Here is a 72,089-nt window from a genome sequence, read left to right as displayed (position 1 = left end):
GTGTTGAAGAAAGACAAAGAGAACAAGATGCATTTCACTTGCAGTTTCTCTGAGGACCGTCTCAGTTTCAGTTCTATAGGAATCCCTCACATAGAAAGGTTATTAATCAGTCTGTGGATCTCAGCTGGTGATTACAAGGATCTCTTCCCTTGGTCAGGTTATAGAAAACTTACAAGTGAATGCCTGCCTTATTTCATGCCTTTACCAAACCCTGTTCCTGAGTAACAAGTACAGAGAATTGTCTAGGAGTTTGTTATGTGACCAGAAGTTAGGAAGTGGTGAGCAGAAAATTGCAGCTGTCTTCAGTCCTGACATGGAGTCATTACCTTCATAATTTGATGAAACTCATTTTCCAAAAGTGCCTTCATTTCTTCCTCCTGTAACATGCCGCACTCCCCATCTTGGCCGGCATATTCATAGAAGATGTCGATGATAGTGACCATGCTTTGTAGGAGTTTAGGCATCTTTTTGTAAATTTAATTGACCTATGGAGAAATGAGGGGATAGAGCTATCCATCTTTTATTATTCTTTTTCTTACATATATAAATTGCTGTGATTATTTTTAATAATTGCTTAGAATCAGTAGCATGATTAATTATAACTCGTTGTAATCAAGAGCCAATTCATTGTTGAATGACTTGTACAAGCCATGTGGCAAGAAAGCGATGAATTTAGGAACAGAATGTGGAGCTCTGACTTTCTCCTTTGTGCTTCTTGCTTCTACCAGGGTTACTCTATGAACTTTTTGTTCTGGAGCTTTAGAAATTGTGGGTTTACTGATTTATCTACTTCCTTACTTCCTCTCTGGGTCCCAACTGTGCCGCTGTGGAAGGACATGGCCACCATCTATGAGGTGCCTGGCTGCCACTCCTTAAGACTTCTAGTCAGAGAAAGAAACTAGGGAACACAACCGCAGGCCTCAGTGATAGGGAGCTTGGGGTAGCTTCTGTCAGACTCAGTCTGTTTTCATTCTCCAAGGAGGAACTGACTGTCAGGCTCTTCTGACTACACAACAGAGAGAGAAAGCTCAAGACTGAAGAAGCCAACATGTCTGGTGGGCATAGTCCAGGGATTTTTTTGAAAATGATCCCCAAATGACAATCTCTTTAAAAATGGTGATGGGGTAATTGAAAGCCACACGTAAACGTATGAAGTTGGTTTGCTCATTGACTCCACACACAAAAATAAACTCCAAATAGGTTAAAGCTCTAAGTTCTGCCCAGGAAGAATGCATCATTGGTGATGTGTTCCATGATTTCAGCAATGAAGATATATTTGGTGAGTTAACTCCTGAAGGAGTTAAAAATAAAACAAACAGTTGGGACTATCATCAGTTTAAAAATTCTGATCTGGGAAACAAAGTACAAGACAATTAAAAGACACCCTACTGAATGGGGTAAATTCATCATACAATTATATAGCTGATAATTGAGTACTACCCATGATCTATCAGAGACTGCAATTCAAGAATAAATATATAAACCTAATTAAGACATGGACAGCAGATATGAATGGACTTTCACTGAAGAGGATATCCAAAGGTCAAAAGATACATGAAGAAAGGTTCATCATCACTTCTAATAGGAAATATTCAGATTAAAATTGCAATGAGATACCACTTCACACCTGTGAGAATGAAACATATTTGACAGACTCCCGACATAGTGCTGGACCAGATGTAGAGAGAGGGAACACTTTTACACTGTTGGAATGTGAACTGGTGAAAATATGGAAAGCTATCTGGATTTAGGTTAAAATCTAAAATGCAATGCCAGTGGACAGAATTCCACTATTGGGCATATATTCATGAATATGAAACTTTCAGCAGAGCCCTCCCCCCCATATCTTCACAATGGTTTTAGCAGCATATTTGCAATCATTACAACATGTGAGCAGCCTAACAGTACAATAGGCATGGCTGGATCAAGAAGATAGATATATCCACACATGGGGAATTACCTAGACTGAAGAAAGGATGAAGTGCAGCCATCTTAAACATAATCAGGAAGTGGAGAGAATTATGCGAGCAAAGGAAGACAGAACTACAAATACAAATACTGGACATTTTGTGGTAGACAACTTGATAATGTAAAAACTTAAAAAAATTGGTGGAGATTAGTAAATATCCTAAAGACTCTGAGGTGAAGAGGCAAGGGAAGAGAAACGGACAAGAGTACAGCAGGGATGGTATCTCTTTGCTTCAAATACAGAAGCCTCAAGTTCTGCTCACTTACCTAGTGGCCTGAGAGACAAGCAGGATGTAGACTGAAGCAGCTTCCAGGGTGCTGCCTGTTGGGGATGTGGCCTTTTTATAGCGGTTATAATGGTCCATCTTAGGGTGGAGCTGCCCTCTTTCACATGTCCTAATTCACTCCCAAACAAGCCCAGCTCCACCTCCATCTTCACCTGTTAGGTATTTTCCTTCCTTCAATGATCATGAGATTGCATTAGCAATTCCTAAATCTGGGCTAGTATCAGCCCCACCTGCCAGCTTCTCTGGCTCCTATAGAAGGACCTCTTTGTATATTCAACAAAGTAGAATAATGCATTCATAACTAATTATGTGGACTTTAACTGAAGTTGAATGGAGTGGTGCAGGGACATTGGGGCCAAATGTCACAAAATGGTGGAATCTGATGTTTATAATGTCATCTAGTGAAATTCCCATTTTAAGCTATGTTTTCATATGCATGATTCAAGCTAAACTGTTTCCCATGTATAATTCTAGGAATGGAAACTGACTGCATGTAGCCGGTGTATCTTTACCTAAGTGTCTGCCTGATATAGTGGTCAGTGTAGCTTCAGTATCAAGCTCCATAGAACCTTAGGAAGAAAGAGAAGGTATTTTGCCAGTTATCCAAGGTTCCTTATTATCCGGGTTCTGTCAAACTCCATCTGCTTTCTTCCTGTTGTTCTTTATGCTCTAGGAATAGTTAACTACTTCAACTTTCCTGAATAAACCAAGTTGCTTCATAATTTTTCTTGGTGTGTCTTTCCTCATTATTTGCCTAGCAAACTTTTAATCATTTTTAAACAACTTAGACAACCTGTAAGAAATCTTTCTGCATTCCTAAAAAGGATTATAATTCCTGTGCCTTTTAGTAAGTTTAGTCTGATACCAATGACACTGTTACAATCTTTTCAAATTGTGTTTCTGTCATTAATGTTTTACGTAAAGCCTGGGGAAAACAGATAAAGTAAATGAAAAGAAATTATCTATAATCCTTCTACCCAGTAATAGCTAATGCTCAGAATTTGTGTATATACTTTCATAACGCATACACGCACACACACACATGTATATTTGTCCGCATGCCATATCACTTCAGGACTGTGAATTCCTTATGTATAGGGAGTAGGCTTTGTTAGTGGCCATGTCACTTGGAGGTTCAGTACGTTGCTTGGCATATAAGGGTCCCCAGTAAATGTTTATTTATTTACATTTTTTTTAAAGATTAACCTATCTATGCAAGCAAGACCCAGGGCTCAGGCCAGAGGCATGGACAATGAGAGGACTCACCAGAGACAGAGTGGGGAGCATAACAGGCAGACTGACTGAAATACATTGCTGAGGTGAGCATCGGGTAAGACAGGAGTGGTCTGCTGCCCCATGTGAGTATCTCCCTGGCCAGGGATCGAACTCATGCTGCAGTGGCTGTGGACAGCCTCATAGGTTACGTCCCAAACCCTTGCACCACCAGGGAAGCCCCCTCAGTAAATGTTGAATTGAATTGAAATTGGAGTGAGTTCATGATGGCCATGCTTGTGTTCATCTACTTCTACTTTTCCCAGTATTAGGGTCTCTCATCTCTCTGGACAGCTTTACCACAAAGGATGTGAGCCCACCTGGATAGAATCTGAATCAAAGCATCAGTGAGCGATTTTCTGCTTATCCCTAAGGATCTTGACCTGTTTTCTGTCCGCTGTGAAGGTATTGCACATGTGAAGGTATGTGCAACGTGATTGACATGATTTTGGAAGGAGTGGTAGCCACCATTAGCAAATGATAAATCATGCAATTCCAAATTAACCCTGATTAGGTTATATGTTTTCTTCTAAGAATGTCTGTAGAGTCATTATCCGTTCTATGACTCTGTTTTCTCTGGATGCGTGACTTGGGCCAGGTTGTCATGCTTCATCAGAGGAATGAGCTCTTTCAAGGTGTGACTGAGATTGTGGGATGCCAAGGAGGTGAAATTGCTGAGTGAAGAGTAATTTCGTGCAGAGACTGATGTTGCCACAGAGGAAAGAGAGGATTGATGGTAAAGACTAGGTGAAAAATGCTCTTGAGTGTTCTCCTGAACAAGGAGGTCAGCAGATGTTTTCTGTAAAGGGTCAGAAAGTAAGTATTACAGACATTATGGACCAGGCACTGTTGCAATTACTCAGCTCTGCTTTTGTAGCATGGAAACATCCATAGGTGATATGTAAACAAAAGAGCATGACTGTGTCGATGAAACTTATTTGTCCACATATGATCCATATATTTAAAAATTGCCATTGTCACATTTTCCCCCAACAATTTAAAAATGCAGAACACATTCATAGTTTGTGGATCATGCAGACATCAGCGATGCTCAGCTTTGGTCTCTGGGCTGTGGCTTCGCAGCCCTGGTTCTCTTTTATATTTGCTTGTCAGGAAGATTCACCAGGATGAAGAAGCTCAAAGGGCAGAGAAGGGCTGGAAAGTGTGGGACATCAGGACCCCTAGTTCTTGTGAGAGGAAAGTGTGCATATCAGTTTGTGAATGTGGGTGTGTGTGAAGTGATAGGGTAAGGGACTAGAATCAGCGACCTTGTGGTGCTTATGGAGAGCAGGTAAATTTTTACTTGATATAAGGAAGAAATGTTTAACATCTGCCTTGTCTGAAAATGCTATGAGCTCTTTACGAAGATATGAATTTATTGAGCAACTTTATTAAAGGAACATTCATGTGTTAAGTAAAGAGTTTTGATTATCTGCATGCTTTATTTTTAAATAGGCTCCATTATCATCACTATGTTTTCTTGAATTTTATTTCCTGTCTTGTGTCACGGAAACAGGAGGTATTTTGTATTTTGCATTATTTCCCCTTCTCTCTCTCTTTTTGAGAATTAGTCAAATTAATGTAAAGTTTGATATTTTATCATAAAAATTCTTCTGAAACATTTTTGATCTTACCAAATTGATAATGTGGTTATAAAGATACCCCACTCACAAGTATGGTCAGTGGTTGGAGAGGGTAGAGAAGTCTCTTGAGGTGGCTATTTATCTGGCTAATGTGTGCTTTCTTCTTTTGGTAAAATTACAGGGAGCCAAATGTTTCAGCAGGCCCCCTGGTGAGTTGTAAGTCTGAGTGAGATGGTTGTGGGAATCACATGGTGAATATCATCAGGCAATGATGGGCTGAATCTTTTTTCAGCAGCTGGGACAAGCTGGACCAGATTTGCCAGTGGCCAGGCTTATGAGAGCACTTTCTCCCTTAAGCATTTGAGTCATTGGATATTGATGATCTCTGTAGATCCCATTTCTCATGCAATAATTTAAGTTTTACAAGTAAGTGTAAGGAAAAATATTAGAAGCATTATCTTGTTTAAGAAAACTTTTGGCCTCTTGATTGCTTTCTTCTTTTCACAGGTACCACTATGCTGAATTTGGTATTTCACATTCCCATAGATTTTTTTTTTTATTTACCAAATACATATTCACTACAAACCATGTATGGCATTACTGTGTGTATTTTAAGACTATTGTAATGGTGTCACACCATTATATACATGTTTTAAACTTTTTCACTCAGAATGGGACTGTGCATATTGAGGTACATATGTTGTAGGGGAGGAAAACAATTTCCTTCCAGGGAAGCCCCCTCAGTAAATGTTGAATTGAATTGAAATTGCAGCGAGTTCATGATGGCCATGCTTGTGTTCATCTGCTTCTGCTTTTGGTAGAAAATTTGGTCTAATAATTAAATCAATATAAGATAGATTAACAAAAGGAAAACTTTAATTTGTAGGTACAAAGATTCATGAAGGATAAGACTAAAGGCAATCAGGCTGTTGAGGCTTCTATACCATTGCAAGGTTAAGGAGAAGGAAATGGGACTGTTAGTTATTTATCTATTTATTTTTTAAAGACAATAATTTGTAGGAAGATGAGACAAACATATGTATGGTAAACAAATGTTTGCTCTGCCATGCAGACAAATCTTGGCGTACGTAAATATTTCTGTGTGGTAACCCTCTCCTGATACAAGTTCCCTACCAAAGTTCTATCAGGCAGTTAAGGGAGAGGAAACAAAAATTTGTCCTGAGTCTTCTAGGCCTTGAATACTTTTAGCTCAAGGTCAGCACATACCCAAGTGTTACATTGTGCTTCCCCTTAAATTAATTAATTTTGATTGCTATGTGGCATTCTAGTATATGGCCAAGTCACAGCTTATTAAATTGTTCTTCTGTGAACATTTTAAGTGGCTTGGAATTCTTTGCTGATTCCAGCATGGTTGTGAAATAGCTTCCTAAGTGGTTACCCACTACAGGTTCATTGATCCGTTTTCTAGCAACACTGTGATTGGTAGAATTTAGTATTTTCTAATGCAGTGGGTTGAAAAGGTATTTCATTATGTTTGAATTTTCTGTTTTCCTCATGGTCATTTGAAAATGTCACTTGGTGATGCAGTGTCTGTTTTGGTGAATTATCTTTTCATAAATTTTGCTGTACTTTCTCATTTGATATTTATAAGTTCTTTGTGCATTCTGGATGTGGATCACTTGATATTTATGTCATTACGGAAATTTATTCTTTTCTGTGACTTGTGCTTTTAACATTATGAGAATGTCTCTTGCTTTGCTGACATGTACAGTTTAATTTTAGCAACATTCATGAAATTTTCCTTATGGTTTTTGTCTTTCTTCTTTAAGAAATCCATTCTTACTTTGACGTCATAAAGATATTCTCCTATATTTTCTTTAAAGATAAAAAGATAAAGATCAACTTTTTATCTTTAAAGTTTGAACTTTCTTGGAATTGATTTTGTATGTGGCATGAAATGGATATATCTAAAATAATATTTTGGTAATATTAGTTGGACATTTTTTCTTCCCCAAATGTGCATGCGGAGCAGTTAAAGCTTACGTCAGATACTCCTTAGTATGTTTCTGGATTTTGTGTATGACTGTCCCTATATTGTCCCTAAATTGTCTTCAATTATGTAACTTTAAATTATTTTGATATCTGATAAGATGACATTCCTTTTACTCTTTTTTTTAGGTTACAATGAAATTTGCAGTTTATTTATTTAAAATTATTTTATATATTTTTACATCATTTTCATTTTTGTACAATGTAAGCATTTTATTTTTTTATCTTATATTTTTTAAATCATTTTTCATTTTTGCACAATGTATGCATTTTCATCTTGGTTTTATTCCCCATACAATTCCCACCCACCTTATTTTGACCCTAATCCCTCCTCCCTTCTTGCCCCGCCCCCCGCCCAGTAGTGTGCCTCTTGTTTATAGTTGCTTTTTGATTTTGATTTTTACTTTATTATAATTAGTCTTTTTCCTGGTCCCTAATTTAGGTTTTATAAATTCCTGCTATCAGTGAGACCATCCAGTATTTTTCTTTTTCTTTCTGACTTACTTCGCTGAGCATGACCATTTCCAGCTCCATCCATGTTGCTGCAAATTGCATGAGTTTACCTTTGTTGATTGCTGAGTAATATTCCATTGTATATATGTACCACATCATCTTGATCCAGTCATCTATTTTTGGGCATTTGGGTTGTTTCCATAGCTTAGCTGTTGTAAATAGTGCTGCTATAAGCATAAGGGTACAGGTGCCCTTTTGAATTAATGATTCTGTGTCCTTTGGGTAAATACCTAGGAGTGGAATTGCTGGACCATATGGAAATCTTTTGCAGGTTGAGGAATCTCCACACAGCTTTCCGCAGTGGTTGGACCATTTTGCACTCCCACCAGCAGTGCAGGAGAGTGCCTTTTTCTCCACATCCTTGCCAACATTTGTTGTATCTCATTTTTTTAATATGTGCCATTCTGAACTGGTGTAAGATGGTATCTCATTATAGTTTTGATCTGCATTTCCCCTATTACAAGTGATGCTGAACATTTTTCATATGCCTGTTGGCCATTTGCATTTCCTCTTTGGAGACATTTCTTTTTAGCTTGTCTGCCCATTTTTTTTTTTTTACTGGATTATTTACTTTGTTTTTGTTGAGTCTTTTCAGCTCTTTGTAGATTTTTGTGATCAGTCCTTTATCATTAGTGTTGTGTGCAAAAATTTTCTCCCAGTTGGTGGGGTGTCTCTTTGTTTTGGTTACTGTCTCTTTTGCTGTACAGAAGCTCTTGAATTTCATGTAGTCCCAGCTGTTTATCTTTGCCTTCACTATCACTGTTTTGGGTGATGTGTCTTTAAAGATGTTGCTGAGGTGTATGTCGTGTAGTGTTTTGCCTATGTTTCCTTCTTATATATTTTATGGTTTCAGGTCTTATGTCTAGTTCTTTAATCCATTTTGAGTTGGTTTTTGTGCAGGGTGTGAGGTAGTAGTCAAGCTTCATTCTTTTGCATGTAGCAACCCAGTTTTCTCAGCACCATTTATTGAACAAACTTTCTTTGCTCCATTGCGTATTCTTTGCTCCTTTGTCAAAGATTTGTTGACCGTATATCTGTGGGTTTATTTCTGGATTTTCCATTCAGTTTCATTGGTCCATGTGTCTGTTCTTGTTCCAATACCATGCAGTTTTAATTATTATGGCTTTGTAGTATAGTTTAAAATCTGGGAGTGTGATCCTGCCATTCCCTTCTTTTTTTTCAGGAGAGCTTTGGCTATTCGAGATTTTTGGTGGGTCCATATGAATTTCATCAATATTTATATTTCTTTGAAGAATGTCATTGAACTTTTTATTGGAGTAGCATTGAATCTGTAGATTGCTTTTGGTAGGATGGCCATTTTGATAATGTTAATTCTTCCAATCCATGAGCAGGGGATGTCTTTTCATCTCTGTGTGTCTTCTTCTATTTCTTTTTTTTTCTTTTTTTTAAAGATTTATTTATTTATATATACAAGCACTGGGTACAGTCAGAAGCGTGGGAGGGTGAGAGAATTCACCAGAGCAGAGCAGGGAGAACAGGCAGGCTGATGAAATACACTGCTGAGGGGAGCAGCAGGTGTCCGGAGAGGTTTGTGCGCCATGTGGCACCCTCACGTGGTGGCTGGGAATCGAACTGGCGCTGCAGAGGCTGCGGGCAGCTTTGCAACCCAGCACTCAACTGCTGTGCCACCGGGGAAGCCCTTCTTCTATTTTTTTTAATAGTGTTTTATAGTTTCTTTGTATAGGTCCTTTACCTCCTTTGTTAGGTTTATTCCCAAGTATTTTTTTTTTTTAAGATTTATTTTTTTCTTTATACAAGTGCTGGGGTATGGGCCAGATGCGCAGGTGGGTGAGAGGATTTACCAGAGACAGAGCCGGGAACAGAACAGGCAGACTGATGAAACACACTGCTTAGGGGAGCAGCAGGCAAGACAGGAGAGGTCTGCCTCGCCATGTGGGATTCTTGCTGGCTGGCCAGGATGAAACCTGTGCTGCAGATGCTGCGGACAGCTTTACAATGCAGTGCTCAACTGCCTGTGCCACCAGGGAGGCCCTGATTTTTACTTTTTGTTTCAATAATAAAAGGGATGGTTTTCTTGATTTCTTCTTCTTCAGATTTATTGTTTGTGTATAGGAAGGCTACTGATTTTTGTGTGTTGATTTTGTATTCTGCCACTTTACTAAACTGATTGATTAGTTTAATTAGTTTTTCTGTGGAGTTTTTGGGATTCTTCATGTATATTATCATATCATCTGTGAATAGTGATAGTTGACTTCTTCCTTGCCTATTTGGATTCCTTGTATGTCTTTCTCTTATTGCTCTGGCTAGAACTTGCAGTATTATATTGAAAAGGAGTGGTGAGAGTGGACATCCTTGTCTTACTCCAGATCTTAATGGAAATGCTTTTTCAGCTTTTCACCATTGAGAATGATATTGGCTATGGGCTTGTCATATATGGCCTTTATGATGTTGAGGTATGTTCCTTGTATCCTGAGAATTTCAAGGGCCTTTATCATAAATGGGTGTTGTACTTTGTCGAAAGCTTTCTCAGCATTTATTGATATTATCATATGGTTTTTATATTTCTTTTTGTTGATGTGTTGGATTACATTGATTGATTTTTCTCATGGGTCTTCTCGTCTTATTTTATTATTCCCGCCAATCATCCTTGTGTCCCTGGAATAAATCCTTCTTGGTCGTGGTCAATTTTCTTATGGATACATTGTTGGAGTCTGATAGCTAAAATTTTATTGAAGATTTTTGCATCAGTATTCATTAGAGAGATTGGCCTGTAGTTTTCTTTTTTTTGTTTTGTCCTTGTTCGTTTTGGTATTAGTGTAATGTTGGCTTCATAGAATGTGTTTGGTATTATCCCTTCCTTCTCAACTTTTGAAAGAGTTTATGAAGGATAAACACTAATTCGTTTCTGAATGTTTGGTAGAATTCATTTGTAAATCCATCTGGTCCTAGGCTTTTGTTTTAGGGGAGGGTTTTGATTACCATTTCAATTTCACTGCTTGTAATTGGTCTATTTAGGTGTTCTATTTCTTTTTTATCTAACTTTGGGTGACTGTAGGGTTGTAAGAATTTGTCCATCTCTTCTAGATTGTTGAGCTTGTTTGCATATAACTTTTTAGTAATTTCTGACTATTCTTTTGATTTCTGCTGTGTCTGTTGTGATTTCTCCTGTCATTTGTGATCCCATTTATTTGTGCTTTCTTCCAATTTTCCTCTGTGAGCCTGGCTAGGGGCTTGTCTATTTTATTTATTTTTTCGAAGAACCAACGTTTGATTTCATTGATCTTTTGGATTCTCTTTTTAGTTTCTATTTCATCTATTTCTGCTTTGTCTTTTATTATTTCTTTTCTTCTATTGGTTTTAGTTTTTTTTTGTTGTTCTTTTTCTAGTTCTTTTGAGATGTGAGATTAGGTCATTTCTTTGAGTTCTTTCTTGTTTCTAGATGTGAGCCTGTATTGCTGTATATTTTCCTCTTATTACTGCTTTTGCTGCATCCCATACATTTAGGAAATTGGTGACCTCCTTGTTATTCAACTCAAAGTATTTTTTAATTTCTTCTTTGATCTCATTAGTCCAGTGGTCTTCCAGTAGTGTGGGTTTCAATCTCCATGAGATAGGAGGGTTCCTTGCTTTCTTTTTTATGGTTTATTTCTAGTTTGATGCCTTCATGGTCAGAGAAGATGTTTGGTATGATTTCAATCTTGGTGTATCTGTTGATGTTTGTCTTGTGTCCCAGTGTGTGATTGATCCTTGAGAATGATCTGTGTGTGCTTGAGAAAAATGTATACTCAGATTTTTTTGGGTTTCGTGTTCTACAGATGTCTGTTAAGCCCATGAGCTCTAGATCCTTACTTTGAGCTTTAGTGTCCTTACTTATTTTTTGTCTCGTTGATCTATCCATTGTTGATAGTGGTGTGTTGAAGTCTCCTACTACATATATGTTTTCTTTGATATCTGTTTTCAGAGATGACAATAGTTGTCTGATATATTTTGGTGCTTCTTCATTTGGTGAGTATATGTTAATGAGTGTTATTTCTTCTTGAAGTATTGTCCCCTTGATCATAATGTAGTGACCATCTGGGTCTCTTTTTACCTTTTTGAGTTTGAAATCTGTTTTATCTAATATAAGTATAGCTGTTCCTGCCTTCATTTTTGGTCCATTTGCTTGTAGGATTGTTTTCCTTCCTTTTACTTTCTATTTTTATCTTTTGTAGTTAAATATGTTTCCTGGAGACAGCAAAAGGTTGGGTTTTGTTTCTTAATCTATCCTGCGACTCTGTGTCTTTTTATTGAAGAGTTTAGTCCGTTTACATTGAGAGTTAATATTGATATGTTAGTGTCTGTATTTGCCATTTTGTCTGTCTTTTTTCTGGTTTTATTTATTTTTTATTAATTTTTTTTTTTTTTTGGCTCTTGTTTCGTTCTTATTCATCCCTCTGTTGCGTCTGGCTTTAGGACTCCTTGTGTAGTATTTTTTGGAGTGGGGGTTTAGTTGTAATGAAATTCCAGAGTTTCTGTTTGTCTGGGAAGGTCCTTATTCTTCTTCATAGAGGAAGGAAAGCTTTGCGGGATAGAGTATTCTTGGCATTTGTTGTCTAGGAGTCTGTTGACTATGTCCTTCCACTCTCTCCTTGCCCATAGTGTTACTTCAGAGAAGTCTGATGTCAGCCTGATTGGTTTTCCTTTGTGTGTTATCTGTTTCTCCCCTCTTGTCAGCTTCATTATTTTTTCCTTGTCTTGGATTCTTGGGAGTTACTATTATGTGTCTTGCTGTATTTTTCCTTTCATCATGGAAGTTTGGTGTTATTCTTGCTTCTGATAAGCCTATTTTCAACTCCTTCATGTTTAGGAAGTTCTCTTCAGTTATTTCCATGAATATTTTCTCTGTTCCTGTGTCTTTCTCCTCTCCTTCTGGGATTCCTATAACTCTTATATTTCCTTTCCTCATGGAGTCAGATAGTTCCTGAAGTCTTTCTTCATTGTTTTTGATTCATAGTTCTCTTTCCTTTCCTGTTTTGGTTCTTTTCATTTCTGTGTCTTTGAGAAGTACTTATTTGTTCTTCCATTTCATCTATTCTGCTTTCACTGCTTTTCCCAGAGTTCTTTAGCTCCTCCATTAATCCTTTGATCTCCTGCATTTCTTTCACTTCCCTCTTTAGGGACTAAATTTCATTCTTCTGATTGTTGATTATTTTCCCCTTATCATTGTTTTCCTTTATGACTTCTTTCAGTTTTTTAATCCTGGCAGTTTTTAAACTCTCTATTTGGAAGGCCCAGAAGTTCTTCCAGGTCACTGTTGTTGCATTGTGGTGGGTGATTTTCTTTTTGTGGTGTGTCTTTTCCTTAAGAAATTTCTTGGTTGCTTGTAGTTTTTCTTCTCTCTGCTGCTTATTTTCTAATTTGCCCTGTGCATTGGGACACTGTGTCACTGGTATTGGCCGGCATCTTTTTGGTGTTCTCTTTCTGGGATGTTGGAAACTGGTTGTCCAATCGAGTCAAAAACTGTTACGCCAGAGGTCCCGTAGGGCAGTGGTACTATGAATTATGTTAGTGGTCACTGTCACAAAAAATCTCCTCCTTCTGTATTTGTTTGATTCCAGAGGTGGGTCTTGCGGTCCCATACACTGCCCTGGCCATGGCTAGAATGCCCACTGGGCTCCAAATCTCTGGATCCCCCTCTGGGCTCCAACTGGCAGCCAGACAGTGCCTGGCTTGTGGGGCCTTTTCAGCTCACCTCTGGCTGTGGGGGCAACCTTTCCCAGTTCAACTCAGTCTAGGTGGGTTCTGGATGCAAATATACCTGTTCTGTTCTAAAATGGAAAGTCAGAAGGGCACTTCCCTGCACCCACAGTCTGCCCTGTTGGTGGCTGGAATCCCCTCTGGGCTCTGACTGGCGGCCAGATGGGTCCTGGCTTGTCTCTTTTGCTCTTTAACTTAAACATTGTTCTACACAATTTTGAGCCTGCCCTTCTATATATAGTTTCAGAATTTTGTGTCAAGTTTCACAAAAGCTGCATGGAAACTGAAACAAATGCAACTGTTTTATATATTTCCAATATACAGTTGTATGTGTTTTGATAAAAACATGTTTCTGTTAGAATAGTTCTGTCACCTTATTGCCTTGTGTTCCTTTTACTAGGCAATTCATAAGTTCTATACCCAGCCCTAGTCAACCTTTTATCACTTTTAATCTTATATTTGTCTTATTAAAGATTCATCAAATAGCATCATGCAGTAGGTACTCTTGCAGTTGACTTCTTTTGTTCAGTGTAATGTTTCTGAGGCTCATCCATTTAATGTGTAGCAGAAGCTCATTTTTTTTTCTTGTATTGCATTTCATTGTATATTTTTTTTCTTTATTCATTGGTTGGTGGACTGATGGTTGTTTTTAGTTTGGGGATATATTTATTAATGGTACTATTAAGATTTATGTGAGAAATCTTCATGTGGGCAAATGTTTCCATTTAAGCTAGGAGTAGATGTGGGTTTTAGTCAAGTATATATGGCTTGATAAGAAAATGTACACTGTTTTCAAATTAACTCTATCTTTTCATTTTGCTATCTGCTACCAGTCATGGTGTTGCCAGTATTTAAAATTGACATTCTAATGGGTACATGATAACATCTTCTTATGTTTTAATTGTGTTTAACTTGTAATCCTCTAATGACTGATAACTTTGAGTTCTCATGATTATTTTCCTTAGTCTGTCTTTCTGTTTGGTTTCCCATCTATTAAATCTTTAGCTGATTTTAAGGTTGAGTTGTTTTATTGATTGAAAAATTACTTATATTTTCTGGGTTGTTTGTGAAGGATGAGAACTTGGAACCTAGTGATTTATTTGAGTTTGTTTCTTGGCTGACCACTGGCGAGTGGAAGTGAAATGAAGAGAGATGAGAGAAACTAGTATTTCATCACTGTTATTTATTGCCAATTTTAATGCAGTCCAATTATTTTTGAACAAAAGATGTGAAACATAGATGTTACAGTCAAGTTATGGAACTATAGGCAGTGTCAGACACTCTTCTCTTCCATTGGGTTCAAAGGGTATTTCCCATTGGGAGAAAGGCCACTGAACTACAGAAGTAGGTTGGAGCCATTGTGTTTGCATGCTATTGGGCTTCCAAAGATTTTCATCTTGGAGGAATTCTTAGGAGAAGGGGCTGAGTTCTTCCTTTGCATACCCAAATCAGAGCCCCCATTTGGACCCTGAACTGATCCATGCCTGCTCTTTAAGAAATAATGCTGTCACTCACTGACTAGGGAGCGGCGCTGCATGTCACTTTTTAATACCTCTTGCTAGGTTTCTGATTAAAGATAAACCCAAGAGTAGGCATTTGGTGGTTTTACTAAGCAAACCAACTGCTGTATCTGTGCTTTTAGGTCTTGTTTGTTCTACCACCACTGAAATGTGCCTCACCCCTGAAATTATTTGGTCCATATTTCTATAAATGCAGTTTTTCCTTCTCTTTTGCCTCCAGAAGTGGTAATGAATTGATAACATTTTGCCCTTTAAAGATGTGAGCTTAGTTTGACATCGGTAACGAGCAGTGAACTCTCAAAAAGAACTGAACTGAACCCCACGTTCTTTAAAGGCTTCTTCATTATTCTTCCAAATTATGTCCCACGCATTATCCAAACAGAATTTTCCCAACAAAGTAGCCCAAACCCTTACATTCTTTTGAAGGACCCCAATAAAAAGGATAGAGTACAGTTACATATTTAAAAGAAAAAGAACAAACCAAATATATGCACTATCAGAAAGAAGGTTCCTAATGAATTGCTTTGTCTACATTGCTTGTGTTACATTTTTTACATTGTTACTTGAGTTTACTTTTCATCTCTAAATCTAGCCCCTCTGTTCTTGGACATATTCATAGAGTGGCGTGCTACTGCAGACACCATGGGAACTTGAACTGATACTTCCCCCTCCATAGTTACCTGCCCATCTCTGATAACTATAGCCGCCTTGTAAATTATCTCCCTTGCGAATTAGTGTAGTGGTAGTGTTGGATGTAGACTGTCCAGAGGAGGGTGTGAATTGTCCAGAGCCACAACCTGAGGAGCTTCCTAGTTGTGTGGAACCCCTTCTTGATTGTCCTTCTTGATTACTCTTTGACTGGCTACACCCAGATTCCCACTGACCCTGACTGCTTCCTTGACTTCCTTGACTCCATGTTCTTGACGGTCTATTGGTTCTCTCACATCCATCAGACTCACTATCAGTGCCACTTCTTTCATTTTGACTGTACTCTGACCACTCCTGGCTACTTCTCCTGGATTGATTGGGGGTTGAGCCCCTTTTGGGTCTACTGTACTCATCATGAGTTCCACTTGAACTTGACCTACTTCTCCCTTGGCATTCTTGCTTGTCATAACTAGAAGATTGATCAGATCCATAACCACCTTGTTCAGAGCAAGATGAATGATATGAGCCAGATCCAGACTGGTCAGAGCCAGAATTCTGACGAGATCTGGAGCCACATTGCCTAGAGGTGGAGGAGTGACGTGAATCAGCCCCATATTTTTCAGGGCCAGAACTAGGTTGGCTATGGCTAGAAGAATGACTTGAACTGGACCATTGTTGATCATAGGTAGAGGATGGAGCTGAGCCTGATCCCTGTTGGCCACAGCTGGAAGACTGAAATGAGCCAGACCCATATTGGCTGTGGCTACAAGACTGACCAGAGCCATGTTGACCATAAGTAGACTGACCTGAGCTAGATCCATGTTGTCCAGAGCTGGAGGACTGACCGGATCCAGACCCATAGTGGCCACAGCTTGAACACGGGCCAGAGCCAGAGCCATGTTGTTGATGGCTGGAAGACTGACTTGAGCCACGTTGACCATGACCAGACTGACCAGAGCTAGATCCATGTTGTCCACAACTTGATGACTGTCCTGAAGTAGAACCATGTTGCCCATAACTAGAGGACCGTCTAGACCCAGAACCAAGTTTGCCAGAGCTTGAGGATTGACCTGAACCAGTGCCTTGTTGTCTATGGCTAGAAGACTGAGTGGACCCAGCTTGTCCACAAGCAGACGACTGAGCAGAGGTAGATCCATGTTGGCCACTACTAAAAGACTGATCAGTTCCAGAACCATGTGGGCCATAGCCAGAAGACTGACCAGAGCTAGATCCATGTTGGCCACCACTAGAGGATTGACCTGATCCAGAACCATGTTTACCACAGCTAGTAGACTGACCTGCACTAGACCCATATTGCCTATGATTTGAAGACTGACTTGACTCATGTAGTCCATAGCCAGAAGACTGACCAGAGCTGGATCCATGTTGGCCACAGCTAGAAGAGTGAGCTGAGCTGGACCCACGTTGACCAGAGCTAGAGGAATGACCTGAACCATAGCTTTGTTGGTTCTGGGTAGATGATTGAGTGGACCTCTGTTTTCCATGGCCAGAAGTCTGACCAGTGCTAGATCCATGTTGTCCAGAGCTAGAAGATTGACCTGATCCAGAACCTTCTTGTTCACCGCTAGAACACTGACCTGAGCTGGACACACATTGACCAGAACTAGAGGACTGACCTGAACCAGAGCTTCGTTGTCTGTGACTAGATGATCGAGTAGAACTTTGTTGTCCATAGCCAGCAGACTGACTAGAGCTAGATCCATGTTGGCCACAGCTTGATGACGGTCCTGAAGTAGAAGTAGGGGATGAACCTAATCCAGTCCCATGTTTGCCAGATCTGGAGGACTGACCTGAAATAGAGCCATGAGGTCTATGGTTTGAAGACTGAGTGGACACATGTTGTCCGTAGCCAGAAGACTGACCAGAGCTAGATCCATGTTGGCCACAGCTAGAAGACTGACCTGATCCAGAGCCATGTTGGCTGTAGCTAGAAGGCTGACCTGAACTAGACTCACATTGCCTATGACTTGAAGACTGACTTGATGCATGTTGACCATAGCCAGAATTTTGACCAGAACTGGATGTGTGTTGGCCACAGCTAGAAGAGTGGCCTGAGCTGGACCCAGGCTGACCAGAGCTAGAGGACTGACCAGATCCAGAACCATGTTGGCCAGAGCTGGAAGAATGACCTGAACTAGAGCCATGTTTCCTATTAGAGGAAGACTGACTTGACTTGTCTTGACCACAGCTAGAAGATTGACTCGTTCCAGAACTGTGTTGGCCACAGGTGGAAGACTGACCTGAACTAGACTCCTGTCGCATATGACTCGAAGACTGACTTGACTCATGTTGACCATGGCCAGAATTTTGACCAGAACTGGATCTGTGTTGGCCACAGCTAGAAGAGTGGCCTGAGCTGGACCCAGGCTGACCAGAGCTAGAGGACTGACCAGATCCAGAACCATGTTGGCCAGAGCTGGAAGAATGACCTGAACTAGAGCCATGTTTCCTATTAGAGGGAGACTGACTTGACTTGTCTTGACAACAGCTAGAAGATTGACTCGTTCCAGAACTGTGTTGGCCACAGGTGGAAGACTGACCTGAACTAGACTCCTGTCGCATATGACTCGAAGACTGACTTGACTCATGTTGACCATGGCCAGAATTTTGACCAGAACTGGATCTGTGTTGGCCACAGCTAGAAGAGTGGCCTGAGCTGGACCCAGGCTGACCAGAGCTAGAGGACTGACCAGATCCAGAACCATGTTGGCCAGAGCTGGAAGAATGACCTGAACTAGAGCCATGTTTCCTATTAGAGGAAGACTGACTTGACTTGTCTTGACCACAGCTAGAAGATTGACTAGTTCCAGAACTGTGTTGGCCACAGGTGGAAGACTGACCTGAACTAGACTCCTGTTGCATATGACTCGAAGACTGACTTGACTCATGTTGACCATGGCCAGATGACTGACTAGAGCTAGATCCATGTTGGCCACAGCTAGAGGAATGGCCTGATCCAGAGCCATGTTGTCCGCTAGTGGAGGCCTGACCTGATCCAGAACCATGTTGGCCACAGCTGGTAGACTGACCTAAACTAGACCCATGTTGCCTATTACTGGAAGTATGACTTGACTTGTCTTGGCCAGAGCTAGAAGAATGGCCTGATGCAGAACCATGTTGTTCATAAGTGGAGGTCTGACCTGATGCAGAACCATGTTTCCCACAGCTAGAAGACTGACCTGAACTTGATCCGTGTTGCCCAGAATTGGAAGACTGACTTGACTCATTTTTACGAGGGGCAGAAGACTGACCAGAGCTAGAGCTGTGTTGGCCACAGCTGGAAGATTGACCTGAACTAGACCCACGTCGTCTATGTCTTGAAGACTGATTTGACTTGTCCTGGCCAGAGCTAGAAGAATGACCTGCTGCAGAACCATGTTTTCCGCAGGTAGAAGACTGACCTGAACTTGATCCGTGGTCCCCAGAATTGGAAGACTGAGTTGACTCATTTTTACCAGGGGCAGAAGACTGACTAGAACTAGAGCTGTGTTGGCCACAGCTGGAACATTGACCTGATGCAGACCCATGTTGAATAGGACTAGGGGACTGAATGTTACCAGAGCCATGTTGTCTATGGCTCGAAGACTGAGTCGATCCATGTTGGCCACATCTAGAAGACTGACCTGATCCAGAGCCATGTAGGCCACAGCTAGAAGACTGACCTGATCCAGAGCCATGTTGGCCACAGCTAGAAGGCTGACCTGAACTAGACTCACGTTGCCTATGACTCAAAGACTGACTTGATGCATGTTGACCATGGCCAGAATTTTGACCAGAACTGGATGTGTGTTGGCCGTAGCTAGAAGAGTGGCCTGAGCTGGACCCAGGCTGACCAGAGCTAGAGGACTGACCAGATCCAGAACCATGTTGGCCAGAGCTGGAAGAATGACCTGAACTAGAGCCATGTTTCCTATTAGAGGAAGACTGACTTGACTTGTCTGGACCACAGCTAGAAGATTGACTCGTTCCAGAACTGTGTTGGCCACAGGTGGAAGACTGACCTGAACTAGACTCCTGTCGTGTATGACTCGAAGACTGACTTGACTCATGTTGACCATGGCCAGATGACTGACTAGAGCTAGATCCATGTTGGCCACAGCTAGAGGAATGGCCTGATCCAGAGCCATGTTGTCCGCTAGTGGAGGCCTGACCTGATCCAGAACCATGTTGGCCACAGCTGGTAGACTGACCTAAACTAGACTCATGTTGCCTATTACTGGAAATATGACTTGACTTGTCTTGGCCAGAGCTAGAAGAATGGCCTGATGCAGAACCATGTTGTCCATAAGTGGAGGTCTGACCTGATGCAGAACCATGTTTCCCACAGCTAGAAGACTGACCTGAACTTGATCCGTGATGCCCAGAATTGGAAGAATGACTTGACTCATTTTTACGAGGGGCAGAACACTGACCAGAGCTAGAGCTGTGTTGACCACAGCTGGAAGATTGACCTGAACTAGACCCACGTCGTCTATGTCTTGAAGACTGATTTGACTTGTCTTGGCCCGAGCTAGAAGAATGACCTGCTGCAGAACCATGTTTTCCACAGGTAGAAGACTGACCTGAACTTGATCCGTGGTCCCCAGAATTGGAAGACTGAGTTGACTCATTTTTACCAGGGGCAGAAGACTGACCAGAGCTAGAGCTGTGTTGGCCACAGCTGGAAGATTGACCTGATGCAGACCCATGTTGAACAGGACTAGGGGACTGAATGTTACCAGAGCCATGTTGTCTATGGCTCGAAGACTGAGTTGATCCATGTTGTCCATAGCTAGCAGACTCAGGAGATATAGATCCTTGTTGGCCACAGCTTGAAGACTGACCTGATCCAGAGCCATGTTGGCCACCGCTAGAAGGCTGACCTGAACTAGACTCACGTTGCCTATGACTCGAAGACTGACTTGACGCATGTTGACCATGGCCAGAATTTTGACCAGAACTGGATCTGTGTTGGCCACAGCTAGAAGTGTGACCTGAGCTGGACCCAGTCTGACCAGAGCTAGAGGACTGACCAGATCCTGAACCATGTTGGCCAGAGCTGGAAGAATGACCTGAACTAGAGCCATGTTTCCTATTAGAGGAAGACTGACTTGACTTGTCTTGACCACAGCTAGAAGACTGACTCAATCCAGAACCATGCTGGCTACAGGTAGAAGACTGACCTGAACTAGACCCATGTTGCCTATGACTCGAAGACTGAATTGACTCATGTTGACCATGGCCAGAATTTTGACCAGAACTGGATCTTTGTTGGCCACAGCGAGAAGAGTGACCTGAGCTGGACCTAGGCTGACCAGAGCTAGAGGACTGACCAGATCCAGAACCATGTTGGTCAGAGCTGGAAGAATGACCTGAACTAGACCTATGTTGCCTATTTCTTGAAGACTGATTTGTCTTATCTTGACCACAGCTAGAAGATTGACTCGTTCCAGAACTGTGTTGGCCACAGGTGGAAGACTGACCTGAACTAGACTTCTGTCGCCTGTGACTTGAAGACTGACTTGACCCATGTTGACCATGGCCAGACGACTGACCAGAGCTAGATCCATGTTGGCCACAGCTAGAGGAATGGCCTGATCCAGAGCCATGTTGTCCATTAGTGGATGCCTGTCCTGATCCAGAACCATGTTGGCCACAGCTTGTAGACTGACCTGAGCTAGACCCATGTAGTCTATATCTTGAAGACTGACTTGACTTGTCTTGGCCAGAGCTAGAAGAATGGCCTGATGCAGAACCATGTTTTCCACAGGTAGAAGACTGACCTGAACTTGATCCGTGGTCCCCAGAATTGGAAGACTGACTTGACTCATTTTTACGAGGGGCAGAAGACTGACCAGAGCTAGAGCTGTGTTGGCCACAGCTGGAAGATTGACCTGATGCAGACCCATCTTGAACAGGACTAGGGGACTGAATATTACCAGAGCTATGTTGTCTATGGCTCGAAGACTGAGTCGATCCATGTTGTCCATAGCTAGCAGACTCACGAGATACAGATCCATGTTGGCCACAGCTAGAAGACTGACCTGATCCCGAACTTTCTTGCTTGCCTCTAGAACACTGACCTGAGCTGGACCCACATTGACCAGAACTGGAGGACTGACCTGAACCCGAGCTTTGTTGTCTGTGACTGGAAGATGGAGTGGACCCTTGTTGTCCATAGCCAGCAGACTGACTAGAGCTCGATCCCTGTTGGCCACGGCTTGATGAATTGCCTGATCCAGAGCCATGTTGTCCATAAGTGGAGGACTGACCTGATCCAGAGCTATGCTGGCCACAGCTAGAAGTCTCACTGGAACTAGACCCACGTCTCCTGTGACTCGAAGACTGACTTGACTCCTGTTGTCCATAGCCAGAAGACTGACCAGAGCTGGATCCCTGTTGGCCACAGTTGGAACAGTGTCCTGAGCCAGATCCATGTTGTCCAGAGCCAGACGACTGAGGTGAACGAGAACCGTGTTTTCTCTGACTAGGTGATTGAGTGGGCCCTTGTTGTCCATAGTGAGAAGACTGACTGGAGCTAGATCCATGTTGGCCACAGCTGGAAGAGTGACCTGATCCAGAACCATGTCGTCCACAAGTGGAGGTCTGACGTGATTCAGAGCCTTGTTGTCTATGGCTAATAGACTGTCTGGACCCTTGTCGTGCACATCCAGAAGACTGACCAGTATTATGTCCATGTTGTTCAGAGCTTGATGACTGTCCAGGTGTGGAACTAGAGGCCTGGCCTAATGCAGTTCCATTTTGGCCACAGGTCGATGTCTGACCTGAGCTAGACCCTTGTTGTCCTTGAGTGGACCCATGTTGTCCATTGCCAGAAGACTGACCAGACCCAGATGCATGTTTTCCACAGCTGGATGAGTCACCTAAACTGGATCCTGTACTAGACTCATGCTTTTTATGAGATGAAGATTGATTAGAGCCAGATCCGTGTTTTCCATAATTGGAGCATTGTCCTACTCCCGAACCATGTTGTCTTCCGCAGCTACTTGATTGGCCACCTGAGTTGGATTCATGGTGTTTCTGCATAGAATGACTGGAGCCAGAACCACATTGGCCACAGCTAGAAGATGTTCTAGATCCAGACTCTTGGTCACCATGAGTAGTACTTGTGCTGTGTTTTTTCTGAGTAGAGGGCTTGTAGACACTTGATTGATTTTTGCCACTGCTTATGGACTGGCCTGATTCAGACCCATATTCTTCAGAGCTTGAACACCGTCTTGATTCCCAACCATCTTTTTGCTGTCTGTTAAGTCCTGATTGTGCACTTGAAGTGGATGTGTGTTGCTTCTGACCGGAAGAATGACCGGAGTTTGAACATCCGTAGTGTGCTGACTGACCTGAATGAGACCCATATTGTTCACAACTTGAGGACTTGGAGGAGCCAGATCCTTGTTGTTTCCCCCCATTCCCTGAATGCATATTTGAACTGGATTCACGCCTATGTTTTCCACAACTCTCACTAGAACTCGAACAGTATCCTTGTTCTTCACTTTTCCCTGATTGTGATCCTGCATTTGACTTTGGCCGTCTCTGAGAGGACTGACCTGAGCCAGACCCCTGACCACAACTGGTAGTTTCATTTGAACTTGACCTGTGGTCTTGTCCTCCACAACTCCCTGAGGTAAATCCATGATGCTGCCTACAAGGGGATTGTCCTGATTTCTTCTTATGTTGTCTATCCCGTGAGGATTCATTTGAGTCAGAACAGTATTGGTCGGAACTATAAGACTGATCCTCTGAAGGGTATGCATTCCTTTCTTCTCCACTACTCTCTGACTGATTTGCTGAGTTTGATCTTTTTCTGCAGTTGCTTGAATGATTATAACCAACTCCTTCACTCCTAGACCCTTGCTGATGAGAGCCATGTTTGTTTTTCCTACTATCCTTGAGGTGTCCTGAGCTTGACTCTCTCCTTTCCCCAGAGCTTTGCCTGTTCCCAGAACTAGACCGGTCTCTTTGCTGCTCCTTTCTTCCACAGCTGGATCCAGGCCTGTGTTTAGTGATCCCTCTGCAGCCCCTGGAATAGGAATCACTCTCTCCTGTATTACAACTTGAATGAGTGGAAGACCTTCTTTGTGTTTTGTCCTCATCTTCTGTTTCACTCTGTTCCCCTTGCTGCCAGTGACTGTGGTGTCTCTGTTTTGACCCTGGAGCTTGGCAGCAATCTTTGCTGATGATATTATTACAAGCCTGTGCCAGCTTGAATATCATCAGAAGATACTCAGTAAAGTCCACTTTGTTGTTACGGTCTCGATCCAGGCTTTGCATGATGATGTCTACAGTGTCTGGATCATCTGGATTCTGGTTGGGAACAAGATACAAAGGGCAGTTCTGTCAGTATGGACTTCCTCTAGCTAACCAGTTGAAAGAATGCTGTACCAATGGAAGTAGTTGCCTAGTTAGGTAGAGCTCTACCACATAGGCCATTAGGCTGGATTTACCTATCTTGTCTAGAGTGAGAGAAAGAAAGAATTCAATGAATGATGCCATGAGAAAAGGCTAGAAGTTGTAACTACAAGATGGTATTAGTAACTAGCTATTTTAATGGGTCTATTAGAGGACACCAGGAGATTATCACTGGGATTTAAGAGGGTTATAGAGGAAGTGATCTGTCTTGAAGATGTCTTCAGTTATCCAAATGAAAGGCTGAAGGACAGGAGTGCAAAAGACTGTGTACAGGGGAGAATGTGAACAATGAATTGGAAGGGAGAGAAGGCACATACAGGAATGGGAAGCAATTCAGGTTTGTATATTCATTTTCAGCAGAGATATGTTGGGAGCAGATAATGCCTTTAAGTTTTGTAAAGAAACTTTGAACATTTTTTTGAAAGCTGGGAGCAATTGAAAGATTTTGAATTGAGTTGTGACATGATTATATTTGTATCCAGTGCTGAGATGGAAGAAGGGGTTGCCCTCAACCAGTGGACTAGCAATAGTGATGGAGTGGAATTGGCCCAGTTGAGATTATTGATTAAGTAGGGGGTGCTTTGAGAGAGGAAGTTAGAATGGCACCTGATATCTGCCTTGGGCAAGCAAGAGTAAGGCATTCATGAGGAAAATCATGAGTTTTGTATCTGATACATTGACCTTAAGACACCCATAGGAATCTAAAAAAATAATCACCAGGCTGCTGTGTTTATATTATTGAATTTCAAAAGCTAGACCTATGTTCCCAAATTACTGTTTTATGAACTGACATCTTTGTGATCATAGTCTGATTGTGTTATGATTTAGAAGTATGAACTAATTTCCTTGTTAGCATATTAGGTAGCAGAATCTCAAAATGGGTAGTGGTCAGGATTTTCGTGTTGAAGAAAGACAAAGGAAGACAACAAGATGCATTTCACTTGCAGTTTTTCTAAGGACTGTCTCAGTTTCAGTTCTATAGGAATCCCTCACATAGAAAGGTTATTATTCAATTTCTGGATTTCAGCAGGTGATTACAAGGATCTCTTCCCTTGGTCATGTTATAGAAAACTTACAAGTGAATGCCTACCTTATTTCATGCTTTTACCAAACTCTGTTCCTAATCAAGAAGTACAGAGAATTGTCTAGGAGTTTGTTATGTGACCAGAAGGTAGGAAGCGAAAAGCAGAAAATTGCATCTGTCTTCAGTCCTGACATGGAGTCATTACCTTCATAATTTGATGAAACTCATTTTCCAAAAGTGCCTTCATTTCTTCCTTCTGTAACATGCCACACTCTCCATCCTGGCTGGCATATTCGTAGAAGAGGTCGATGACAGTGACCATGCTTTGTAGGAGTTTAGGCATCTTTTTGTAAATTTAATTGACCTATGGAGAAATGAGGGCATAGAGCTATCCATCATTTTTTATTCTTTTTCTTTCATAAATAAATAGTTGTGATCATTTTTAATAATTGTTTTTAATCAGTAAGGGATGTTTAATTATATCCTGTTGTAATCAAGAGCCAATTCATTGTTGAATGATTTTAACAAGCCATGTGGCAAGAAAGCGATGAATTTAGGAACAGAATGTGGAGCTCTGACTTTCTCCTTTGGGCTTCCTGCTTCTACCAGGGTTACTCTATGAACTTTTTGTTCTGGAGCTTTAGAAATTGTGGGTTTATTGATTTATCCATTTCCTCAGTTCCTTTCTGGGTCCCAACTGTCTCGCTATGGAGGGACATGGCCATCGTCTTTGATGTGCCTGGCTGCCACTCCTTAAGCCTTCTAGGTTAGAGAAAGAAACAATCTAGGGAAAGACAACCACAGGCCTCAGTGATAGGGAGCTTGGGGTAGCTTGCTTCAGACTCAGTCTGTTCTCATTTTCCAAGGAAGAACTGACTGTCAGGCTCTTCTGACTACAGAACAGAGAGAGAAAGTTCAAGACTGAAGAAGCCAACATGTCTAGTGGGCATAGCCTAGGGATTTTTTTGAAAATTATCCCCAAATGACAATCTCTTTAAAAATGGTGATGGGGTAATTGAAAGCCACACATAAATGTATGAAGTTGGTTGCTCATTGACTCCACGCACAAAAATAAACTCCAAATAGGTTAAAGCTCTAAGGTCTGCCCCAGGAAGAATGAATCAATGGTGATGTGTTCCATGATATCAGAAATGAAGATATATTTGGTGAGTTAACTTCTGAAAGAGTTAAAAATAAAACAAACAGTTGGGACTATCATCAGTTTAAAAATTCTAATCTGGGAAAGAAAGTACGAGACAATTAAAGACACCCTACTGAATGGGGTAAATTCATCATACAATTATATAGCTGATAAGTGAGTACTACCCACAATTTGTCAGAGACTGCAATTCAAGAATAAATATATAAACCCCATTAAAACATGGACAGCAGATATGAATGGACTTTCACTGAAGAGGATATCCAAAGGTCAAAAGATACATGAAGAAAGGTTCATCATCACTTCTAATAGGAAATATTCAGATTAAAATTGCAATGAGATACCACTTCACATCTGTGAGAATGGAATATATTTGACAGACCCCCTGACATAGTGCTGGACCAGATGTGGAGAGAGGAAACACTTTTACAATGTTGGAATGTGAACTGGTGAAAATATTATGGAAAGCTATCTGGATTTAGGTTAAAATCTAAAAATGCAATGCTAGTGGACAGAATCCCACTGTTGGGCATATATTCTTGGAATATGAAACTTTCAGCAGAGCCCCCCGTATCTTCACAATGGTTTTAGCGGCATATTTGCAATTGTTACGACATGGGAGCTGCCTAACAGTACACATAGGCATGACTAGATTAAAAGATAGATGTATCCATACATGGGGAATTACCTAGACTGAAGAAAGGATGAAGTGCAGCCATCTTAAACATAATCAGGAAGTGGAGAGAATTATGCGAGCAAAGGAAGGCAGAACTACAAATACAAATACTGGACATTTTGTGGTAGACAACTTGATAATGTAAAAACTTAAAAAAATTGGTGGAGATTAGTAAATATCCTAAAGACTCTGAGGTGAAGAGGCAAGGGAAGAGAAACGGACAAGAGTACAGCAGGGATGGTATCTCTTTGCTTCAAATACAGAAGCCTCAAGTTCTGCTCACTTACCTAGTGGCCTGAGAGACAAGCAGGATGTAGACTGAAGCAGCTTCCAGGGTGCTGTCTGTTGGGGATGTGGCCTTTTTATAGCGGTTATAATGGTCCATCTTAGGGTGGAGCTGCCCTCTTTCACATGTCCTAATTCACTCCCAAACAAGCCCAGCTCCACCTCCATCTTCACCTGTTAGGTATTTTCCTTCCTTCAATGATCATGAGATTGCATTAGCAATTCCTAAATCTGGGCTAGTATCAGCCCCACCTGCCAGCTTCTCTCGCTCCTATAGAAGGACCTCTTTGTATATTCAACAAAGTAGAATAATGCATTCATAACTAATTATGTGGACTTTAACTGAAGTTGAATGGAGTGGTGCAGGGACATTGGGGCCAAATGTCACAAAATGGTGGAATCTGATGTTTATAATGTCATCTAGTGAAATTCCCATTTTAAGCTATGTTTTCATCTACATGATTCAAGCTAAACTGTTTCCCATGTATAATTCTAGGAATGGAAACTGACTGCATGTAGCCGGTGTATCTTTACCTAAGTGTCTGCCAGATCTAGTGGTCAATGTAGCTTCAATATTAGGCCCCATAGAACCTTAGGAAGAAATTAAAACTGTTTTGCCAGTTTTCCACAGGTGTTAATTATCCGGGTTCTGTCAAACTCCATCTGCTTTCTTCCTATTGTTCTCTATGCTCTAGCAGTAGTTAACTACTTCAGCTTTCCTGAATATACCATGTTGCTTCATAACTTTTCTTGATGTGTCTTTCCTCATTATTTACCTAGCAAGCTTAATCATTTTTCAAACCTACTTTGACAACCTATAGGAAATCTTTCTGCAATACTAAAAAGGATTATAATTGTGTGCTTTTTAGTAAGTTTGGTCTGATACCAGTGACACTATTACAATCTTTTCAAATTGTGTTTCTGTCATTCATGTTTTATATAAAAGCTAGGAAAAATAGATTTTGTAAATCCAAAAAAACCTATATTCCTTCTACTCAGTAATAGCTAATGTTAAGAATTTTGTGTATATACTTTCATACACACACGCACACATACATGTATATATTTGTCTGCATACCTCTATCACTTCTAGACTATGAAGTATTTGAGAATCGGGAATGGGCTTTATTAGTGGCCATGCCACTTGGAGGTTAAGCACATTGTTTGGCACATAAGGGTCCCAGTAAATGCTGAATTGAATCGAAATTGCAGCGAGTTCATGACGAACGTGCTCTGTGTTCATCTGCTTCTACTTTTCCCAGGATTAGGGTCTCCCATCTCTCTGGACAACTTCACCACAGAGGACATGAGTTCACCTAAATAGAATTTAATCAAAGTGTCAATGAGTGATTTTCTGCTTATCCCTAAGGATCTTGACCTGCCTCCATCCGCTGCAAAGATACTACACCCATGATGGTATGTGCAACGCGATTGGCATGTTTTGGGAAGGAGTGGTAGCAACCATTAGCAAATGATAAATCACCCAATTCCAAATTAACCTGATTAGGTTATATGTTTTCTTCTAAGAATGTCTGTAGAGTCAGTATCCATTCTATGACTGTTTTTTCTGGATGCCTGATTTGGGCCACGTTGTCATGCTTCATCAGAGGAATGAGATTTTTCAAGGTGTGACAGATTGTGGGATGCCGAGGAGGTAGAATTGCTGAGTGAAGAGTAATTTTGCGTAGAGATTGATGTTGCCACAGAGGGAAGAGAGGATTGATGGTAAAGACTAGGTGAAAAATGCTCTTGAGTGTTTTCCTAAACAAGGGGATCAGCAGATGTTTTCTCTAAAGGGTCAGAGAGTAAATATTGCGGACATTTTGGACCAGGCAGTGTTTGTTGCAGTTTCTCAGCTCTGCTTTTGTAGCATGGAGACATCCGTAGATGATATGTAAACAAAAGAGCATGACTGTGTCGATGAAACTTATTTGTCCACATATGATCCATTAATTTTGTAATTGCCTTTGTCACATTTTTTTCCACTACCATTTAAAACACATTCATGGTTTGCAGACATTGGTGATGTACAGCTTGGCTCTGGACTTTGGTTTGAAACCCCTGGTTCTCCTCTGTATTTGCTTGTCAGATGGATTCACCAGGAGAAGGGAATTATGGAGGGAAGAGATGGGCTGGAAAGTGTGGGACATCAAGACCCCTAGGTCTTGTGAGAGGAAAATGTGCATATCAGTTTGTGAATGTGGGTGTGTGTGTGTGAGGGGTTATGTTAGGGACTAGAACCAGAGCCCTTGTGATGCTCATAGAAAGGAGGTAAATTTTTACTTGATTAAGGAAGAAATGTTGAACATCTGTATTGTCTGAAAAAGCTATGAGCTCTTTGTGAAAATATGAATTTATTGAGCAGCTATATTAAAGGAACTTTCATGTGTTCAGTAAACAGTTTTAATTCTCTTCATGCTTCATTATTAGTCTCATTATTATCACTGTTTGAACTTTACACCCTGTTTTGTGTCATGAAAACGAGGCATTTTGTGATTGCACATTTCCCCCATCTCTGTTTTTGAGAATTAAATTAATGTAAAGGTTGTATTGTTTTATCACAAAAATCCTTTTCAAAAGAGATTTTTTATTTTACCAGAATGATAGTGTGGTCATAAAGATACCCTCCTCAAAAGTGTGATCAATGGTTTTGGGAAGGTTTAGACAAGGTCTGTCTGGGTCTTTATTAATCTGGCTAATGTGTGCCTTCTTCTTTTCATAAAATTATAGGGAGCCAAAGGTTTCAGAATGCTCTCTTGTGAGTTGTAAGTCTGAGTGACATGTTTGTGGGAATCACAGGATGAATATCATCAGGCAATCATGGGCTGAATTCTTTATTAAGCAGCTGGGATGTGCTGGACCAGATTTGCCAGTGGTCAGGCTTGTGAGAGCACTTTCTCCATTAAGCATTTGAGTCATTGGGCATTGATGAACTTTGTGAGATGCTATTTCTCGTGCTATCATTTGAGCTTTACAAGAATATGTAGGGAAAAATATACAAAACATCATCTTGCTTAAGGAAATGTTTGGTCTTGTTTATTCCTTCAATCCCATTTTCTTTCCTCTCTCCAGAGCTACCACCATGTTGAATTTGGTGTTGAACATTCCCATAAATATTTTTTTTTTTGCATTTACCAAATATGTATTCACTGCAAACTATACATGGCACTATTGTGTATATTGTAAGACTGTAGTAATGGTGTCATACCAGTATATACGTGTTTCATAACTGTTTTACTCAGCATTCTATTTTGGGGACTTGTGCATACTGAGCTATGTATGTTGTAGAGGAGGAAAATAATTTCCTTTTAGGTGTTTTGGACTAATAATTCAGTTAATATAAGACAGATTAACAAAAGGAAAACCTCATTTTGTAGGTACAGGAGCTCCATGAAAATATGACTCCCTGGAAGTCAGGCTGTTGAGGCTTCTGTGCCATCCTGAGGTAAGGAAAAGCAGATAAGGAGATGCGAATGCAAAGGGGAAGAAAATAATTTATAGAAAGATGAGATGAACCAATGTGTAGTGAAGAAATGTTTGCCCTACGCTGTTACAAGTCTTCCTGACATAAAAGGTTATCTGTGGTAATAGCCCTCTTCCTGATACAGGTTCCCTATCAAAGTTCTGTCACAGAATTAAGGGAAAGGAAACAAAAATTCTTCCCGAGTCTTACAGGCCGTGAATACTTTTAGCTCAAAGTCCCCCACATGCCCAAATATCACATATTGCTCCTCCTTCTTTTGTTGATTTAACAACAAAACTAAACTAAACAACAAAACTAAAATGCTATGTAGTATTTTAGTATATAGCCAAGTCACAGTTTATTTATCTGTTTTTTTTTGGTGACCATTTTTAAATTGTTTGCAACACTTTGCTGACTCTAATGGTTGTCAATTTGCTTCCTAAGTGGTTACCAGCTTACACATTCATTGATCCATATTCTAGCAACAGTGGTCATTGGTACAATTTAGTATTTTCTAATCCAGTGGGTATTAAAGTATTTCATTATGTTTTAAATATCTGTTCTCCTGATGGTCATTTTAAAAATGTCACTTGCTAATTTAGTATCTGTTTTGGTGAATTACTTTTTATAAGTTTTTGCTGCTTGTTCCTAGTTTGATATTTATAAATTCTTTGTGCAATCTGGGTATGGATCACATATTGTTTATATTCATTGCAGTCATTTTATTCTTTTTTTTTAAGATTTATTTTTATTTATGCATACAAGAACTAGAGTGTACGCCACAGGTGCAGGGGGTGAGAGGATTCACCATAGACAGAGTGGGGAGCAGAACAGTTAGATCTACTGAAATACACTGCTGAGGGGAGCAGTGGGCATGACACGAGAGGTCTGCTAGGCCATCTGGGTTAGCTCCCTGGTGGGGGATTGAACTCTGGCCATGGCGGTGTTAGCACTGAGCCTAAGCCCTAAACCACCAGGGAGGTCCCGACATTTTATTTTTATTGGTGGTTGTCCTTATAACACTTTGAGAATGTCCTTAGGTTTGCAGATATGTAGAATTTAATTTTGACAACTTTCATGAAATTTTTCTTTTTGTTTTTTGTATTTGTTTAAGAAAGCCATTCTTACTTTGAAGTCATAACCATGTTCTGCTATATTTTCTTTAAAGATAAGAGACTGATTACACTTTTATTTTTTTTAAAGATTTATTTATTTATTTATGCAAGCACTGGGTACAGTCAGAAGCACGGGAGGGTGAGAGAATTCACTAGAGCCAGAGCGGGGAGCAGAACAGGCAGAAGGACCAAAGTACACTGCTGAGGGGAGCAGCGGGCGGCAGGAGAGGTCTGCGTGCCATGCGGGACCCTCCTCCAGTGGCCGGGGAGCAGCCGGGGATCGAACCGGTGCCGCAGAGGCTGCAGGCAGCTTCGCAACCCAGTGCTCAACCGATGCGCCACTGGGGAGGCCCTGATTATACTTTTAATTTTAACTCTTGGATTTGATTTTGTATGTGGTATGAAATGGATATAATTAAAAAAATATTTTGGTAATATTAGTTGGACTTATTTTTCTCCCCCATATATGCAGAGCCATGTTTACACCAGATATTCTTTGGTATGTTCCTGGATTTTTCGGTATGTCAGTCCTTACATCAGTTAAAAAATGTAACCTTTAATTGTTTTTGTATCTGGTAAGATGACATTTCTTTTATTTTTTTTAGCTTAAAAATTGTCCCAGCCACATTTGAGATTTTGCTTTTCTATATAAAGTTTCAGAATTTGTATGTCAAGTTTCACAAAAGCTACATGGAAATCTTAAACAAGCGCAACTTTTTTACACATTTCAAGTACACAATACAGTGAGTTTTGACAAAAAACATTTCCATGTGGAATAAGCAGTCACTTATTTCCTTTTGTTCCTTTTTGTAGCCAATTTATAAATTCTACACCCAGCCCTATTCAACCTTTTTTCTACTTCTAATTTTTATATTGTCTTTATAGTTTCATATGAATAGCAGCAGGCAGTAGGTATTTGTGTTTGACTTTTGTTCACTGTAATGTTTGTGAGGCTCATCTATTTCATTGTTACAGAAGCTCATTTCTATGCTAAATCATATTCCATTGTGTATTGTGTTTATTTATTCATTGGTTGGTGGACATATGGGTTGTTTTTAGTTTAGGGAGAGTATTATTAAAGCTGCTATGAACATTTATGTGAAAATCTTCACATGGGCAAATGTTTTCATTCATCTAGAAGTAGAATTGTTGGTTCATGTAGTCAAGTATATGTAGCTTTATAAGAAATTGTACACTGTTTCCAAAGTAACTGAATCAATTTGTTTTCTTTTTTTTTTAAATAATAAATTTTATTTTTATATTCCCCCATACAATTGCAAACCCCCCATTCTGACCCCAATCCCTCCCCTCCCAGCCCCCACCCCCAAAAAGTGTCTCTGGTTCATAGTTTTTTGTTGATTTTGATTTTCACTTTCTTATAGTTATTCATTTTCCTGGTCCCTTATTTAAGTTTTCTAGATTCCTGCTATGAGTGAGACCATCCGGTATTTTTCTTTTTCTTTTTGGCTTATTTCGCTGAGCATGATCCCTTCCAGCGCCATCCACGTTGCTGCAAATTGCATGTGTTTATCTTTTTTGAATGCTGAGTAATATTCCATGGTATATATGTACCACATCTTCTTGATCCATTCATCTATTTTTGGGCATTTGGGCTGTTTCCAAAGCTTAGCTATTGTAAATAGTGCTGCTATAAACATAGGGGTGCAGGTGTTCTTTGGAATTGATGTTTCTGTGTCCTTTGGGTAAATACCTAGGATTGGAATTGCTGGATCATATGGAAGCTCTATGTTTAGTAGGTCCAGAAATCTCCACACAGCTCTCCATAGTGGTTGGACCAGTTTGCACTCCCACCAACAGTGCAGAAGAGTTCCTTTTTCTCCACAACCTCGCCAACATTTGTTGTTGCTAGTTTTTTTAATATGTGCCATTGTTTTCCTCAAGCATTACCAAGTCCTGGTGTTGCCAGTTTTTTTTAATTTTCGTCATTCTAATGGTTACAGGTTGTATCTTATTATGATTTAATTATGTTTAACTTGTAGTTCCCTGAAGACCAATGACTGAGTTCTTTTCCTGTGATTATTACCTATTTCTCTCTTTTTGGTCAAGCAGCCAATCAAATCTTTTGTAATTTTAATGTTGAGTTGTTTCATTTATTGAAAAATTGCTATATTTACTGGGTTGCTTGTGAAGGACAGTAACATGGAAGCGAGGAATATGAGTTAGTTTCTAGTGTGACCACAGGTGTGTGGAAGTGAAATAACACAGATGAGACAAACCTCAGCATTTCATCACCGTTATTTATTTTTAATTTTAATGCAATCTAGTTATTTTTCATCCAAAGTAGGAAAAAGATATGATATAGTCAAACCAAGGAAGTATAGTTAGTGACAAACACTCTTCTCTTCCATTTGGGCACAAAGGGTTTTTCCTGTTGGTGGAAAGGCCAATGAACTACAGAAGTAGGTTGGAGCCATTATGTTTGCATGCTGTTGTGCTTCCAAAGATTTTCATCTTGGAGGAAATTCTTAGGAGCAGGGGCTGAGTTCTTCCTTTGCATATCCAAATCAGAGCCCCCATTTGGACCCTGAACTGACCCTGCTCTTTAAGAAATAATGCTGTCACTCACTGGCTAGGGAGTGGCACTGCATGTCACTTTTTAATACCTCTGACTAGGTTGTTATTAAAGATACACCCAGGAGTAGGGGGTTGGGGTTTTTGCTAAGCAAACCAACTGCTACATCTTGCTTTTGGGGTCTTCTTGGTCTTAACATCATCAAAATGTGCGATCACCCCAGAAATTATTAGGTCTGATTGCTACAAGTGAAACTTGTCTCCAGAACTGGTAATGAAATTATAATTTTTTGTCCTTTAAAGATGTATGCTTAGGTTTGGCATCGGTAATGAGCTGTGAACTCTCAAAAAGAACTTAACTGAACCCCAAGCTCTTTAAATGCTTTTTTAATATTCTTCCAAATTTAGCCCCACACATTATCCAATTCAGTATTTTCTAACAAAGTAGCCCAAACCCCTACATTCTTTGTAAAGACCCCATAACAAGGGTAGAATACAGTTACATGTTTAAAAGAAGATAGAACAGATCAGATATATGTACTTTTAGAAAGAAGTTTCCTAATGAATTACTTTGTCTACATTGCTTGTGTTATGTTTCTTACATTGCTGCTTGAGTTAATTCCACTCTCTTTATTGTTCTTCTCTAAATCTAGCCCCTCTGTTCTTGGACATATTCATAGAGTGGCGTGCTACTAGAGAAGCCTTGGGAACTTGAACTGATACTTCCCCCTCCATAGTTACCTCCTCCACTCTGATAACTGTAGCTACCTTGTAAATTATCTTCCTTGCGAATTAGTGTAGTGGTAGTGTTGGATGTAGACTGTCCAGAAGAGGGTGTGAATTGTCCAGAGCCACAACCTGAGGAGCTTCCTACTTGTGTGGAACCCCTTCTTGATTGCCCTTGATTACTCTTTGACTGGCTACAGCCAGATTCCCACTGATCCTGACTGCTTCCTTGACTTCCTTGACTCCATGTTCTTGACGGTCTATTGGTACTCTCACATCCATCAGACTCACTACCTGAAAGGCTGTCAGTGCCACTTCTTTCATTTTGACTGTACCCTGACCACTCCTGGCTACTTCTCCTTGATTGATTGGGGGTTGAGCCCCTTCTGGGTCTACTGTACTCATCATGAGTTCCACTTGAACTTGACCTACTTCTCCCTTGGCATTTTTGTTTGTCATAACTAGAAGATTGATCAGATCCATAACCACCTTGTTCAGAGCAAGATGAACGACATGAGCCAGATCCAGACTGGTCAGAGCCAGAATTCTGACGAGATCTGGAGCCACGTTGACTAGAGGTGGAGGAGTGACGTGAATCAGCCCCATATCTTTCAGAGCCAGAACTAGGTTGGCTATGGCTAGAAGAATGACTTGAACTGGACCAGTGTTGATCATAGGTAGAGGATGGAGCTGAGCCTGATCCCTGTTGGCCACAGCTGGAAGACTGAAATGAGCCAGACCCATACTGGCTGTGGCTACAGGACTGACCAGAGCCATGTTGACCATAAGTAGACTGACCTGAGCTAGATCCATGTTGTCCAGAGCTGGAGGACTGACCGGATCCAGACCCATAGTGGCCACAGCTTGAACACGGGCCAGAGCCAGAGCCATGTTGTTGATGGCTGGAAGACTGACTTGAGCCACGTTGACCATAACCAGACTGACCAGAGCTAGATCCATGTTGTCCACAACTTGATGACTGTCCTGAAGTAGAACCATGTTGCCCATAACTAGAGGACCGTCTAGACCCAGAACCAAGTTTGCCAGAGCTTGAGGTTTGACCTGAACCAGTGCCTTGTTGTCTATGGCTAGAAGACTGAGTGGACCCAGCTTGTCCATAGCCAGACGACTGACCAGAGCTAGATCCACATTGGCCAGAGCTAGAACGCTGACCTGAGCTAGATTTATGTGGGCCAGAGCAAGAGGACTGACTGGAGGCAGAACCATATTGTCCATGGCTAGGAGACTGATCTGAGCTAGATCCTTGTTGGCCACAGCTTGATGACTGTCCTGAAGTAGAACTAGAGGATGGGTTCAATCCAGACCCATGTAGTCTGGAGCTGGAGGAATGACCTGAAGCAGAGCCATATTGTCCTTGGCTCGAAGACTCAGTGGACCCGTGTTGTCCATAGCCAGAAGACTGACCAAAGCTAGAGCCCTGTTGGCCACAGCTAGAAGACTGACCTGATCCAGAACCATGTTTGCCTCTGCTGGAAGACTGACCTGAACTAGACCCATGTTGCCTGTGACTCGAAGACTGAAAGGTCTCATGTTGACCATAGCCAGAAGTCTGACCAGAGCTGGATCCATGTTGGCCACAGCTAGAAAACTGACCAGAGCCAGACCCATGTTGGCCACAGCTAGAGGACTGACCTGATACAGAACCACGTTGTCCATAAGTGGAGGACTGACCTGATCCAGAAGCATGTTGGCCACCGCTAGAAGACTGACCTGAACTAGACCCACATCGCCTATGACTTGAAGACTGACTTGACTCATGTTGACCATAGCCAGAAGACTGACCAGAGCTGGATCCCTGTTGGCCACAGCTGGAAGACTGACCAGATCCAGACCCATGTCGGCCAGAGCTTGAGGACTGACCTGAACCGGAGCTTTGTTGTCTATGGCTAGATGATTGGGAGGACCTCTGTTTTCCATAGCCAGAAGACTGACCAGAGCTAGATCCATTTTGGCCACAGCTAGAAGACTGACCTGATCCAGAACCATGTTGCCCATAAGTTGGGGACTGACCTGATCCAGAAGCATGTTGGCCACCACTAGAAGACTGACCTGAACTAGACCCACGTCGCGTATGACTTGAAGACTGACTTGACTCATGTTGACCATAGCCAGAAGACTGACCAGAGCTGGATCCATGTTGGCCACAGCTAGAAAACTGACCAGAGCCAGACCCATGTTGGCCACAGCTAGAGGACTGACCTGATACAGAACCATGTTGTCCATAAGTGGAGGACTGACGTGATCCAGAAGCATGTTGGCCACCGCTAGAAGACTGACCTGAACTAGACCCACGTCGCCTATGACTTGAAGACTGACTTGACTCATGTTGACCATAGCCAGAAGACTGACCAGAGCTGGATCCCTGTTGGCCACAGCTGGAAGACTGACCAGATCCAGACCCATGTCGGCCAGAGCTTGAGGACTGACCTGAACCGGAGCTTTGTTGTCTATGGCTAGATGATTGGGAGGACCTCTGTTTTCCATAGCCAGAAGACTGACCAGAGGTAGATCCATGTTGGCCACAGCTAGAAGACTGACCTGATCCAGAACCATGTTGCCCATAAGTTGGGGACTGACCTGATCCAGAAGCATGTTGGCCACCGCTAGAAGACTGACCTGAACTAGACCCACGTCGCGTACGACTTGAAGACTGACTTGACTCATGTTGACCATAGCCAGAAGACTGACCAGAGCTGGATCCCTGTTGGCCACAGCTAGAAGACTGACCAGATCCAGAACCATGTCGACCAGAGCTTGAGGATTGACCTGAACCGGAGCTTTGTTGTCTATGGCTAGGTGATTGGGTGGACCTCTGTTTTTCATAGCCAGAAGACTGACTAGAGCTAGATCCATGTTGGCCACAGCTAGAAGACTGACCTGATCCAGAACCATGTTGTCCATAATTTGAGGAATGACCTGATCCAGAAGCATGTTGGCCACCGCTAGAAGACTGACTTGAACTAGACCCACGTCGCCTATGACTTGAAGAATGACTTGACTCATGTTGACCATAGCCAGGAGACTGACCAGAGCTGGATCCCTGTTGGCCACAGCTAGAAGACTGACCAGATCCAGAACCATGTCGGCCAGAGCTTGAGGATTGACCTGAACCAGAGCTTTGTTGTCTACGGCTAGATGATTGGGTGGACCTCTGTTTTTCATAGCCAGAAGACTGACCAGAGCTAGATCCATGTTGGCCACAGCTAGAAGACTGACCTGTTCCAGAACCATGTTGTCCATAAGTTGAGGACTGACCTGATCCAGAAGCATGTTGGCCACCGCTAGAAGACTGACCTGAACTAGACCCACGTCGCCTATGACTTGAAGACTGACTTGACTCATGTTGACCATAGCCAGAAGACTGACCAGAGCTGGATCCTTGTTGGCCACAGCTGGAAGACTGACCAGATCCAGACCCATGTTGGCCAGAGCTTGAGGACTGACCTGAACCGGAGCTTTGTTGTCTATGGCTAGATGATTGGGAGGACCTCTGTTTTCCATAGCCAGAAGACTGACCAGAGCTAGATCCGTGTTGGCCACAGCTAGAAGACTGACCTGATCCAGAACCATGTTGTCCATAAGTTGAGGACTGACCTGATCCAGAAGCAGGTTGGCCACCAGTAGAAGACTGACCTGAACTAGACCCACGTCGCCTATGGCTCGAAGACTGACTTGACTCATGTTGACCATAGCCAGAAGACTGACCAGAGCTGGATCCCTGTTGGCCACAGCTGGAACACTGACCTGATCCAGAACCATGTTGTCCATAAGTGGAGGATTGACCTGATCCAGAACTATGCTGGCCACAGCTAGAAGACTGGCCTGAACTAGACCCATGTCGCCTGTGACTCGAAGACTGGCTTGACTCATGTTGACCATAGCCAGAAGTCTGACCAGAGGTAGATCCATGTTGGCCACAGCTAGAAGACTGACCTGATCCAGAACCATGTTGTCCATAATTTGAGGACTCACCTGATCTAGAACTGTGCTGGCCACAGCTAGAAGACTGGCCTGAACTAGACCCACGTCGCCTGTGACTTGAAGACTGGCTTGACTCATGTTGACCATAGCCAGAGGTCTGACCAGAGTTAGATCCCTGTTGGCCACAGCTGGAAGACTGACCTGATCCAGAACCATGTCCATAAGTGGAGGACTGACCTGATCCAGAAGCATTTTGGCCACAGCTCGAAGACTGACCTGTACTAGACCCACGTCGCCTATGAGTCGAAGACTGACTGGACTCATGTTGACCATAGCCAGATGACTGACCAGAGCTGGTCTGTTGACCAGAGCTGGATCCATGTTGCCCACAGGTAGATAACTGACCTGAGTGAGACCCATGTTGCCCAGAGGTGGAGGACTGACCTGAGCCAGAATTCTGTTGTCTATGTCTAGAAGCCTGAGTGGCCCCATGTTGACCGTAGCCAGAAGACTGACCAGAGCTAGATTCATGTTGGCCACAGCTAGAAGATTGACCTGATCTAGAACTGTGTTGTCCATAAGTGGATGACTGACCTGATCCAGAGCCATGTTGGCCACAGCTAGAAGACTGACCTGAACTAGACCCAGCTTGCCCAAGATTCGAAGACTGACTTGATTCATGTTGACCATAGCCAGAAAACTGACCAGAGTTATGTCCATGTTTGCCACATGTAGAACTCTGCCCCGATCCGGACCCATTTTGGGTAGAGCTAGCTGACTGACCTGAGTTAGAGCCGTGTTGGCCACAGCTTGATGGCTTTCCTGTTGTAGAACCATGTTGCCCATAAGTGGAAGAATGGCTGGATCCAGACCCATATTGGCCAGAGGTAGAAGACTGACCTGAGCTAGAGCCATGTTTTCTATCACTAGAGGATTGACTTGGCCCACGTTGTCCATAGCCAGAAGACTGACTTTGGATTGGTCCATGCTGGCCACAACTGGAAGATTGACCTGAGCCTGACATATGTTGACCAGAGGTAGATGACTGATCTGCTGCTGAATCATGTTCACTTGAGCTTGAGTACTCTCCTGAGTGAGAGCCTTGTTGTCTGTGGCTAGAAGTCTGACTTGACCCATGTTGTCCATAGCTTGAAGTCTGTCCAGAGCTGGATCCATGTTTGCCACAGCTTGATGACTGTTCTGAAGTAGAACTAGAGGTCTTGCCTAATCCAGACCCATATTGAACAGGGCTAGGAGACTGAATTGAGCTGGAGCCATGTTGTGTATGGGTAGAAGACTGAGTTGACCCCTGTTGTCCATGGCCACAGCTCGAAGATTGACCTGATCCAGAACCATGTTTTCCGTAAGTGGAGGACTGACCTGATCCTGATCCATGTTGGCCACAGCTAGAAGACTGACCTGAACTAGACCCACGTTGCGTACGACTTGAAGACTGACTTGACTCATGTTGACCATAGCCAGAAGACTGACCAGAGCTGGATCCCTGTTGGACACAGCTAGAACACTGACCTGAGCCAGGCCCATGTTCATCAGAACTAGAGGACTGACCCGAGCCATGGCCATGACCACAACCAGTAGTTTCATTTGAACTTGACCAGTCGTCTTGTCCTTCACAACTGCCTGAGCTGAATCCATGATGCTGCCTACGAGGGGATTGTTTCGATTTCTTCTTATGTTGTCTATTCCGTGAGGATTCATTTGAATCAGAACAGTATTGGTCAGAACTATAAGACTGATCCTCTGAAGAGTATGCATTCCTTTCTTCTCCACTACTCTCTGACTGATTTGCTGAGTTTGATCTTTTTTTACAGTTGCTATAATGAGTAGATGCTTGCTGATGAGAGCCATGTTTGTTTTTCTTATCCTTGAGGCGTCCTGAGCTTGACTCTCTCCTTTCCCCAGAGCTTTGCCTGTTCCCAGAACTAGACCGGTCTCTTTGCTGCTCCTTTCTTCCACAGCTGGATCCAGGCCTGTGTTTAGTGATCCCTCTGGAGCCCCTGGAATAGGAATCACTCTCTCCTGCATTACAACTTGAATGAGTGGAAGACCTTCTTTGTGTTTTGTCCTCATCTTCTGTTTCACTCTGTTCCTCTTGGTGCCAATGACTGTGGTCTCTCTGCTTTGACCCTGAAGCTTGGCAGTAATCTTTGCTGACAATTTTATTACAAGCCTGTGCCAGCTTGAATATCATCAGAAGATACTCAGTAAAATCCACTTTCTTGTTATGGTCTCGATCCAGGCTTTGCATGATGATGTCTACGGTGTCTGGATCATCTGGATTCTGATTAGGAACAAGATATAAAGGGCAGTTCTGTCAGTATGGACTTCATTGAACTAACCGGTTGAAAGAAGGCTGTACAAATGGGAGTTCTTGCCTCTTTAGGAAGAGCTCTATCACATAGACCTTTAGGCTGAATTTGTTCAGAATGAGAGAAAGAAATATTCAATGAATGATGCAGTGAGATATGGTTAGAAGTTGTAACTGGAAGATGACAGGGAAAAAGATAATTATTTTTTCGTAAGGAGTGGGTCAGATTTGAATCATTACATAATCTGTAAATAATAACTTTGAATACCTGGGTGAATTACATAATCATCATTTGAGTCATTGAAGTAACTATGTAACTCAAAGATTTGCTATAGACTCTTACCCTCCTAGTATTGAGTTAGGTAGAGAGGATAAAGTGGTGAACAGTTTGATTTCTGACAAAACTGAATTTAAAGCTTAATGGACCAACACACATACTTAATTACAAGATAGTTTAATTGTTCTTGGAGAAAACACCAGAGGAGAATCACTGCCATTCAAGGAAGGTTCATGAGAGGAAGTGACATCTTTTGAAGGATAGGTTGAAATTAGCCAAACAAAGAGTAAAGGAAAGGAGGACAGGGGTTCAAAAAATTGTCTGGGCAGAGGGAAGATGTGAATAAAGAGCTGGAAGTAAGAAAAGGTTAATATAAGAAGTCAAAGATATTCAGGATTGCTACATTCAATCTTAGTAGAGAAAGATATGGAGCAGATCATGTCTTTTCAACTTTGAACTTTTTCTTGAAAGAGCTGGGAGTTCTTTGAAAAATTTTGAAGTGAGTTGTGAAATGATTGAATTTTACCCAGTGTTGAGATTGAAAGTAGGAGTTGGCTTGAAGCAGAGGATTAGCACGACTCATGGAGCGAAATTGGCTTTTTTGGCATTTATTAATGAGTTAGATGGAAGTTGGTGGTGCTTTTTGAGAGAAGAAGTTAGAATGGCACCAAATTTCTGTCTTGGGCAAGTAGGAGCAAGGAGTTCAGAGGGGAAATTCATGATTCTTTGATCTGACATACCGACTTTAAGACACCCATAGGAATCTAAGAAAAATATTCACCAGGCAGCTGTATTTACAAATTTAAAGTTAGAAAGGTAGACATAGGTTTCCATATTATTTTCCGAAGTTACATTTTTAAGGTGGTAGTATGATTATCTAATGATTTGAAAGTGAAATGCTAATTTCCTATTAGCATTTTATAGTACTGGAATCTCAGAAATGGGCAGTGGTAAGGGTGTTCTGTGTTGAAGAAAGACAAAGGAAGAGAACAAGATGCATTTCACTTGCAGTTTTTCTGAGGACCATCTCAGTTTTAGTTCTATAGGAATCACTCACATAAACGGCTTATTATTTAATATATGGATCTCAGCTGATGTTTACAAAGAATGTCTGACCTTATCTCATGCCTTTATCAAACCCTGTTCTTGGTCAACAAGTAGAGAGAATTGTCTAGGAGTTTGTTATGTGACCAGAAGATAGGAAGTGTGAGCAGAAAATTGCAGCTGTCTTCAGTCCTGACATGGTGTTATTACCTTCAGAATTTGATGAAACTCATTTTCCAAAAGTGCCTTCATTTCATCCTTCTTTAACATGTCACACTCCTTATCTTGGCTGGCATATTCATAGAAGACATCGATGACAGTGACCATGCTTTGTAGGAGCTTAGGCATCTTTTTGTATTTTAATTGACCTACAAGGGAATTAGGAGTAAGATATAGCCATATTTTATTGTTTTTTCCTTTTTTACATATATAAATAGTTCCGATCATTTTTAATAATTGTTTAGAATCAGTAATGCATGGTTAATTATATCCTGTTGTAATCAAGAACCAATTCAGAGTTGAATGACTCTTCAAGCCATGTGGCAAGAAAGTGATGAAATTAGGAACAGAATGTGCGTTGTTTATTTCCATTCATGAGTGATTGTGGAGCTCTGACTTTGTGTTTTGGACTCCCTGATTCTACCAGGGTTACTTTATGAAATTTTTGTTCTGGAACTTTAGAAATTGTGGATTTACTAATTTATCTACTTCTTCATTTCTCTCTGGGTCCCAACCAGGGACAGGTCCATAATCTACATGGTGAGCCTGACTCCAACTCTGAAGTACCAGTGGCTAAGCTGGACCCTTAAGACTTCCAGGTCAGCAAAAGAAACAAACTAGGGAAAGGCGACCACATGCCTCAGTGATAGGGAGCTTGGGGTAGCTTCTGTCAGACTCATTCTGTTTTCATTCTCCAAGGAGGAACTAAACCTCAGACTTTACTGACTACACAACAGAGAAAAAGCTCAAGAGTGAAGAAGCCAACATGTCTGGTGGGTATAGCCCTGGGATTTTTAAGAAAATAATCCCCAAATGACAATCTCTAAGAAATGGTGATGAGATCATTGAAAACCACACATGAAAGTATGAAGTTGGATTACTCATAGACAACACACACAAAAATAAACTCCAAATAGGTAAAAGATATAAGACCTGCAATGAGAAGAAGTAATCATTGGTGATATGTTCCATGATATCAACAGTGATGATATTTTTGGTGACTCAGCTGTTAAGGCTAGGAGTTAAAAACAAAATAAACAATTGGGATTACCTCAAGTTTAAAAACTTCTCTCCAGGGAAAGAAAATACAGTACAATTAATGGCACCATACTGAGTGGGATAAACTATTCACACAAATATATAGATGATAAGGGAGTAGTACCCAAGATCTATCAGAAACATGCAATTCAACAATGAAAATACAAACTCAGTTAAGAAATGGACACTGGATATGAATGGACATTTCACTGAAGAGGATATCCAGGACAAAAGATACATAAAGAAAGGTTCATCATCACTTCTAATTAGAATTATTCAGATTAAAACTACAATGAGATACTACCTCACACCTGTGAGAATGGAACATATTCAGTAGACCCCCAGCAACAAGTGGTGGACCGGATGTGGAGAAAGAGAACCCTTTTATACTGTTTGTGGGAATGTGAACTGGTGAAAACATTATGGAAAGCTATCTGGATTTAGCTTCGAATCTAAAATTGGCAATGCCACGAATGCAATGCCCAGAATCCCACTATTGGGCATATATTCATGGAATATGAAATTATCAGCAAAGTCCTCTCTATGCTTCACAACATTCAAAGCAGCATTATTTTCAATAGTTCAGATATGGAGTGGCCTAAAAGTTCATGTAGGCATGAATGAATAAAAAAGATGGGTATATCCAAATACGGAGAATTATCTAGACACAAGAAAGGATGTAATGAAGACATTTTCAACAAAATCAGGATATTGAAGAGAATTATCTAGAGCAAAGTGAGTCAGAACTATAAAAAGAAATGCTAGGCATTTACATGGTAGACAATTTGATAATGTAAAACATTTAAAAACTGGCAGACATTAAATATCCTAAGGGCTCTGAGGTTAGGAGGCCTAGGAACAGAACAGGACAAGAGGTCACCAGGCATGGTGGGCAGAGTTCAAAACAATGACCCCAAATTAAGTATTTACTGTCTCTTCTTTTTCTTTCTCAGTTAAGTAAAACTTACATCCAGATTTCCCACATTATATTAAAAAGAAGCCTGGTGTCCAGTGCCACTTTGCCTCATAATTCATAACTTTCAAGTCTTGCTCACTTACCTAGTGGCCAGAGGAACAAGCAGGAGGTAGACTGAAGCAGCTTCCAGGGTGCTGCTGATGGGGATGTGGCCTTTTTATAGAAGGGATAATGGTTCATCTTAGGGAGGAGCTGCCCTCTTTCACATGTTCTAATTCACTCCCAAACAAGCCCAGCTCCACCTCCCTCTCTACCTCCTTGTTATTTACCTTCCTTCAATGATCATGCGATTGCATTAGCAATTCCTAGATCTGGGCTAGTATCGGCCCCACCTGCCAGCTTTTCTGGATCCTGTGGAAGGACCTTTTTGCATATTCAACAAAGTGGCATAATTGATTAATAACAAATTATATGGACTTTAACTGAAGTTGAGTGGAGTGGTGCAGGGATATTGGAGACTGATGTTTATAAGATCATCTAGTTAAATTCCCATTTTAAGCTAAGTTTTTATCTACATGATTCCAGCTAAGCTATCTTCCATGATATAATTACCTCTAGGAATGGATAATGGCTGCAGATACCCTGTGTATCTTTACCTAAGTGTTTGCCAGATCTTTGTGGCCAACCTAGCTTCAATTTCAAGCCCCATAGAACCTTAGGAAGAAATAGAAGCTATTTTGCAAGGTATCGAAGGTTCTCTATTATCTGGATTCTCAAACTTCATCTGCTTTCTTCCTGTTGTTCTTCATGCTCAAAGAGTAGCTAGCTACTTGGACTTTCCTGAGTATACCATATCACTTCATAACTTTTCTTGGTATGTCTTTCCTCATATTTGCCTAGCAAACTCCTAATCATTTTTCAAACCTACCTTAGACAACCTGTAGGAAATCTTTCTTGCATTACTAAAATGGAGTTTTATTTGGGTACCTTTTCATAACTTTATTGTGATATCAGTCACACCGTCATAATCTTTTCAAGTTGTCTTTCTATGTCATTAATGTTTTACATAAAAGGGAAAATATAAACAAAGCAAACCTAAAGAAAATATCTATAATCCTATTACTCTAATAGTGCCTGTTAAATATTTTGGGAATATACTTTAATACACACACACGTATATATTTGTCTGCATGCCTATATCACTTCTAGACTATGAACTCCTAGAAGTGGGAATGGGATTTATTAGTCACTGTGTCACCTGGAGGTTCAGCACGTTGCTTGGAACATAAAGGTCCCCAGTAAATGTTTAATTGAATTGAAAGTGCAGCGAGTTCATGACAACTGTGCTCTGTGTTCATCTGCTTCTACTTTTCCTAGGGTTGGGGTCTGCCCTCTCTCTGGACAGCTTCACCTCAGAGGACTTGAATTCACCTGAATAGAATCTGAATCAAAGCATCAGGGAGCAACTTTCTGCTTATCTCTAAGGACCTTGACCTGCTCTCCGTCCCGTGCGAAGGTATTGCGGAAATTTCACTGAAGCTGAGTGATGTTACATAGACTTCAAACTTGTACAATGTGATCGTCATGATTTGGAAAAGAGTGGTACAAACCATTGGCAACTGATAAATCATGCAATTCCAAATTATCCTGATTAGGTTATATGTTTTCTTCTAAGAATTTCTGTAGAGTCAGTATCCATTCTATGACTGTTTTCTCTGGATGCCTGACTTGGGCCAGGTTGTCATGCTTCATCAGAGGAATGAGCTCTTTCAAGGTGTGACTGAGATTGTGGGGTGCTCGGGAGGTGGAATTTGCTGAGTGAAGAGTAATTTCGTGCAGAGACTGATATTGCCACAGAGGGAAGAGAGGATTGATGGTAAAGACTATCCCAGGTGAAAAATGCTCTTGAGTGTTCTCCTAAACAAGGGGGTCAGCATACGTTCTCTGTAAAAGGTCAGAGAGTAAATATTATGGACCTTGTGGACCAGGGCAGTGTCTGTTGCAATTACTCAGCTCTGCTTTTGTAGCATGGAGACATCCGTAGATGATATATAAACAAATGAGCTGACTGTGATTTGATGAAACTTATTTATATACATGTAATCCATAAATTTCAAAATTGCCATTGCACATTTTTTCCCCAAACATTGAAAAATGTAGAACATATTCATAGTTTGCAGATATCAGCGATGCTCAACTTTGGCCTCTGGGCTGTGGTTTGGCACCCCTGGTTCTCTTCTGTATTTGCTTCTCAGGAAGATTCACCAGAAGAGAACCTCAGAGGGAAGAGAAGGGCTGGAAAGTGTAGAGCATTAGAATCCCTAGTCTTATAGGAGGAAAGTGTGCATATCAGTTTGTGAATATGGGTGTGTGTGAGGTAATCGGGTAAGGGACTAGAACCAGTGACCTTGTGGTGCTCATAGAAAGGAGGTAATTTTTTTTTTAAATATTTATTTACTTATTTATACAAGCACTGGGTACAGTCAGAAGCGCGGGATGGTGAGAGAATTCACCAGAGCCAGAGCGGGGAGCAGAGCAGGCAGAAGGACCGAAGTACACTCCTGAGGGGAGCAGCGGGCGGCAGGAGAGGTCTGCGCGCCATGTGGGACCCTCCTCTGGTGGCCGGGGAGCAGCCGGGGATCGAACCGGCACTGCAGAGGCTGCGGGCAGCTTCGCAACCCAGTGCTCAACCGCTGCGCCACCAGGGAGGCCCAAGGAGGTAATTTTTTACTTGATATAAGGAAGAAATGTTTGACATCTGCATCGTCTGAAAATGCAACAAGCTCTTTGCAAAGATAGGAATTTGTTGAGCAGCTTTGTTAAAGGAGTGTTGAGTAAACAGTTTTAGTTTTCTGCATGCTTTATTTTTAAATAAGCTCCATTTTTAAATAATCCTCATTATCATCACTGCATTTTGTTGAACTTTATTTCCTGTCTTGTGTCATGAAAACAAGAGGCATTTTGTGAATGTGCTTTTTTCCCCCCTTCTCTCTCTTTTTGAGAATGTCAAGTTAATGTAAGATTGGATATTTCATCATAAAATTTCTTCTCAGAACAGATTTTTTGGTTTCACGAGAATGATAAGATGAGCATAAAGATTCCCCATTCTCAAGTATGGTCAGTGGAGATGACACGGTTCTCATATGGTGTATTAGGTGTATTAGGTGTTTCAGTGCTTCTGAGTATTGTCAGAAGAATGGAAATTATGTTCCCACTTATGCCTAGCATAGTATCTGTGTTTATGTATTTAATTTTATTAATCCTCATACTGTACGATATAGGTATTATTACCTCCATTTTGCAAATGATACGACTAAACTCAGAAAAAATATGTGGCTTGTTTCAAGATGCTTAGCTATTACGTGGAGAAGACAAAAATTCACACTCAAATCTGCTTCTAACTAGGAATAGCCAGGAATAGGGGACTATTTCATATCTATTCTTGAGGAAATGAGCGTTTGACCTAAAAACAAACGCATACAACTATCCAAAGATCAAGTAAAATAGGTGAGGATAAACCAGTGATACTCTCTTCCCAAGTCTGTACTAGTTGTCCCTTGTCTGGAGGCAATGCTCTTACAGCGCCATCTGCTGGGTTTTGGGAAATTCAGCAGTCACACCTTTTTTCTCACCTCCCAATCTATTTCTCTCAGTTCTTTGTAGCTTAATCTCTATGAAATGAAGAGACTACCTGAAATATAGGAACATTGGAAGCAGAAAATGTTGATGGTCATGATTTTGGAGTAAAAGGAGTCAAAGAAGTTAGCTGTAGTATAAAACTGGTCAACAAGGTTTTCCTTCTGTGTCATTCTCCCCAAATAGAAGGGTCACTTTGTCTTTTATTTCAAAAAGTCAGAAATGTATCTGATATAATTTTCACTTTAATATGTATCCTCTGGTGGGTAAGGAAGGCATAGTGACCTATCTTTTCCCTGGAATATGCTCCACTTGACTACTGATCTTTCTGTCCAAATCTTTCCCTTTGTCTTCCTAGCATTCTTCCTTTTCTCTTCTAAGACCTCAAAAGTTCCCCATATACTAGGAATGCAGAGTTCATTTTTAGCTGTATCCTTTTATTTATTCTTTCCATATCTTTCTCTAGTGCATTTCCATCTCCTTAACGTGCTACTTGGAGCTTTCATTGGCATGGCCATTTGCAGCCTGTATCTTTTAGTTCCTAACTACCTGAGATCTTCAGCATGCAGGTCAACCAAAGTGGGTACATGGAGGAGAGCAGTTGGAAGTGCTCCTCAGGAAGTGCTCCTTCATGTATTACAGAGGTGATTCAATATAGCTGCTAGCATGGTAGGCATCAGAAGGGATACCTGAACTTTAGATATGGAGTCAGTATGGGAGCTGGGAGTCAGATCCAGACTCTTCGTGGATGTGTGTGTGTGTGTGTGTGCACGCGCGTGCACACATGCATGTGAGAAAGAGAGAGCGAGACTATAGTGTGAATGTAGAGTATCAGACTGAGTGAACATATGTGTCCCCTCTGACCACTCCTCCTACTCACCCTACTCACCCTATCCTCATAAACTCTGCGGAAACCAAGACTGGCTGGGATGACTGTGGATATGGCAGTATATACTTTAAGAAAAGCAATAAAAGAGAAGGCTTGAAATTAGAGGAATGATGATGAATTATTGCCATATAACTTGTCCCATCATCTGATTCTTTCCATTCCTTCATAACCTAACTCCTTAAAAGCACAGCGAGAAAACTCCCTGTCTCTGATTTTCTTATCTTCCATTTACTCTGCAACCCTTTATCATCTGATTTTCACATCCTCCTTCAGTCTTGTTTGAGGGCTCCTCTTTGGTAGCCTGTGCTTAAAAGTTTTTGTTCTATACAGCTCCATCTTTAGTTCTCTGCCTGTTTGGATCAATTTCCAATCTTAGCACTTAGAAGGGAGGATGCTGGAAATGGAAAGAGGCAAAGCATTGCTCATAACTTTTTATTGGCAATTTTAATACAATTAGACAGTCAGACAGACAGTTAGCCAATGACTTGAAACTGTCTATAAATTCAAGGATATTGAGGTCTCAGAGATTTGATGATACTGTAATAGTTAATATATTTCCTTTAAGAATCATGTGTAGGGCCTCCCTGGTGGTGCAGGGGTTAAAGACAGTGCTATTAAGCTATTGCCAGCAACTGCAGCATGAGTTGGATCCCCTGCTGGCCAGGAACAACCTCTATGGCACAGCAGACCTCTCCTGTCTTGCCTGCTGCTCCCCTCAGCAGTGTATTTCAGTAGATCTGCTTGTTCTGCTCCCCACTCTCTCTGGTGAATCTTCTCACCCCCCCATACCTCTGACCTGCACCCCAGTTCTTGTATGCATAAATAAATGTTTAAAATAAATAAAAGAATCATGTGTAATATCAAACTTTGCAGAAACTTCAAAACTCCAGGTATCATACTTAACATTTCAATTGAACTCTACACAACAAATGTTTTCTGTTACTAAAATTTAAACTTACGCAACTGACATATGCCAGCAGAGAACAAGTATGCACTATCCTTTAAAAGAAGGTCAACACTAAGCAGAATGATTAAAGTAGAATTGAATTTGGAAAAAGAAAGCTATCTATTAATATAAACATTTAAAAATATATTTGTGTGCCTCTCAAAAAATATGTATTTGTGTGCTTTATGTATTTCTTTTCACGTTTGCTTAGATTTTGTGTTAGTTCTTCTGATGTTTCACTTGTGGTCTCTTTGTTCTTGGATGTATTTGTAGAGTGGTGTGTTGCTGTGGAAATGGCAAAAACTTATTTATTGCCTTCTTCCACTGAACTTGTCTCAGAGCTGCCATTTTGATAAACAGCCCCAACCTATTTGCATACCTTCCACTAAACCTCTGTTGACTATGGCCACATTTTGATAATGAAATAAATAATTGAATTCATCTATTCTTCTCAGCCTTTGCTATTACCAGATTGGTAAGAACGGGGGAAGTAATTTCCACTTTGGGAACTTGATTGTTCTTGTTTATGTCATGATTACCTAGAGATGTCACTAGATTGGATATTATCACACTTTCTGTTTTCGTTGGATTGGAGCTGATTATCAGTGTAACTTACTTGAGTGCATATTACTGTATTTCTCTCTTTCAGTATTGTTGAGTTGAATACTCATCTTTCATGGCCAGATGTATTCTGTCCATTTGTCGAGGATTTTATGTTTGAATAACCTGACTGGAATTCAAAATGACTACAGTGTCCATTGCTGTATTCCTTTTTTCTAGCTGAAGTGGATGATGGACCATGAAGAAAAATGGATTAAAAAAAAATGACTAGTTTCTAATTGTATGGGTTGTTCAGGGGACTGGCTATAAGTAGTTGATACTTAATACTATAAGCAATATAAGTAGTCTGTTAGCTCTAGACTGACCATTGGTTTTAAAATATTGTTTATAGCTCATCTTGAGTATCACAAGTTAAATCCTTGCCTTTCTGATTTACTTGTTGATCTGAAGTCTTGACTTATTTGTACTTCAGTTCCCAAATTTCAGTGGACTAAAATCAAGACTAAATGTTTTATTATTTTCAGGCCATCCATAGTAGTATTTAGCACTTCCACAGCTGCTGTGTTTGCATCTATAACCCAGTGTTTGCCTTTGTGTCTACCACTGTCTGTCTCTATATGATTACACCCAAATTTACCTTGGGTTTGACTTGTCTGGCTTCTGAATGCTATCTCCTGCTTGATTATGACTATGATTTACTTGTTTCGCTATATCCATTATTCTTTTGGTATTAGATCCTGCCTACTTTTTTGGCGGGGGGTAGATATTGTCTGTTTATGAGTAGACCATGAATTTTTAGCATTGTCTTCAGAATGTTCATAGATACTTTATGACTTCTTTATTGGGTGCTAAGTGTCCATCACCTCACTCAGACTGTCTTTGAGTTAATGGTGACTCTTTTTAAATCTTCTTCACTACCACTAAACTGACCGTAACTGTATCTGCACTGTCTCCTTTTATTGGAATCAGATTGATTGGTTAAAGTTTGTCTAAGTTGACCTTACGTATTTGCATCTATTTTCTGATTATTGGAGATCGAATGCACCTCTTATTGTGCCAGGCCTGAATTCCTTATGGGTAGAACAAGACTGTTCCTTAGGGAAATTAGACCATAATGAGATCCTGAATATCTAATGTCTTTTATCTGTTCCTAGTTAGAGGTAGGATTGTCGTGCTTAATCGTGATTGTCCAGCATGGTTCTCTGGCCCCAGTGAGATTCAGACTGTAAAGTCCTATCTCCTTGTCTTCTTCTAGTACTAGAACCATATTTCATTTGTGTATATTCAGAATGCCCATGAATTGATACTGATGCACACTCTGAGTCTTCTGATTGCTTACACTATCACTTGCCTGACTATAATGGCATCCTTGATGTGTGCTTGCTCTGCGCTCTGGTGATGATTGTTCATGTCTAGGCTGAGTCTCTAGAACTGTGTCCTGTATGTTTATGGAAGGATTTTTGCCTTGCTCTTGTGCTTGACTTTGATAGTCCATGGGAAGAATCAGGCTGTCTATGAATAACTGTTGTCTGATCTTCATGAAATCCTGCATATCAGAACTGTGTCTTGACTGCCTGTGGTGTGATCCTTGATTTTTTTCTTGTGCTGGACCCTCAGTATCCACGAGAAGACTTGTTTTTTCTATTAGGGTCTCTCTGAAATTGATGAGACCATGAATGCTAATTTTCTACCTGAGTGTCTTGATTGTCCTCCATCTTTACCAGCCTGACTATACTCAGATTTTTTGTCTGTTTGTACTGATTCCCAATTATGTTGGTGATGATTGTCTATGAGCAGACTTTAAGTATCTGGCACTATCTCCCAAGTGTTCATGGTGGATCTGTGTCTTCTTATTATACTGGAATCAGTTTCTCCATACTAGACCTAAACTGTCCATGAATTTATGTCTGGCCATAATGAGACACTGATTGTCCAGAGCTGTGTCATGTCTGTTCATAGCTGTGTGTCTGTTTCTAGGTTAGAGGCTGACCATTCATTTGTGGATTCAGACTGATCATTAATAGATGCCTGGCTTTGACAAGACTTAGAGTTTATAGGGTTTATAAAGCTATCTCTTGATTTTCCATTCCTGGATCCTTGTTTTCCTCTTTAATAAAGCCAAAATGTCTTTGCTCATACACAGATTGTCCAAGGGTTTCTCTGTGTCCCCAGGTTATATTTCATCAGCATTGGCCTAAGTATAACTGCATCCATAATGTCTGTTTATGGTAGCTCCAAAATATGCTAGTGATGCTTCACTGTGGGTTGATCTTGAAGTTCCACTGCTGCCTTTTGATTATCTGTAAGTGGACCCATTTCTTATCCTTGTGTTAAATACAGATTCTTCATTGGAAGACCCAGGTATCTGTAGGTGGATCACACCCTTGATGAGTTTCTGACCACAGTTCCTCAGATTGATCGTGGGTGGATATTGCCTATTCTTCACAATTTTCTGATTGAGTCTTACTGTCATTGTATTGTTTATAGCTGGCATGCAGATGACTTGCCAAAGGTCTGTTTTAAGACTACTCAGTAGATGTTTGGTTTATATGCATAAACATTAAGGTTACAACTGTGGGGCCCTTCAACCTTTAGCAGTCAAGCAGAGTTAGCTACCCAAACCCAGCAGTGGGGAGGGAGTTTGAGAATATGGTGTGATTAGGGCTATGAGGAATTAGGAGAGAGAGGTCATTTGTGTTAAATGCTAAGATATCAAGCAATAAAAGTGACTTCTCAATTTGGCAACATGGATTTTATCCAGCTGCCTTTTTAATATTTAAGATGTAGTTGTTTATAGGCATTTCACACTTAATGACCAAAATAAAAGGGAGTCATAAAACACACCAGGAGATGATATGATGTGACTTATCTTGCCCACAGTAATAGCAGTATGATATTTAGATAAAACTCTCTGACAATAGAGGCTGTCAATAAAGATGATCATCTTTTGGCCTACCACATCTCAGGGGTTTGCGTTGATGTAAAGACATTACTGAGAAGTCTCAGAGAAGGCACATTTCTGTCTTTTATGCTAACAGGGGACCTAAAATAAAGGGGAAAAAAAGGCCACACACTCAGGAGTATTATTCCTTAGAGCACCTTCCTAGATTTTCAGCTTTGTGGGGCAATTGGGTGGATTCTTTCTTACCTGGTTTACCAAAGACACGTAAAGTATGTACTGAAGGACCTGACAGAGTGCTGAAATTAATGAGCATAAGCATTTCATAGCAACTGAGGTCTCTGTTCAGAAGGAGCCACCCTTTATGAGATGGTCTGATTCACTCATAATTATCTTCTGATCCACCCATATCTTGCCTTTCTGTTTATTTCCCAACTTCTTCAAGTACTCATTTCTGCTTGTACTAACAGATTACAGGTTTAGATAGATCTGTCTACTAGTGCTGTCCACAAGAAATTTTACAGAAGGATCTCTTTGGCTGTCACAGGTTCTTTGTGTATGTCTATCATCCCTTATGTTTCATGGTCTAACAAATTCTTTTTTTTTTTTAAATATGTATGTATGTATGTATGTATGTATTTATTTATTTATTTATTTATTTATACAAGCACTGGGTACAGTCAAAAGCGCGGGAGGGTGAGAGAATTCACCAGAGCCAGAGCGGGGAGCAGAGCAGGCAGAAGGACCGAAGCGGGCGGCAGGAGAGGTCTGCGCACCATGTGGGACCCTCCTCTGGTGGCCGGGGAGCAGCCGGGGATCGAACCAGCGCTGCAGAGGCTGTGGGCAGCTTCGCAACCCAGCTCTCAACCACTGTGCCACTGGGGAGGCCCTAACAAATTCTTGATATATATATTTGCTGACCAAGTGATCCTTGAACTTATAATGGCAAGAGGGGCCTGAAATCCAAGAGAAGTAAAAAGTTTCAAAGAGTACAAACAGCCAGAATTTCATGCCACCTGGTTGGTTATTGTGAATTCTATCTAAGTATTGACAAAACCCCTTATGAGATAATTGAATCATTATTGGTAGTCTGAGATACTCTGGTGAATGGGAAGGGAGAAAATATTGGAGGTGGAAGAGTTTAATTATATTGGCCCAACTTGAGAAGCAGTTTACTTTCCCCTTTTCTCTTGTTATCTCCCTAGAATGTCACACGTGTGCCATGCATAGTATGTCCACTCCTATGAAAACACTGCTGTGTCTTTGCAGGATCTTCTCAACTTTTGGACTTTATATTTCTAAAGTTTTATGTCTCACTGCTTTCAATTATTTCCCCACTTGAATATTTAGCTATCCCTACCGTATTAAGCCTAAGAAGTTCAAACTAAATCCATTACATTTCCCCCAGAGTATTTTTTCTCCTGTGTTTTTTTGTCACCTATAAGTTGACATCACCAGCCTTGAGTGTCTCAGGCTAGGAACCCTATAGTCATTCCTATTTTCTCTGCCTTTCTAGGCCCAGATGATAACCTCATTCTGTCCTATCAGTTCTGCCTCAGGCTTGTCTCCTGGACCTTGGCCTCTTCTCTGTTTGAGGTACTGTTGGCTTTGTTCCAGCTTGGCTACTTGGCATCCTGACTAGTTCCAGTAGCTTTCTAATTAGGATCTAATAAGGATATTTCTTTACCAGTACTTTTGCATTGCTGCTACATGCATTGTCCTGTAAACAAATCTTATCTTGTAATTTCCATGCTTTAAATCTCCTGGTGTCTCTCCTTTGCCAGTGGAATGAACTCAAATTTACTTGAGATTAGGCATCAATTAGCTTTTTTAGCTGTCTCTCTGATCATTTCTCTCTTGCAGGATTGTCCCTTTGAACATTATCATTTATCCTTGATCATTCCACCCTTACTCCTGAGCTAATATGTTTGCACATGCTATTTCCTTTGCCAGTTTTCTGTCTCCACTAGACAAACTCACCTCTACATAGTGTAAAGTCTGACTGAAGTGGTATCTCCTTTCTGATACTTCATGTAACTTACCCTGAGGTTTATTATTCCATTTAGTGAAATCACTTGCAAATACATAGTGCTCTCCTATAGGTCTTGCTACATTGTTATAATTTTCAGTTCTTGGATTTTTCATGCCCCCTCCCCCAGTACCACATGCACCTCTCCATGCCAAGGTCTCCTTTTTGCTTATATTTAAATCATCAGGGCTCTAGGATATTTGTAGGTATTCTCCAAGAAATAATTTATGGTGGAGACACAATGTGCCTGAGAGCATTACAAGCTCTGACTCTGAGAAGCTCTGCAACTCCTGGAACCCTGTGTCTAACCTCAGATGTTTTTTTCCTCATGGATAGCTGCTTCTGAAGAACATCTGTTATTAATTAAGGAACACAATAAGGAAAATGCTGCTCTGTATCAAATACTCTCTGAAGCATAAAAAAAGATGAAAAAAGTCTGCCTACTCTTTTTTGGTAGCCATTAGCTTCTCCTTATATTTCACCTTTTTAAATTTTTTTTTCTCTTCTTCAGAGATTTTTGTCACTTAATGACTCCAGCCCCCTAGTTGGGGATTTCTGATGTGGTGATGGCCCTCAGGGCACTGGTGGTCAGGGTCTGCCCTTACAGTGGGGAGGGTTTCTGAAAGTTGCTGATTAATGGCTTGCTACATTTGTAGGGTGGTTAGCTGGTATGTCAACAGGCCAGCCATTTCTTTCTTACATGTAGTTTACTTTTTAATCAGTGACTTGAACAGTGTGAATAGATGACAAATATTTTGTATGTAAGACTAGGTGCATGAAGATTTTATAGGCTGGAATAAAGTGGTATGAAAGTTTAACAGGAGTCATTTTAATAGTGATAAATGTTAAAACTCAAGCTTGGGAATAAAATAGCAATAGAAAATATATAGTTTGGCAGCAATGTCTGTAAAAGAGATTGTGTGGGGGGGGGGCGCTTAAAACCTGTCTGAAGTGTTGTGCTCAGTGGTGATTGTTGCTTAGATTTTTTTTTTTAATAAGAGAATGAATCCACATTTACTTGTTTCTTTTCAATCAGTTTAAATCCTGAGGGACAAAGGAGCACATCGTCCAATGGCCTAAGCAAGAAGGTGGCTCTGAAATTTAGTGTGGACCATGTCTTTGTTTCCAACAGTGCTATAGACATTTCAACAGTGCTATAGACATTTTCACAGTATGCTTAGTCTGATGTCAAACAAGTGTGAGAACAAACACAACAAATGACTGACAGAAGATATAGAGAAGAAACGTACCAAGTCGGGGATGCAAGATGCAGTGGTCACCCAGACTCCTGTCACTCATGAAGAGGCCTGCCTGAACCAGGAATAGTTGGGTACACCAGGCATTATACTTTAGGAGGGGGAGCTCAGCCCTCAGATGTCTCACCTGCTAATGGTGGAGTTGGGAGTGCACAGGATCAAGTAACAGGAACTTGAAATTGAAGTTATAGTCCTTTTGGTATCAGAAACACCTATTTACTAATGCAAATCATCTGTCAAGTCTGTAATACAGTGTTGTTCTAGTCAGAGGGCTTGAAACCCTTTCTGCTGAACCATGATGCTGCTAAGCTACTTAAGGGAGAGCCACTGGGTCATCCAGCAGACTATTCTTTGGTCTTTCATAGTAGAACAACCAGGATGACAAGGAGATTGGAAACCGTATATAATATATATGATTTGAGAAACTGGTTGTATTTAGCTTGTAGGTAAGGAAAATCATGAAAGATATAGCTGCCTTCAAATATTTGAGAGACTTGTCATGTAGAAAGGATTGAATTCAAATAGTATCATCCCGAAGAGGACTAAGGGAAATTTGGGTCAATTTTTCAAACTCTAAGAAATATATCTGGCAAATTATAAGGAACAGCTTTCTAATAGTCAGAACTATCCAAACAAGGAAAGAAATGTATTTGGAGATAGTGAGCTTTCCCGTTAGGGCAGAGAGATATTTGGAGTTGAATGTATCTTGATGATTATCTAGTCCAACTTCTTCCTCATACTATAGCCGTTAAAACTATATATTAAAACTATATTGGGAATGTGAGTTCCAAAAACAATAGCTAGTTCAGGGGGAAAAAAAAGATAAGACCCATCTTTGCAATCCTAATGTGCTTGGACAGTGTAGCAGGGTGCCCTGGCAAATGGCTGTGTGGTACGGATACTGTAGAGGGCTGCCCAGAAGCAGCAGAGCATTGGGGTGAATGTCTAATAAATAGCCCTTTCAGTGTGAAAGCTTTGATTTCACGAATTAGGTAAATCTTTTTGCCTGACTTCACTTAGCTCAGCTTAGATAGTATTTTAATCACTTCAGTTCAAGAACCAGAGTAGTAACATGACTAGAAATTCATATGTTGATTAATTTTCTCACCTCATGTTATAAACAGGAAGCTAACATTTGATTCACCATGCCTCAGTTCCTTCTAACACAGTGACCTATCCTGTTCAGCTATCCTGAATTTCTCAAAATGTCATTTTACTTAGATATTTATTTATTTATTTTTAAAAAATATTTATTTATTTGTACAAGCACTGGGTACAGTCAGAAGTGCAGGAGGGTGAGAGAATTCATCAGAGCCAGAGCGGGGAACAGAACAGGCAGACTGATGAAATACATTGCTGAGGGGAGCAGCAGGCGCGGCAGGAGAGGTCACTCGTGCCATGTGGGACCCTCGCTGGAGGCCGGTGATCGAACCGGCACTACAGAGACTGCGGGCAGCTTCGCAGCCCAGCGCTCAAGAGCTGTGCCACCAGGGGAGGCCCTACTTAGATACTTAAACAACCGAATCCTTGAATAGTAAACTGTATTCCCACCGAGAACTTATTTCTCTTCCTACTCTGACAGGCCAGTGACACATGTGTGTTTCAGTCATGTTCACTTATATGATGAGGCCAAAATTTGGTAAAGGGTGAAGGCCAGTGAACTCCCCAGAGGTACACAGAGCTCACTGACGAAAATAGTTTATGTAACTTACCTTATCCAGTTAGCCATCCTGCCTTGTTTCTGCTCATTAAACTGTAGACATAATAGCCATTCCTGTTTCAGGAACACCTCCACGATATTGGCATGGGCCAGTCATGGGTCATTTAGGGAAATGGTCTTTGAGATGCATAACAATATTGTAGGAGCCAAGGGTAGTTGCAATTTTTGTTGAGTGATTTCTCACAGAAACTGCTTGTTGCTGTTTAAGGGGGAGTGGTTTTGAAGCTGGTATTAGTGCAGGTGAAATACTTTCCTGTATTTCATAGCTGAGACAGTAGTCCTGTTCATCCATATATCCATGGGGCAACATCTGTTAAAAAAAATAACCCAGATTAATGTGTGTGTCTTTGGGCAGAGTGATGGCCAGACTGAATCCACACAAATTTTGAGCTTGTCTCTGGTGCTCTTGCCCTCTGCTTTCTCTAGCGTTTGTTTGTGAGGTGGTGCTCTGCTCTATAGAGATGGAAGTGGGCCTGGAGAGTTTATAAATTGGTAAAATGCTCAACCCATTCAGTTGTTTCCTTCATTGTATCATCAATTGAAGCATAAGGGAAGATGTTTTTATCAGAAATAGCTGGAAAGAATGGAAAATGAGGGTCTCCCCGGTGGTGCAGCGGTTTAGCGCTGGATTGCGAAGCTGCCCACAGCCTCTGCAGTGTCGGTTCGATCCCCGGCTGCTCCCGGCCACCAGAGGAGAGTCCCACATGGTGCGCAGACCTCTCCTGCCGCCCACTGCTCCCCTCAGCAGTGTACTTCGTCCTCTGCCTGCTCTGCTCTCCGTTCTGGCTCTGGTGAATTCTCTCACCCTCCTGCTCTTCTGACTGTACCCAGTGCTTGTATAAATAAATAAATAAATAAATAAATAAATAAATCTTTTAAAAAAGTGGAAAATGAATACTTTGGGAGGAAATCTCTGTGATTACATATCAGACAGCTTCAAGTGGAAAGAATCATGAAGAACAGAAACTTGTTAAGCACTCTCCCTGTATCCCAAATCTCAGGAGAGCCATGTTCTGGAGCAATAAATTTTTGTTCTGTATGGCTGAGAGTTCAATCTAGGAGGAGAATCTCGATGTGCAGAGGTCATCAATTCATTCATCAACTGTTTTTCAGCGCCTACCACATGCCCTTCCTTAGTCTTTGGGTTATAAAGATGAAGAACACATGGTCCCTGCCCTCAAGGAGTTTATCATCTAATGCATGGTATAGATGTGTAACATCTGTTTAGAATAAGATGTGATTATTATTATTAAGGTATTCACAAATTACCCTGGAATGACAGATGAGGGAGTAACTCATTATTCCTCAGAAAGGTCAAGGAATGTTTCCTAAGAGGGTGACACATGAGCAAGACCTTGCATTTGCTAGATTCTTTCATTCCCTACTGTGCTTTCCACACCTTGCCCAACACTGGCCATAGAGCAGCGGTGGAAATGTGATGTTGATGTCTCGGGTTTAGAGACATTGATCCTTAAATAATTCCTGCTAAAGACTTGTCTTAGTTGAATGGGGATCCTTTAATTTTTCTTCACTTTTCATTGCTGGCAGCCCCCACACTGATTACTCCTTACAGGAATTTTCACACTTTGGACTTAGGTTTCCTAGCCCCCTCTTGCTTACCTCTTGATAGTTTATTGTTTTCTCATCTGTCATCTTCTGTCACTCTTCACCCAGCCCACCTTGTGAGTTGTGTCAAATGTTTCATCCCTAATCCTCACTGTTATTTATGTCTCTTTGCACAAGAATCTCTGTGTACCTCACTGCTCTTCCCCAGGTTTGGTGTAATTAGTCTGAGACCTGGAATAGGCTGAGTGATCAAGGGCTTGTTTGTGGAGAGAAGAAAGAATCATCAGCTTATTATTTGTCATTTCCTGCCCAGCTGTACCTTGGGGAAGGATATTCAAGTGGTAGAAGATAATAAAAATAGTCTGAAAAAGTATTCAGAGCAGTGAACTTCTATTTGACCAAAATAATCACTGAGATACAATTCCAGAAGTCCTTCAAGTATATAGCCTTATGTGACAAATCGGGTACTTTTATGTCAAAGCAACAAATTCCCAAAGCAATGTTAATCTTGTGATGAAGGCTGCTCAGTCTCCATAAGCATTTTAACTTTTTTTTTTTTAATCAACGTGTCTAAGTAGTGAATTGCTTTAACAGTCTCCTGTAGTTTTCCAAGGGATTTATCTCTATTTTGGGATTTGCTAAACAACTTGGAGCAAAATCTCTTTAAATTGGATAAGACATTTTTAGGGGCATCCCTGCTGGTAGGACGCATGCCAGAGAAATAATGTGACACCAGATCCTGTGGCTCCTTATTACTTCAGGATGAATTCCCTTCCCTCCTGGGGTACCTCTTAAGGGGCTTAGGGCAGTATTTGCTCTTTTCCTTTCTTCAAAACATTTAATCCACATGTCCACTTTTTATCCTTTCTTGCTTAGGAACCATTAATGCTTATGTGCAGTACTATCACTCAAAATAATTACATGCTGAATTATATGTAATTCATATGTAGTATGACTATATTTCAATTAGTATTTTTATTTTCCTTATGCAATTCCTATTTTTAAAAAAAATCATTTTGAGGAGAGCTTATGTGATGGCATTGACTTAACATGCCTAATGCCACATTGATGCCCTTACTGAGTAGACAAAGCCACAAACCAAGCTGGAACAATGTCAACTGTGAAGGCTTTGGAGTCTGGTCCAGCTGACAAGTTACTTGGCCTCTCTTAAGTCTGTTTCCCCATCGTCAAAGTGAGGATAAATGCCCGTCATAAAGGGCTGTTGAGTATATTAAATACGTTAATTATGTCTATTATCTGGCACATTGCCTAGTATTTTAGTTATATTAAAATTAATAGCTATTATTATATAATTATCAGTGTTTAGTTGTTCATCTAATGCTGGCTATCTTCATTGGGTAAACTTACATACTTGTAGGAGAGGATCTGAGCATGTAAATGTCTTTCAAGAACTTTTCCTTTTAGGAGGTATTTCCCTGGAGACTTCATGAAAAATGATGTGGTGGGTGCAGTGTGATCTGGGTCCTGCCCAACCTGCCTTTCTGAGCTTTAGGAAATCACAGTAGCTTTTCATATCTCTTAGAGTACAACTTTAGGGAAATTGTGACTGTGAGTAGAGTTTCTGTAAATAGTGCTTTTTGTTTTCTTCTGTGTTTTCAGACTATATGAAAGAAGATCTTTCTGGAAAAACATAGCACAGAGTGGAAGAGGAGAATAGTATTAGAGGAATGAGAAGGTAGTGGGGGCTGGTCATGCAATTAAATAGTTAAAAACCAAAAAATTGTATTTATTCATTGCTTTTGTCCTTAAATTTATATGTCCTGTGTTATATGCTCTCTTGCTTCTAAATGAAAGGTGCTTTGCCATCTAAAGTCATTATGTGGGAAACACAGCTAGATATATGGGCTATGGTTTTGGTGGCCTACTTTTTTTTTTTTTTTAAGATTGATTTATTTATTTATTTATACACGCACTGGGTACAGTCAGAAGTGCAGGAGGGTGAGAGAATTCATCAGAGCCAGAGCAGGGAACAGAACAGGCAGACTGACAAAATACACTGCTGAGGGGAGCAGCGGGCGATAGGAGAGGTCTGCGTGCCATCCGGCACTGCAGAGGCTGCAGGCAGCTTCGCAACCCAGCGCTCAACTGCTGCGCCACTGGGTAGGCCCCTTGGCGGCTACTTATAGGAACCTTCTAGCAGGAAGATTGTGTCCATGGGACCTGTCTTCTCCTGACCCAGCTCTCATCTATGATCTGTAGGCTGCTCTGTTCTTGGACCTCTGATCTCCCTTCCTTTCTGGTTCTTGTCTCTGATTATTTTCTCCCTCTTCTTCTCAAGACCCTCAGATGTCAGGGCTCTCAAACCCAATTTTCTGTTATTTTTGTCCTAAGCTCTCCCACCTTCCAGGAGTGTCCTCCTTTGCCAAGAGTTTTTAGTGATCCTGCTGGGTTAAATTTATTATGTACCTCAAACCTACTGGCATCTTGAATTCTTCAGTATTCAGGCAGGGCACTGAGGTCTTATCTTGAGATGGTGGAACTGAAGACTGCATTAAGAAATAATTATCAAAAGCTCAAATGGCTAGAGGATGTCTAAGAGAGGGAACTGTGGGGAAGATTATCAGTTAGCCTTTGATGGGCATGAACAGTAGGGCAGAGAGAGAGAAGTAATGAAGTAAAAAAAGTGCTCTTTTTTCCCTTTTATTAATTTTTTGCATTGTTCATTTTGTACAGTATTTGATTTCTCTCCTTGGGTGTAGTCCCTGTAAATAGCCCCCTACCACATCACCTGTGAACCATCACCATGGTCCCTTGTGCTCTCCCCCTCGTCCCCATTTTGATCCCGTTTCCACTTCCTCCCCCTGCTTTAAGCCTCAGATCTATAGTTGCCAACTAATTTGTCTTTTTTTTTTTTTTGACCCTTTGTTTGGTTTCCCTATATTCCTTCCATAAGTTACATAATCCCATGTTTTTCTTTTTCTTTCTGACTTATTTCACTGAGCAGATTCCTTTCCAGCTCCATCCATATTGGCGTGAATGACATGAGTTAATCTTTTTTGATTGCTGAGTAGTATTCCATTGTGTATATATGCACCACATTTTCTTGATCCAATCATCTGGTTTTGAGCGTTTAGGTTGTTTCCATATTTTAGCTATTGTAAGTAGTACTGCATTAAACATAGGAGTGCAGGTTTCCATTTGAATTAATGTTTTTGTATCCTTTGGGTATATTCCTAGAAATGGAAATGCTGGGTCATGTGGTAGATCCATTTTTAGTAATTTGAGAGTCTTCCACACAGCTTTCCCTAGTGGTTGGACCAGCTTGCATTCCTACCATCAATGTAAGAGGGTTCCTTTTTCTCTACATCCTCACTAGCATTTGTTGTCAATTTTTTTAATGTGAGTCATCCTTACTGGTGTGAGGTGGTATCTCATTGTGGTTTTCTTGCATTTTCCTGTTTATAAGTGATGTTGGCTGCCTGTATTTCTTCTTTTAGAGAAGTATCTTTTTAGCTCTTCTGCACATCTTTGACTGGGTTGTTTACTTGTTTTTGTTGAGTTGTGTAAGCTCTTTGTAGATCTTTGATATAAGTCCCTTATCAGTTGTATGAAGTGCACATATTTTCTCCCAACCTGTTGGGTTATTGTTTCTTTTGCTGCACAAAAGTCAATTTGATGTAGTCCCACCTGTTTATCAAAAAGTGCTCTTTTTTAACCTCCTGTTCTTATCCTAATCTCCTGCCCTATCTCATGAGCATTTTAATGGGCATTATATACATACATACATACATACATATGTATGTATATATATAGAGGCGGGGGAGAGAGACAGAGACAGAGACAAAAAGAGACAGAGAGAAGAGTACACAAACTATAAGTATACAAATGAATTCTCTCAAACTGAACTTCCATGTAATTGACATCCAGATTAAGATAGAGAACATTACCAACACCTCCAGATAACCCTTAATTATATCCTTTTCCAGATTCTCCTGATTTCTGAGGAGTATACATTATCTAACTTCTAACACCATAGGTTAATCTTACCCATTTTTATGCTTTATATAAAAGAAATCGTACATAGCTGCATCCCTATATTCATGGCAGCATTATTTATTATAGCCAAGATACAGAAACAATCTTTAAGTTCACATTGATGGATGAGTAAATAAGAAGATGTGGTAATATATACTATGCAGCTATAAGAAAAGATGAATTGGATTGTCCCGGAAGGGACATGGAGGAGATTCATAATTTAGTGATAAAAAGGTGGGTGGAGAGAGTTGCTTGGAGGCTGTGGTTGGGGTGGGAGACCACTGTACAAACTAGCATTGCCACTTGGTCAGTGACCCTTAGAAGGGAAATGCTGAACTGCATGAAGGCACACGCTCTGGACCTAGGAGAAATACATGCAGAGGATCTGGGATGCTCTCAGTCGGCCAAGTTACCAGTGAAAGGAACTAGGACAGTGGACTTAGCTTTGTTCTCCTCACCCCCATACACACACACACACACACACACACACACACACACACACACACTTTGGAATTGGTCCTGACCTTGTGAGACTCAGTGGAAACACAAGGATATAGAAGTTTCTTGGATCTAGAATACCAGAGAGAAGGACTATCAGTGATGCCACAAATATGAACTTAACCTCTTCCCCCTCCAAAGCATTAACACCAGATGTGTGACCCTTTAAGCCCCTCCCTCAACTCTTGACTTAGCTACAGGTCTCAGATCCACAGAACATCAGGTCTCAGATCCACAGAAACTGGAAAAGCCAAACATCCAGAATCATATACAAACCACAGCGCCATCTGCTGGAAAGGTGGAAGTAGTTCAGATCTCTAAGAATTAAAACAGCAAGATGGGCAGACAAAAAAAAAAACACCACCTGGCAACTGGAGGCCTTAATGAAATATGGCAGTTAAAGGAAATAACGACTTTCCAAAACCCAAACACAAAGATACAGAAGATTTTTACCTTCCTGTCAGATAGAGAATTTGAAATTGCCATGATAAAGAAATTCAAAGAAATGAAAGATAATGCTGAAAATCAAGTTAAAGGTACAGACATATGTTAAAGGAATACAAATTGGGAAAGAAGAATAAAACAATAACTATTCACAGATGGCACAACAATATGCACAGAAAACCCTAGAATTATCACTAAAAAACTATTTGAAACAATAAATCTGCATAGTAAAGTGGAAGCTAACAAAATCAACTTACAAAAATCAGTTGTTCTCGTATATGCAAACACTGAGCTAGAAGTGAAAGAAATCTATAAAACAATTCCATTTATACCATGTCACCATACCTAGGTGTATACTTAACAAAGGAGATGAAAATCACTTTAAGATGTTTTTGTTTTTTTTTCTTTAATTTTTTTTTTTTAATTTATAGAGGCATGTTTTTATTTATTTATTTGTTTGTTTGTTTTGTTTATACATGCACTGGGTACAGTCAGAAGCGCGGGAGGGCGAGAGAATTTACCAGAGCCAGAGCAGGGAGCAGAGCAGGCAGAAGGACCGAAGTACACTGCTGAGGGGAGCAGCGGGCGGCAGGAGAGGTCTGTGCGCCATGTGGGACCCTCCTCCGGTGGCCGGGGAGCAGCTGGGGATCGAACCGCTGCGCCGCAGAGGTCGCCGGCAGCTTCGCAACCCAGCGCTCAACCGCTGCGCCACCGGGGAGGCCCAACTTTAAGATGTTTTTAAAAGTGAAAGAAGACACAAAGAAATGGAAAGATTCCATGTCATCAATTGGAAGAGGTAAAATGGTTAAAATGGTCATTTTACCAAAAGTAATGTAATACAGAGTCAATGTAATTTTAAGTTTTAATGGAATTCTTCAAAGAAATAGAACAAACATTATTGAAAATCACATGGAGCCACAAAAGATCCTGAAAACCCAAACAATCCAGGTAAAAAAGAAAAATAATGGTAGTATCACACTCCGAGACTTCAAAGTATGCTGCAAAGCTATAATAATTATAACAGTATGGCACTGGAATAAAGTTAGACACGCAGACTAGTGCAATAGGATTGACAACCTAGGAATAAAACTACACTTACATGTACAGTTAGTCTAAGACAAAGGAGCCAAGAGTATAAAATTGGGAAAGTCTGTTTAATAAATGGTGTTAGGAAACTGGACAGCCACATGCAAAATAATGGAACAAGATCACCACCTCATACCATATATAATAATTAACTCAAAATAGATTAAAGGCCTGGAGGTAAGACCTGAAACCATAAGGTACATAGAAGAAAATAAATACTTCAAAACCATTGGGATGCCTTTATGAACTAATTATCATGGCAAGAGAAGCAAAAGAGAATTTAAACAAATGAGACTATATCAAATGGAAAAGCTTCTGCACAGTGAAAGAAACTGTCATTAAAATGAGGCATTTTAATGGGAGAAAATATTTTCATATTCTATTTCTGACAAGGGACTGATATTCAAGATTTACAAAGAACTCATAAAACTCAACAAAAAGAAAACAACCAAATCAAAAAATGGGCAGGTTAGCTAAATAGATATTTCTCCAAAAAAGATGTACAGATGACCAACAGGCCAACATGAAAAAAATGCTCTTTATCACTTAAAATCAGGAAAATGCAAATAAAAACCACGAGGTAAAGTCTCACACCTGTGAAAATGGCCTATATCAAAAAGACCAGAAACAAGTGTTGGTGAAGATGTGGAGAAAAATGAACTCCTGTAAACTGTCGGTGGAATTGTAGACTGGTGCAGCCTCTATGGAAAACAGTATGGAGGTTTCGAAAATATTAAAAATAGGTCTACCATATAATCCAGCAATTCTACCCCTAGACATCTTCCCAAAGAATGCAAAAACACTAATTAGAGGAATTATATTCACTCCTGTGTTCTTCACAGTACTATTTATAATAGTTATGGAAACAACCTAAGTATCCAAGGACAACTTAGGAAACAACTAAACGTCCAAGGACAGATGAGTAGATTAGGAAGTTATGGTATGCATACACAATGGACTGCTACTCATAAAAAAAAGATCAACTCTTGCTCTTTGCAACAATATAGATGGAACTGGAGTGCATTATGCTAGGTGAAATAGGTCAGAAGAAAGACAAATACTGGATGGTTTCACTTATATGTAGAATATAGAGAAACCATGAAAAGGGCAGGCACAATCAAACCAATAACAAACTCCAGAAGATTGACTAGGATTGAAGCTACCAGAGGGACAGGGTGAAACCAGGGCGGGAAAGGACCCAAATGGACTATGGTGGAGGACTGCAGGTACCTTTGTGCTGGGTATGATGTTGGAACATACATTTGGAGAGGTGGGATCCTATAACTGTGAATCATATATAAACCAAAGTTACCTCAATAGAAAATATATGGAAAATGAAATCTATTTGTGACAATAAATGGATGAACCTTGAAGGTATGCTTAGTAAAATAAATCAGAATGAGAAAAATATTTCATTCATGTGGAATATAAAGAAACAAAGCAAACAAACAAATAAAACTAAAACAAACTTTTAGAAACTGGTAACAGATTGGTGGCTACCAAAGTGGGAGAGAATTGGGGGTTGGTAAAAAGAGTAAATTGTGTGGTGGTGGACAGAAACTAGACTTTCGATGGTGCTAATGACATAGTGTATATTGATGTTGAATTTTAATACTGTGCACCTGAAACATAAAATGTTGTAAACTATTATCTCAATAAGAATTTATTTTTAAAAATGAATCATATAGTACTTTTATATCTGTCTTCTTTCACTTAACACCCATGCTTGTGTTTGTAGTTGTAGTTATGCATTATTGTTCTAGTCTATTGCAGTATATGAATGCATTATAAACTATATATTCTTTCTACTGTGTATGAAATATTGGGTAGCTTCCAATTTTTGACTATTTTATATAGTCAACCTATGTATATTCTTGTGCTTGTCTTTTGGTTAACATACATATGCATATCTATTTCTTCCTAGTTTGTTGAGAGTTTTTAATCACAGTTGGGGATTGAATTTTGTTACAACAATAAGTGCTCATTTAGTTATTAGCAAATGCCCTATTAAATTTCAAAAAATATGTGGAAAATATGAGGCTAAGTCAGAGAAGCAATGTCACAGCACTAACTATTGATTGTTTATTGTAAATATGCTTGCAATGCAGTCATTTGAACTCATGGTCTCATAGGTCATTTCAGTAAGTTCAAGAGTTTCTGAGTTCTGAAGACAGACAAGTTAGACAACCTGTATTCCTGACTTAGAATCTCCTCCCCATTCATGTGTCATATTGGGATGCAATATTACATAGTATATGGAAAACAAACCTTGGAATTTTACTGCCTGGGATTAAAATCTAGCCCCATCCTTATTTCCTATTGGTTCCTATGTGACCTTGGACAAGTCAATTACTTTATTATGTTTTAATTCACTCATCTCTAAAATATGGATAGTAATAGTACCTACCTCAATGATAGTATGAGTTAATGATAAATGAGTTAATCCATGTACAATCCCCAGCAGAATGCTTGGCATATAGTAAGCAATTAATGTATCACACAGAACTGTAATGGATTGTGCTATAAGGTGTTACAGTTGCAGTTTCTAGACTCCAGAACTGGAAATCTAAGCCCGTGGCTTCAACTCTTTGGATAATTGTGAATAGCTTTGTAAGATTAATTTACAGCACTGAAAAAGTCAGAAATTTTAGCTTGGAGATGAGAAAAACTTTTGGCTGAATCTCAAATGAAACAAGTGTCTGAGCTATGCCTACTACTTGGCAAATGGTAGATAGATAAACAAGAGTTTGACCACATTTTTTCTCTCATTTTCCCACAATTTTCAACCAAGTAGTACAGATACTTATAAAATACCTAATATCAAAGAATAAAATTACATTTTAGAAAGGGTAATTAATTTCTCTTTGGAGTTGATTGGCGTTTGCATAGATAAAATACTTGTTTATGAAATAAACATAGTTAGCTTCCCCTCCTTACCATTTTACTGGAATCAACAGACCTAATTTTTTTTTCTAGCATTCTTTTAAACTCAGAATTTGAAAGTCTTTGTGTTTATATCCTCTATTAAGAATGCCAACTAGTGCTAATAGAAGAAGATAGAAATGATTTACTAAAATAGGCTAACAGTTGAGGGTTTCATTTGACACTCAGCCAAAAGTTTTCTTCATCACCAACCTAAAATTTCTGACTTTCAGTACTGTAAAATTAATCTTCCAAAGCTATTCACAAAAATTTAAGGTTTTAATAGGCTCATGTTGACCAAAACTTGGTGACTTAATACTCCCCTGTTTTTACTTTATTTTTTGGTCTTCTATAAATCCCTGGTTCATCACCTCTTTCTCCCCTTTTTCATTTATTATGAAGAAATGTTCTTGTCACAGTGAATGATCAGAGATAGATTCAGATCTTTTTCCTCAACAACCCCTGACTGAATAAAGTTGACTCATATCCTTTGGGTTCCAGTCTGAGCCCTTTTCTTCTCCATTCCCAGAAGCAATAGAGCCAGATTCATGCTATTCTCTCCCGAACCTGAAAGAGCATGGGCTTGACTTCCAACAAGTGCTAAACTTGATTTCACTTACTCTGTTCTGCGAGTGACCTGGCCAGACCCTTCTATGTTCCCTCCAGTGACTTGTTCCTTCCACTCTTCTGAGTCTTGGAAATACGAGCCTGGTGAGCAGAGAATACCGTCACACACAGCTTTGGTGGGGACCTTGGCTTTGCCTGTCTTTTGAAATCCAGCTACATGTTTTATACAAGTCATGGGTGTATCTCACTCTCTGTATGGACTTGTTCCCTGAACTCAGCACAATGCCCTGGGGATGGCAAACTCTGTAAGCACTTTCTGCTCTGTGGGATTCTAAAGTAAATCTAGGGTCTTTACTGTCAAAGGTTTCATTGCCTCTTCCCCAGTGGGCTGTGTTCCAACTCAGGAGTTGATGGTCTGGAACCTACAGTTTACTCTTTTATCTTTGCAGCACCTTGACAGTATGAGGTGTGGCGTGGAGCAGAACTGATTTTTGTTACAGTGGAATTTGCATATTCATCCAACAAATATTTAATAGCTAATACAGTTCACTTTTCCTTAACTGCACATATTTGAAATAAGTGCTATGTGTTTGCATCACAGTCTTGGTTTTGTTGCATGGTAAAATTCTGATTGGTTTGCTTTATGATTTGTCTAGTTTAGTAGGTATATGGGTAGGGAAATTTTGTAATGTCACTTGACTCTGCTGTTTTACCTGAAAGAATATCCTTTTTACACCTTTCTCTTAATTCTCTTTCTCAAACTCTCCTGGCCAGGTCACCTACAGTGTCTCCTTTTTTCCCAGAAGAGGGGGGGTACTGCAGCCTCGTGACCACTAGAGGGTGTTCTAGGATGGTCAGATGACCAAGCAATACCACACAGATTTCTTGCCTCCTAGGTGTTCTCTCTTCGCTCCATGGATAGTGTTCTGGTTATTGCTACATAACAAACTACTTCAAAATTTAGTGGTTTAAAACTGCAGTCATTTTGTTTCTGGGTTTTGGAGTTCCTCAGTCCTGACTATGAACATGAAAGTATTCAAAGCCACATGTAGGCAAAGCAAAGCAAAGTTTATTTATAGGCAGTGCACCTGGGAAGAGGTCTGGATAGGCAGAGTTCAGGCATGAACAACTGTAACAAAAGGCAGGGAACGCCTGGCTTAAATGAGGTGCAGGAGGCTGCTTACTCCATCTCTTCCTGGGGAGTACTGTGCACATGCTCCTGGGGTGTCAGTTTATTGGTCCAGGCAGGAGTTTATAAGTCACTCCCTCTTCTACTGTGCTCTCGGTGTGTGTGTGTGTGTGTGTGTGTGTGTGTGTTCCCATCTTTATCTAACAAATATTTAATACTTAATACAGTTCACTTTTCCTTAACTACAGGTATTTGAAATTAGTGTTATGTGTTTGCATCATAGTCTTGGTTTTATTGCATGGTAAAATTTTTATTGGTTTATAGTATATATTAACCCTGGCAGCAGATTAGGGTGGGGGGGGGTCTTTTGCTGCTTCCATTCCTTCGACTTTAATCAGTTTGCCTGAAGGTTGCAGTGGGGGGGCAACCTTTCTCAAAACCCTTTGGGCTTTCTTGGCTCTCCCCAGGTCTTATTGGCTCTGGCAAATGTTTCCTGGGGTCCTGGGTATATTGGCCATTAATTTTTCTTTAGGCATCTCCCTCCCTGCTCTAACTGCCTAACAGTTTTATTGTGTTTCAGGATTTTGTGGGCCAGGAATTTGGGCATAGCTCATGGAGGCAGTACTTCCATGTATGTTGGCTGGAGTCACTCTGGTGTATGCCTGTGGGCTGGCTGGGTTCTAAGATGCCTTCACTTATATAGAGCTCTAGCATGCTGGCCCTCCATGTAGTCTGTACAGCAGGATAGTCAGGATGTTTACACTGTGGCTCATCATATCAAGAAGTTATGGAAATAAATGAACAATCACATGAGAGCAAAGACTATTTATTCTGAATTTGCTATAGCGAGGGAGTCAGCCACAGTCAATTGCATTTTGGCAGAGGCTCAAAGGCAGATTGAAGAGTGGGAAAGGTTATAGTGGAAAAAGGGAAAGCTTTGGGTGTACCGCATCTGGAGACTCTTAGTGGGGGGAGAGTGGACTACAGGACTACAGGCAAGGTAACTAGAAGTGGGGCATCCTGTATGGTTGATTTAACTTTGATTTCATATGGTTGGGAGCAGAAACAAAACTGAGGGGTGCCCTCAGTTATTAATCAAGCCTTGCTCATTTGGACTGATTGTTACAGAAGGTATTAGCTTTCTGGCTTGCTATTAGAGATTATAGTATGACTTCTTATAACAGATTAGCTTCCTGGTGGTTTATGGTAGATAAGGGGTTTTGTGGAATAAGCAGGTTTCTGCAGGTATCCGAG

General features: G+C 40.7%; 2 protein-coding genes across 2 annotated transcripts; both read right to left on the bottom strand.

The window, feature by feature from the left end:
* Positions 1 to 18,569: 18,569 nt before the first annotated feature.
* On the bottom strand, positions 18,570 to 20,606 carry LOC119236863 (hornerin-like). Its single transcript, XM_037500813.1, has 3 exons — positions 20,442 to 20,606; positions 19,281 to 20,397; positions 18,570 to 19,228 (listed from the first exon to the last, which is right to left on the bottom strand). Exons 1-3 carry the CDS (start codon positions 20,604 to 20,606, stop codon positions 18,570 to 18,572), a joined length of 1,941 nt encoding a protein of 646 aa, XP_037356710.1.
* A 1,659-nt stretch (positions 20,607 to 22,265) lies between these two features.
* On the bottom strand, positions 22,266 to 42,872 carry LOC119236862 (hornerin-like). The gene is made up of 8 exons (XM_037500812.1): positions 42,729 to 42,872; positions 35,695 to 41,170; positions 35,110 to 35,498; positions 34,942 to 35,020; positions 27,093 to 27,147; positions 25,176 to 25,293; positions 22,527 to 23,841; positions 22,266 to 22,390 (listed from the first exon to the last, which is right to left on the bottom strand). Exons 1-8 carry the CDS (start codon positions 42,864 to 42,866, stop codon positions 22,266 to 22,268), a joined length of 7,695 nt encoding a protein of 2,564 aa, XP_037356709.1. The 5' UTR covers positions 42,867 to 42,872.
* Between the last annotated feature and the right edge of the window lie 29,217 nt (positions 42,873 to 72,089).

This window comes from Talpa occidentalis, unplaced genomic scaffold, assembly GCF_014898055.3.
Source record: "Talpa occidentalis isolate TD23 unplaced genomic scaffold, MPIMG_talOcc4v2.1 talOcc4.9, whole genome shotgun sequence".
In the NCBI taxonomy this organism is placed as follows: domain Eukaryota; kingdom Metazoa; phylum Chordata; class Mammalia; order Eulipotyphla; family Talpidae; genus Talpa; species Talpa occidentalis.
The sequence above is the reverse complement of the archived record's forward strand: the minus strand, read 5'-3'. Positions and strand labels throughout refer to the sequence as shown.

Bases quoted from the DNA above. Each gene is read 5' to 3' on its own strand.
- LOC119236863 (XM_037500813.1), bottom strand. From the start codon at position 20,606: ATGGCTCTAGTTCAGGTCATTCTTCCAGCTCTGGCCAACATGGTTCAG. The intron at 20,398-20,441 runs GTCAGTCTTCGA...AGTTCAGGTCAG, and splicing joins CCATGGTCAACATGCGTCAA to CCTTCTAGCGGTGGCCAACA. The intron at 19,229-19,280 runs GTCAGTCTTTGA...TCAGCCTTCTAG, and splicing joins CCATGGTCAACATGCATCAA to CTGTGGCCAACATGGCTCTG.
- LOC119236862 (XM_037500812.1), bottom strand. From the start codon at position 42,866: ATGCCTAAGCTCCTACAAAGCATGGTCACTGTCATCGATGTCTTCTAT. The intron at 35,021-35,109 runs GTAATCAAGGGC...TCTTCTGGACAG, and splicing joins TGGCTGTAGCCAGTCAAAGA to TCTACATCCAACACTACCAC. The intron at 22,391-22,526 runs GTAGCTGCGGAA...TGACTCATCCAG, and splicing joins CAACTCAGGTGGCCAATCAA to CTGTGGAAAACATGCATCTG.